Source organism: Crassostrea angulata, chromosome 2, assembly GCF_025612915.1.
Source record: "Crassostrea angulata isolate pt1a10 chromosome 2, ASM2561291v2, whole genome shotgun sequence".
Taxonomy (NCBI): domain Eukaryota; kingdom Metazoa; phylum Mollusca; class Bivalvia; order Ostreida; family Ostreidae; genus Magallana; species Magallana angulata.
Window position 1 is genome coordinate 48,046,494 of NC_069112.1, and position 72,089 is coordinate 48,118,582.

The following is a 72,089-nucleotide window of genomic DNA, read 5'->3' on the forward strand; positions in this document are numbered from 1 at the left end:
TTGCATGTTATAAAATAAGACTGCTGCATTGTTCTTTTTTATCAATTTTACTACGTCAAAAGCAGTTCAAACTTACATTTTCTTCTGCAAACTAACTCGATTTCCTTTACTGGAATTTCCTCTCATTCATCTCGCTTGTTGGTTGCAAAGTTTCTAAAATAGTTGTGTTGGCGATTTTTTCTTGTTTGATTGTTAATCCGTTTTATCTTATCTCTGGACATTTATTTATAAAGGATTCGTACTGCTGTTTCCGTCGCTTTGAAACGAAGCGATCTTTCTCGTTTCCCTCTCCATTATTTGTTGTTGTTATACTTTCATGTTAAATACTGAAATCTGATTGGTTAAGACGCAGTTAATAATATTTACTATTACCCTCAGCGTTAGCAACGCACTTGGCAACGGGTAACATTAAAAAATATTACATGCGCGAGAATTATGCGCGTACGGTTCGCTGTAGAATTCACGTTATTCCTATATAAAAGCAGTAAAATTTTCTTAAAAATTTTAAAAAAGACATTCAGTATAACAAAATAAATAGTGCCTGTTTGGGAGGATAACAGTTGAAATTGACACCCCTCGAAAACCATTGTCAACCTCCGCTTCGCGTCGGTTGACAATGGTTTTCTCGGGGTGTCAATTTCAACTGTTACCCTCCCAAACAGGCACTATTTATATATTGTTTGTACCGACTACGGTATGTCGTAACAGACATGATTTTAACCACTTCCTTGTCATTTACAGTTTAAATAAGGCAATATATTGTGAAAATAACTAATTCATTAATTTTTTTTTTTAGGTTTTATTGTAAATTGTTGTTATTTAAATTTTACGACATGTTAATATATGGAGACCCATTTGGGGTAAATATGATGAATTTAGATTAGAATGATTAGACTTCTAAACATTGGTATTGCACTTCAGTGTTTGCATAAGTAGTTACTGCCAGTTCAATTCATTGATTTAATTTTGTGTATTATATAAATAGTGCCTGTTTGGGAGGGTAACAGTTGAAATTGACACCCCGAGAAAACCATTGTCAACCGACGCGAAGCGGAGGTTGACAATGGTTTTCGAGGGGTGTCAATTTCAACTGTTATCCTCCTAAACAGGCACTATTTATTTTATTATACTGAATGTCGTAATTTTAAAGAAAACTTTACTGCTTTTATGAAGGAATAACGTGATTTCTACAGTGATCTGTACGCGCATAATTTTCGCGCATACATGTGTATAACAATTTGTAATGTTACCCGTTGCTAAGTGCGTTGCTAACGCTGAGGGTAATAGAACGGATTATAAACTTCGTCTTCACCAATCAGATTTCAGTATACAACTAAAGTATACAACAGTATACATCAGTATACAACAAACCCAAATTATTGATGCAGCGTGCTTCACGGATCTAAGTGATTTTGTGCATGTGTGCATTCCCACCTGATGTGTTTGAACTCGGGGATATTTCACCATCAATAATTTTAATCCAGGGTTTATTCACCCCTGTTATGTAACATGTGGTAAAGAGCGAAGGAGGTGTGGCCCTATTTTCAATAATTTTGCTTTGCAAAGATAATAAGCTACAGTTTTCCCGAGGGGGGGGGGGGGATCCAGACCCTATGAACACCTCCCAGTTAGATCCGAGCATGACGATTATTATCTAAAATATGCTGTTTTAATCTAAATATAAATTATCAGTTTGGTTTCAACAATCAATATAATAGGCATTACCTATCGTTTTGTTGAATTTCTCTGTAGTGTCCCAATCCCCCTTTCCTCGCCTAAATTGACAATTACATGGAAATAATACAAATGTGTACTGTATATGTACATAACTCTCTAAAGATGTAAAAAAAAAATCTGTTTACTTAAAAACTATAACATTTTCATAACGCCAAGCCGCAAAAAAATTAATCAGGGTGAAATTATATGGGAGCGAGTAGTGCACTTTGTTGCCATACACACGCATAACACCAAACAAAAGGAACTGTGTGTGATATTGGGAATACATAGGTGATGGCGGTATATTCTCCCAAACACTCAGTGCAAAAACCAAAAATGGGCTGTAATTTGTTTCCTATCCTGCAAATATACTGATAAAAAACATTATCTTTACAAAACGTAGCCGATTTAATTAATGCATGTGTATATATTGTCAACATACCGATACATGTAGGGGGGAAGCATCAGACTGGAATCCAGAAAAAATCCAAAATGATCAAAGAATTACACGTTAATGCTTATACGAGGGTCAATCAAAAAATACGAAGACTTTTGTCATAGCTATGTTACTTAACGTCATATCATTACTAAAGGTAGACATAATTTAGCAACAGTTTCAAACAATCTGCAAGAAAAAAAATTAATAAATTCCTTTATTTATAAGAATGATTTAGAATCTAATCCTGAAAAAATAAGGTCACGGCGCACGGTCAAGATTTGTGTTATGTCAACAATAAACCATATAATGTTAAAAGTAATATCTCTTTAAATAGGGCTCAAAACCAAATAACATTGAAACCTCAAATTAAGTATAGTCATGGTATTCTATATACCAAATAATGACAGGATATATTGTTTTGTCAAACAGATATTAGTAACTAAAGACAGATAGTCCTCTTTAGAACTGACTAAAAACATCGACGTCGCCGGACGTCACGGCGCAACGAGAAGTACAAACAAAATAGATTTAACTCACAAAAAAGCCGAAACAAGCTATGAAAATGCTCAATGGTGCAAAAGATAAGGCAACAATTATTTGCAAGTTTGTGTTTAACTGTAATAAATTTTTTGGGGGTGGTGGTAATTGTATTTTGAATATAAAACAGTCCGAAAGAGAGTAGAACATATGTAAATATTTGGTCAAAAAATAAGTAACGTCAACCGACGTTCAGGGTTATCCCTACTGTACACTAAGAGATACACGGTTAGAAAATGAAAAATATGAAGAATTTACATATGATCTTGAATAAATGTGTGAAAATAAGATGTTAAGTGGTTCAGTGCCATTTTAAATTGGAAGGACAGAGGCACAAGAGACTAAGCGCGATATCAAGGTGGGGAATATCTATAAACTGTGCGTGTTTTATCTTGACGTCATCTTTTGAACGTTACCGTGCGCCGTGGTGACAAAACATGTTGTTTTTAAAAAGGGGTAATAAAAATACCGTATCATCAAATGGACTAAAACTTTGCATATCAATAACATAAGTGTTGGTGCACAGATTAATCTGTTAAGTATGACTTTCATGAAAAATATATGATAGAGAGCCACATTGTCTTCGTATTTTTTGATTGATCCTCGTATGTGTGTTTAAAACCATCGCACGTGCCCAAATGATTGAAGCTTTGTACAGTGTAATTGGAAACTTTTATTTCAAATCAAAATATATTAACTATTAAAACAAACCTACCGAGCGTATTGCACAAGTAATACATGTCCACTACCAGACCCCCCCCCCCCCTCCCCAACCAAAAAAAATAAATAATCGTCGTTTTATTTGCGAAAAATGTGGAGAAAATTTGGGTCCAGCCTTTTTCCAAAGAACCAACCCGATTAGTAATGAAAAATAAGTTGTTAAAAATTAATTTCGTCATCATTTTAATTCATTTTGGTTTTATTTGGGCGCATTTGGGTAAGTAGATGCACCAATGCGACTCTAATGAGATCATAAATACGAAATATTTCAAAAAATTAAATAACTTTCAAACCCATTTATAAAAAAGTAACGCAAGTCGTATTCGAAAACTGCTGTGTTAGATGAATGGTACGGTAGGATCTGCGCTAAAAGCATGTCTGTTCTCGCCTTTATCTTTTGAATCCTTATAATGTAGCCCAATCACAAGGGTCAGATTTTAAAATTAAGTATGTAAATACCTGTCGATCAGATATAAAACTACTTATAATTCATCTGTAGGGCATCGCTACACTTGAATTTTGAAACTGACTCGCCGAACCAAAGCATAAAAGCCTGGAAAACGAAGTGGAGACTGAACACCAGACAAACCAGAATGAAGTCTAGCCCCCCTCGAAATTTAAATGCTGAAAAAAGATAATTGGTACAACCCATTCGCAAACAATTTTCTAAAAATTAAATGTTTTTATCATTATCGCTAACTGATGTATAATAACACATAACAAATAACCCCTAACTTCCCTCACAGAAAAGAAAATGCATCGCTGCAAACCACAGTTTTGAGTACACAAGCTTTCTCAAACCAGGTGATGAGAGAGAGAGAGAGAGAGAGAGAGAGAGAGAGAGAGAGAGAGACAGACAGACAGACAGACAGACAGACAGACAGACAGAGACAGAGAGTCGATGGAAATCAGCAAATCACAGTACCCTACCAACAATGAAGGAAATTAAAGCTTGTTAGTAGGTCCGCCCTATCCTAGCTACCTCCTCCCTTTTCTAACTTAAAAGGCTTAATTATTACCTTGTATTTCAAAGTTGAATTTGGACCCACAAACTCTCTCTCTCTCTCTCTCTCTCTCTCTCTCTCTCTCTCTCTCTCTCTCTCTCTCATGTTGACCATGGCATTGGTTCACTACAATGCGTTTTCGTATTTAGATTGTGTCGTTGAAGTTGTAAATCTTCAAAGGTTTAAAAACATTTTGAACTTCATCATAACCTTTATTTTGTTAGGTTGATTATTTCTTTGAATTTCGTTTAATAGCTAAAATCACACTCAATTTTGATGATTTTGATTAAACATATCTTTCTTCCCAAACCAATTTTTACACAACTGGGTCGAATGCACTTCGGGTTGAAATGTATCGGGGTCGGGTTAGTTCATCAAAGTTATTTAAACCATTACATAACATTATATGAGTTATTAATACATTTATTTGTAGGTAAGAGCATGTACGATTTGGATAATTTTTTTTGGAAGTGTTTAATGTCGCTAGGATACATGTTTCAGACCCTTGATTTGATTGGATAATTTAGATATTGAATCTTGAATTTTGAATCTCGTATTTTAAATCTCAAATGAGCCTTCTGCGCTTTCGTAATCTATCGACAAGTTGTACTTGACAGTACATATTTTGTTGCAGAGGGACTCAGTTTGTTGAAGTATACTATTATAAGATATGTAAGTATTGGTTGTTAGTGATTGTTAAACATTATTATAGGATTAAGAAATATATCTAATGACCTTAAAGTATCTCAAATTTACTATTCTATTCAAGGTATTTACGTTTTAAATATCAGCCAGGTACATCGTGTTCAGACATGTTTCAAAACACCGCGGTAGTATATAACTTCAATTTCACCCTCCTTTCCTTATTTTCATATCATTTTTTATTTACTGGAGGGAATTAATCGCTGAAGCGAGGTTTGACCCGCTTTTTGATCAATTGGGCGATTTCAGTCATTTTGAAAAGTGAACATAAATCGCGTGCCTTACTATATGTACATTAAACAACTCTTAGTTAAATGTGTGCGTTTATTCGATATATTTCTTCCACAACATTCGATCTAAAGTATAATATATGTAGTTGTTACCAAACAAATGTCAAAAAATTCATTTGACCTCCTTTCCATGGACTCTGCTAATGGATGAGTTCATTTAAACCTCAACCGTTGCCTGAATGGTCGGTAAATCAGGACTTCGCTGCATTTGTCTCATTCTTAGTTTTTGCGCACCGATTTATAATGGACGAGTCAAAATTGGGATCATCTGCTTACCCCAGAGCACACCGTATGTACACATCACAGGCACCCACGTTGCATCGGGGTGGGGAGCTGCCTCTCCCTTTTTTGCAGCAGACGCGTTTCTTAACGCTACATATATAAAATGGAAATATCATGGATCCCCCACCACTTTGTAGGAGCATATATATGTAATAAAAGAAATTGAAAATAAGCCTAGGGATTCTATTTGAATTAGACAGAAGTTACAATTAGGATTTTCTTTCATGATTTAGAGAATTGCCTTTTTTAAATTGCTTGTCACGATGTTTTAGATGAAGCTGCCTTCACTTACTTTCAAAAACTTGCTACTTGCTTGAATGTCCTTTCCTATAGTTGTAAATTTAAAAAAATACAAGCTGAGTTTGCATCTTTTGAGTATTGCAAATGGTATTTAAAAATTTGAATGTTTTTTTTTATCGTCCGTTTTCAAGCTTATTTGTAATTATTTGATGTGTGTACGTTCCTTAAATAATTTGTATTAATGAAATAATTCAATTTCAAGTGATTTACTTATACATACACTAAATCGAAGAGAAGACTGAAATATCTTCTTCAATCTGCACGTTTCGTTTATGAATTTCCGATCAGCAGCGAAAATTGAAATTCATTTATGATAATATAGCCTAACTGATACTGTTGCATGCTTCCATTAAATAGTTTTGTGTATTCAGGCAAGCTTTTAGTAAGTGCTAAGTTGAAATGTATATTTGTTATTTTACACTTTCTCTTATAAGAAATCATTAATATATATGAACAGAATATATAGCAAGAGTCCAATGAAAATTTACTCGTATTTGTATTATCATTTCTGAGTTTATTCATGCAGATGTAATATTGTGGAAACATAAACTAAAGATCCTGTTAGTGTGAATGTACTGCGCAAGCGCAAGATTGTAAAATCCAAAAAATCCAGGTGATCTCCGGGATTTTTTTTTTTTAGAAAAAATAAAAACAAATTGGTAATCTTCAAGTACAAATGATGTTTAAAATATATAAAACAAAAGACAGCATTCTTCCGATTTCTCGGTATTACAGACCAAAAATTCGAGTCTATTATTTTAATATAGTATATGTAGTATAGATACGATTTTAATATCATGACCCCAAAAGTAGAGGTTCTTAGGGTGTTGCCAATATGGTCACATAGTGTTAATGAATAGAACGTTAAAAAAAGTATTTTCTTCTTCTGCACTTAATAGACACTGATTACATATTTAGAAATACTATAAACTAAGCCTTCTTACACACAAAGCGTGCGTTTGGTTGTGTTAGTATGTGTGTCAGTATATTTTCTTTAAAAGTCGTATCTTTTGTTCTTCTTTTGAATTATAATGAAAAAATTAAAGAGATGGAGACTTATTTAAAAAAAGAATTAATGAAGCTGTCTTTAAAAGTTAAAGTGAAAAAAGAAGTCTTTGCTCCATGGGACAACAATTCGGTTGTTGGGGGTTGTCATTTTTAAAATGCCGAGCAATGACTACGAAAAAATGCCATATGATTTGAAAAACAAGGGAAGGGAGGTAGGGGTAGGTAAAACATGTATATTAGCAATCTATATGTTAATCATGAATACATATACAGAATGAAGCTTAATTGAATGCGTATATGAGATTCATATGTATGTGTATGTGCTATGGTGTCAGGTTACCCACACACATATTAGAAAATAATCAATATTACTATCTTCATGCCGGAGCTTTAAAGTTTAAAGGCACTTGAATGTTTTATGTTTATGTGTATTTACTTCAGAGAAAAGTTCACGGATTGTGTACATTTTATTGACTCAATTACTGTTATAAAACCTCTTCTAGTTATAATACACAATGATAGTTTAACAATTTATATAAATACATGTTCTATAAAAATTGAAACTATAAAAGAAAATTAAAACTACATTTAGGCATTTTTTTAGGTAACAAGTTCCTTCTTGAAAATTCAAGTACCTATTGTGCACAGTTAAAAGGCTTATTAACAACTAAAGAGGAATTGAAGGAAGATTAAGTTATTATCGAACGGTAAGAGCTCTCAAATATAAAAAGACACCTGTTGAACAATCGCAATCAAAATAAGATGTGAATATGGTTTAGTGTTATTTACTAAGACATAAAAGAATGAAATGTTAACAGATTTTACTTTCGATTTAAATTCATTTCAGTGATAATTTCCAAACGTTTGTAAAATGTTATATGAGATTTGCATCATTTATTACAAGTTATTACAAGTTAATGAAATTGTCAAATTTTGTAAAAAGTTCGTTCGATTTACAGTCAACAGATTTGAATATCGGTTTTAAATATACATGTAATGAGACTTTTTAGTTATCCAGGTCCAATCAATGGTGTACTGAGATTTACACCGGGTTGTATCTTGCGGCCTCAGGGTGTAAGGAATATAACCCGGGGTAAATCTCCGTACACCCTTGATTTGACCTGGATAACGAATTTATTTCCAGTGTAATACAAATTCTAAAATTTGATATGTATACCGGTGCCTTGCAATTTGAAATCCAATTAATATTAATTAAAATGGTGTTGAAGATCATATAGTCATACCAATAGAATGTTAAGAAATAGAAATTTTGACAAAATTTTTATCCCCCCCCCCCCTAATAGAACGTTACATTATTTTTCGCAAAGATCTATATACTTGTAAACACAAATTACATTAAGACGTCACATTTTATTAACATCCGACTTCAGCAGGTAGTACGGAGATTTAAACCCGGCTTGTTATCAAATCAGATCTTGCGATTAAATCGACATAGGAAAAAAAATTATACCCAAGAAACAAAGTTTGGGGAGGGGTAAATAGGAATTATCCTGTCCGACCGTCCGTCCGTCTATATATGCAATCGTGTCCGGTCTTATCTTTCTTATGCAGAGACATTAGAATATCTTACTTAACACAAAGGTTGCTAATCATTATAGAGTGTGTCATAAATTTGTTCTAAGGTCATTTTTATAAGTTCAAATTTACTGAAAGGAAACGTGTAAATTATTACTCAATAGGTTTGCTACTTACTGTTTACAGAAATTTGTGGGGTAGGTAAAGTCCGTAGAAGGCGAGGCGGATCCGAGCTTATTATGGACTTTACCGATCCCACAAAGTTCTGTACACAGTCAGTAAAAACCTCATAAGTGTTTTGTTTTGTCGAGGACCTAAATTTTGATGTGTAAACAACAAAAGGTAATATATAACAATTAAATTCATAGGCTTATTCTCTAATTTTGTTACCTTCCTCGTCTGTCGTCTATGTAAACCTGGATGACATATTGTAAGATCATGGATAAACATTGAAAGTTTTTTCTTAACACAAAGTTAACTAATGACATAATTTGCTTCAGGATTATGACCAAAAGTGTTTTGAGCAAGTTCAGGTTCATTTGAAAGAAAACAGTTGATAATTTTGTCAGGTCTTTAACTTTCTAATGGGGAATCACAAAAAGATTGATTATGACCTGAGAGTGTGTCATAGCTAAACTCTTATTTAGTTTTACAAGTTTAAGGATTTTTTAAACAATGCATAATTCCTGTCTAGGCGGCATACGCTTTAATGTAAAATGTGTCAATGAATTGACACAGTGGTTGCTTGAAACAGGTAAATATGTCCTGAACGTGAGCTTTGGTTATTTTTGCAGTTCAATGTAACAATAAGAAAATAGTGCATCAATTAATTACTTTCTTATAGAGAAATACGTGTACTTTTCTTTTTTTCCTTATTTTTTAGCGCGGGGTATCATTTTGAGCTTGATCTTGTAGCTCTTGTTTACATTTATACAAGTTTTTAAAAATAAAATGTATGTCCATATAAGATATACCTATTAAAATACCCTTTTCCTCCAAGTGCAAGAAAATTGCAAAAGAAAAGTGCAAACCGAAAAATTGGCCTACGCATGTGTAAAAAAAAACCTAGAAGTGTGTAATAAAACTTAATCCACGCCCTTCTCCGGCTTTCTTACACACCCATTCCATTAAGCATTTGCTATTATGACGTAGACGTTGGTATGCGTCATTCAAGTCTGATCTCCGAGTATGGCGTCGAATAATTACATCGACGTAAAAATGGCATGCAAACAGCTGAGGCAAAATCTTCTGGGAAGTTTATAAAAGACGAATATACAAATCCCCACTTTATAAAAGTTATGTCGTTTGACCGCAATTTTAGGGGACACCTCGTAGATTTCCTACAGTAGCCTTTGTAGCTTATATATTTAGAAATTTACATTTTGAAGGTACCCCACAACACCCAAACTTATGTTTTGAATGACACTACGTCACAAGTTGGCGATTGAAACGTATAGTTAAATTGTTCGTATCAATCGATTCGATTAAATATTGCCAAAGATCATTGATTAAAGAAGCGGGCTTCTGAGTCGCAGATAATTAGTTCGAGTCCGCCTAATGCTATTGTTTACATTAAGTGAATTAACTTATTGAAATCATTTTTTAAAAATCTAGAATGATTATTACCAATTTTTGTATTCTATCTGACTTACATTCTTCTTAACTATGATATATATATATATAGATAGATAGATAGATAGATAGATAGATAGATAGATAGATAGATAGATAGATAGATAGATATAATCAAACAATTTGCAGCTGATTTGAGAAACTAAATAAAGGTGAAGTGAGGCATCTTTTAACCAATATTATATAATATATTTTAATGAATTAGATATGCACTTTTACTTTCCTTTGTAGATATGCATATGTCTTTTAATTTCTTTTCATTACTTTATTAAATTTTATTTTTTAAACTTGACAACTGCAATATATGCTACATAAAAATAGGTTTATGTCAACGTTATATATATTATGATTAGAATTTTCTTCAAAATGCCACAAATAGCCAAATTGTTGATAATTTTTTGTTAATGTAAAATGTAAACGTCAATATACAATAAGGAGAATGATAAAGTCAGTTGATGCATTTTGATTCCCACATCGCATCGCAGAAAGCATATTGGTTCACAAAAAAATAATAATGTCAAAACATGACTTATGGAATACTTTCTCCAGTTCTGGATTTGGATCTGATTTCAAATAGTATGTAGAGAAATATTAAAAAAAATAATTAATGTAAATATCTATAAAAGTTAAATAAAAGGAAAGCCTTTGCTCCATGGGACAAAAATTCGGTTGTTGGGGATTGTTTTTTAAAATGTTGAGCAATGACTACGAAAAATGTCAAATGAATTGGAAAACAAGGAAATTGTAACGTGTCGAGGGGTCCGTTACCTAGTCATTCCTAGGGTCTGGGGTTGAATAATAAAATATTAAACAATAATTTTCCTCTCTAAATGATTGGTGATTACAATTGGCTTACAAATATTTACAAATTGGCCTTCCCTTACTTAGTGTAAAATCACAGAATGAATATGGTCGGCCGGGATTGAGACTTTAATAATACCACGGGATAAACACTATTTACATGTATGCCTTATTCAGGTTGTAGTGATTTCCCGCGGCACGCTCTAGCTGGATAACCTACTGAATAGGTAAACCCTTAGCAGAGGCAGTCACTCTGTTAATTCCATATGCAGGACAGGCCGTGTACAACCTCTAACTAAAGGCATACCCCTTCCCTAATACTACCAGAGTATCAGCAACGACTAAGCTAGGCTAACCTCCAAGAGGACAGCCTCTATAATAACCAACTTCATTGTAGTGATCAAACACGATTGGTCCTAATAATATCAATGTGGTAAGCCTCTCTCTCTCTCTCTCTCAAGGCCACCCACCTACCAAAACCGTACCTTAGTCTTGCAAATCAAACGCTGCGACTGCGAGGCGACAATACAAACTCAGTCGGCATGTGCCGTACGCATGCTTTAACATTACGTAACATAAAATCGTTACAAAATCTACCAACTTAAACATTTCGCTCGGGCTTCTGGGGATAGAGCGGAAGGGAGATAGGGAGGTAGGTGTAGGTAAAACATGTGTTTTAGCAATCTTTATGTTACTCATTAAAATATTTACAGATTGAAGCTTAATTGAATGCGTATATGAGATTCATATGTATGTGTATGTGCTATAATGTCAGGGTACCCACACAAATATAAGAAAATAATCAATATTTCTACCTTCATGGAGGAACTTTAAAGTTTAAAGGCACTTGAATGTTTTATGTTTATGTGTATTTACCTAAGAAAATAGAGTCTAAATTTCATTGACTCAATTACTTTTAGAAAACCTCTTCTAGTTATAATACACAATGATAGTTTAACAATTTATATATATACATGTTCTTTAAAAATTGAAACTATATAAAAAATTAAAACTACATTTTGGCATTTTGTTTAGGTAACAAGTTCCTTCTTGAAATTAAAAGCACTTATTGTGCGCAGTTAACACGCTTATTTACAACTAAAGAGGCATTGAAGGAAGATTAAGTTATTATCGAACGGTAAGAGCTTTCAAATATAGAAAAACACTTGTTGCTCAATAGCAATCAAAATGAGATGTGAATACGGTTTAGTGTTATTTACTAAGACATAAAAGTCTTTAATGTTAACAGATTTCACTTTCGATTTAAATTCGTTTCAGCGATAATTTCCAAACTGTTGTAATTATAATCATATTGAAGAAGATTTACATCATTTATAACAAGTTAACAAAATAAATGAGATTGTCAAATAATATAAAATGTACTTTCGATTTACGGTCAACAGATTCAAAGTTAGACAATTTAGGTTTCAAAAGTTGGATCTAATCCAAGAAGTGCCTTGTATTGACATAACTAAATCAAACCTGTTATTGCTTATGCAGCAGAGTGACTATATAATTTGATAATCGGCTTTAGATATGTAATTAATGAGTCTGTTAGTTATCGAGGTCCAATCAGTAGTGTACAGAGGTATACCCCGAGTTGTATCCTGACTTAAGATGTTTAGAATATAACCCAGGGTAAATCACCGTAACCCTTTATTTAACCTCCATAACGAATTTATTTCCAGTGTTGTACAAATTTAAAAATTAGATTGTTATGTATACCAGTGCTTTGCAACTTGAAAACAAATTAATATTTATTAAAATGGTCTTAAGACTCATTTATTTATACCAATAGAATGTTAAGAAATAGAAATTTTGACAAAATATTTTTTTGTTCCCCTAAAAGAACGTAACATTATTTTGCGCAAAAATCTATACACTTGTAAACAGGAATTGCATTGAAACGTCATATTTATTTACACCCGGCGTTAACAAGGTAGTACGGAGATGTACACCTGGCTTGTTAATCAATCAAATATCACGTTTAAATCGGCTTGGGAAATAATCAATTTTTATTCCCCTGACAAAGTTTCAGAAAAAGACATCATCACATTTATTTCATTTCCACCTTGCACACAACACTACGTTATCGTTATTCGATGAACTATACGTTACAAATATTTAAAGGACGGGCGAAAACACATGAAAATGTAAATATCAATGTTTGAAAGATTTTAACATACTTTTCTTTCGAGAGAAAGACATCATCACATTTATTTCATTTCCACCTTGCACCCAACACTACGTTATCGTTATTCGATGAACTATACGTTACAAATATTCAAAGGACGGACGAAAACACAAGAAAATGTAAATATCAATGTTTGAAAGATTTTTACATACTTTTCTCCCAAGATAACTTGCAGATATGTATAGCAATCCTATAAATTGTTTTAATTTTTTAATAATTTTTATTGACCATTAAGCTAGACGAAGTATATTCTTTTTGTTCTTTAGATTTGTTCATTCAACATGGTTTCCTTCTTCCACGTGTCAGCGATACTGGTTGTGCTGATATTCCAGTTTCATGTAATTTGATATTCCTGCAGTTATTTGTTTACTTTTTTTGTTTCATTTTCTAACATAAAAGTAATTAATTCAATAACAAATGTTTATTTTTAAAAAGAAACAATCCAATCATGTATGTTCTATAATTTTTTTTAAATAGTTGTTGAGAAGTACATATGAGGAATGTAAGGATGCATTTAATAATGCAGAGGACGTTAAAGTTTGTCCAAGGTCAAAAGAAGAGTGGGACATCGCTGCCCGTAGAAAAAATTGTAGTAAACAAGCAGTGTTAGCAGAAGGAAAAAATTGCACAATTAAAAAAAAACAACTCGAGTACCATTGTCTAATCAACGCGTTCAGAAATAAGTTATTGGAAGTTTGTGAACCAGCAAAAACAATTTTTGGTAATGCTGGAACTTGTTTTTTTTATTCTTTATGGATAATGGAGATGTGTTGTCTAAACAAATTATCCATACGATCTGGCTAAAAATCTTGAACAAGAATCATAGCCAAAAAACAAATTATTAATGAAGAAAAACCACAAATATCTTATGCTTTTTTTGTTGGAATAATTATTATATTTAGATATAAGGCTCTTTTTGTAAAATGGCGACGACCATTTTCCCCTTTGAGTTTGTGCTTTAGATTTATTTTTTCAATAATTTAGCTTTGGATTTTTAGGACATTGTGCAGAGTACAATGAACTTGGAATGGTTATTCAAAATCATTATTCAGCCGAATGCAATCAAGTATTTCCAAAATGTGATGAATCCTACAGATCCTCGGATGCATATAAATGTACGTTAGTACAATCAATAAATTAATCATTAGTCATTTCAGAACTATTCAGTAATAAAGTTGAAAACACTTGCGTTTATTATCTATTGTCGGTATATTTTTTATATCATAAAAAAGGAAACACGTTTTTGAAAAAGTAATCAGACAGAAAGAACTTAACCCATTTTTTTTTTTAAATTGCTATGATAACGTGAGTAGGAGATATGTCTTAATTCTTTCTAGATCCTGACTGTTATAAGCTTGTTAACCAAACACACGCTTCAAAAGATGATCCAGAAATCGGATATGATACAACGTAAATAAAAGATAGTTTTGTTTTTTAATTTCCTTTTTTTTAAATTAGACAATTTAGAATTTCGAAATATTTTTAATGAAAATTATAACAATTTATTCCTATCAATTTCTATTTAGAAATATCATCATACCAACACTGACTGCTGTCATTGCACTTTGCTGTTTAGTCATAGTACTGTGTTGTATAAGTAAGTTCACTTTAAGAGAATCAACATTCAATGTGTAACATGTATAAATCACAAGTGTCTTAAAACTGATATTCATTTAGGAGGAAGAAAGTTAAAACAGAAAAAAGAAAATGACGAAGAAAACTGTGAATGTTTATTGGATACTGTACCAGAAAACAAAGGTATATATATATATATATATATATATATATATATATATATATATATATATATATATATATATATATATATATATATATATATATATATATATATATATATATATTCACAGGAAATCAAATGAAAGCAACCCTCTTTATGGAAATTAAAGTTATTGAAATAAACTACTGATTGTATGCGGCGGATGTGGCCTAGAGCTGTTAATAACTCATTGAATTTTATCGTTTTTGGCTTATCCTTTCAGCTATTGATGTAATTAAAATTTAGGGATTTACTATTTCTTCTTAATCATTTCATTATATATTTATAGTATAATCATTTGAAATTGTTGAAACATATTCTCAATCTTAGTAATGGTTAGCTGACATTTTTTATTTAGTTATTATTGGACACGGGTTTCCGTTCCAGTTATTAGGTGAATGAATGATACGATTAAGAATTTCATAAAAGTTTTTCTTTAAATAAGCCATTGCTTTATACATGTAATTACATGTATATAATATAAAAATCATGATGTGGATGTTTTCCTTTCGCATTCAAAATATGCATTCGATTACTGTACTCTGTATAACTGCTTTTGTGCTGATATACAGTGACCACGGGCTAGCATATACAATATGCTAAAAACAAAGCAAAACAGAGAAAAAAGGACTAGATTTTTTATATTCTGTATTTATATATGAGCTCATATATCTTTTATTTATGCCACTTATTTTTCAAAATACCAGCATGGCACACAATGCTAATATTTTGGAAGAATGCTTAAAACTTTTAAGGGTCACGATTATGTTTTTGATGTCTGTATATTACTATTATAAATGTAATTCTAATGACGAAACAACATTTGAGTGTCAGTCTAGGAGTCATGAGCTTGATTTCATGAAGCCCTTTGTCAAAGTTGTAAAATTCATAGTTTTAGGGTCAGACCTTTAGGCCAATGTGGTCATCTATACTTGTGTTTACATTATCAGCTGTCTTTGCTTGTGATAATATTACGAACAACTTTTGAACCCTAACACCCGAAAACTTCATAAAACATGAGTGACACGAAATTGGCGTGTCTTATAGCATAACCGAAAAACGGTATTTGCTGCGCCGCGTAGTAATACATAGCACGTGCTACATAAAAATAGTGGTTTTAAAATGATGTTGTTTTAAAGTGTACATAGATATAAAGAATAAGGAATCATTCTTTGAGTATTATGAGGTGATATTTTTCGGTCGGAGCGTGGTCAAATCTATCATAAAGCCCTTCAGTCTTTATTTGATTTGACCACGCCCCGACTGAAATTATCATCTCATAATAGCAAGCGCAGCGCCGGCGAGCGAAGCAAGCTCTAAGTGTACGCGGGAAAAAGAACAAGCTAAACCTACAGTTCATCAAACAATATTTTTTGTCTACGTCCCATAATGCTCTCTAATGTTTTCACCCGTGGTGCTATGCCAAAAATGGCCGACTTTTAACTCGTAATTTACGGTGTCTTAAAGTTAGAACTTAAGACAAATTTTGAGTACCGCATATGCTTTTGAGAGACTCAAAAGATTTGTTACATGCTTCCATACCTTCGTATTGAGTCAAGAAACGTGAACAACAACGAACGAACGATAAATTTCCCGCGATAAATTTAGAGGTGGATCAAACATCTGTAATGAGTGTACTAGCTATTTCAATATAGAGTGCGATATCTGCCTCATTAACATATGATTTGTTTTTATTTTTTTTTATATAGAGATTATATAAATATATACTAGCAAGAGCCATACATTATTGTCATATCGATCCATTTTTAAGTAGGCAGGTAAGTATATGAATAGGAAGGAAATAAACAATAGGACATTTTGACCTAAATAAAGAGGAATAAAATGAAAAAATAAACAGTTAAAAAATCTACGTAGATATAGCTTATAGTCAAATCATTAAATTTGGTAGTGGGAAATGACACAACCTACAAACAGGGACCTCTCTCTCTCTCTCTCTCTCTCTCTCTCTCTCTCTCTCTCTCTCTCTCTCTCTCTCTCTCTCTCTCTCTCTAGGGGTAGGGGGTTGGCATACTCATTGTACAGCAATACTCTCTCAAACATTCTTCGACATTCGTTGATACCTAAATAACACTAGGTTGAAAATGATGCAAGGACATTGAAGGTATGTGTAATTCTAGCTGCGCTCGTCAGAACGGTAGCACCGTAAAACATATTACTCAAAGAATGATTCCTTATTCCCTAAATGAATGAAAACTTAATAAACTACAAAATGCCTGCACCAGAGTAACTGTTTACATCTTTGGTATATCAACACGTGCAAGATGATGCCGGTAAGCATTAAATGAAGTTAAGCTGGGAATTTGCACCAAAATATGCGCTTGCAATGAACATTCTATTTTAGTTTTAAAATTAGATAGAATTTTCCAGAACGGGGGAACCAAGAACGCGGGTTTACTAAAAAAAAGTCATGGCGGAAAGTGTAGGGTGATTTAAGGTCAAACGACAAGTTCCTCGAGCATCTTTTTTGTATCTCTTCATAATGAAGAGTTCAAAGTATACATTATCATTTTTTTTTCTAAAATGATTAAAAGGACTATGTGCGGTATGGTCAAATATCTGCCCCCGATTTCAACCAATTTTTAAATAGTATCGTATAAAAATGAAATCTTCACAAATTATTGTATAGAGGATGCCTATAACTTTAATCTTGATTTTAGTCATCATTGCTCACTCGCTGTTTATCTATGACGTCACTTATATGTCCTAATTCCCGCAAATTTGCAAACAAATGAATATATTCTCATTTTTGCTCTATATTTTGCATTCGGAAGTATAGAGCGCAGGTCTGCTTAAGTGCTATTTTAACATATGTTTTACTTCAGATAGTTATACATATTATACTAAAAAATGGTACTTGAGCAAGCCTGCGCTCGATGTTTCCCAGTCGAAAAACCATCGGAAAATTTTGCTACAAAACATCAATTTATGAAAATAATGAAATATTCATGACGTCATTTCTATATTATGACGTCACTGTGGTGATAACCTTTTACACCTTTATTTCCAATATGATTTTAACTATCTTTCAACTTATTTTAAAGCTCTTTCTGAAACTTTGATTTGGGGGGGGGGGGGCAAAAATTGCATAAAACTGCACTAAGTCCTTTACTTGTATATGTATATATGCCTAGATGGACGAGTGGTTAGAGCAGTGGCCGCTCTCTGCCAGGAGCGTAGGTTCTAGAGGTTGTGAGCCCGGCCCAATATAGTGAATTTAGTTTTGCAGTAGTATTTATTTATTTTTATATCGTCAATTCAAGTGTATTTTCAAGAAGATTATAGGAAATTGCATTCTCTAATATTTTGCTGAAATGCCTAGTAAGGTATCCTAATTCTTTTTGCAAGAAAGCTTGTCAGTCGTAAACCATTGTTTAGTAGTAAACCATTAACAAATTCCTTGAAAATGTTATATAAAATTGAGGAACGTGTCGTCTAACATTCACCGTTGATAGATAATTTATATCTGACAACTTTGGTTTAATTAAATAATGCAATTAGATACAAACACATGGACGTTTTTTTAAAAAAAATTATCACCTCAAAAAAAAATTATCACCTTATAATACTCAAAGAATGATTCGTTAAATTATCACCTCATAATACTCAAAGAATGATTCGTTATTCCTTAAATAAAACGGAAAAGCTGAATAGTCTCTGTGTGTGTGTTGGGGGGGGGGGGTGGGTCCCTAATTATTTTTTTCAAAGCATTCTTTAATCTGAATTTCTAATTTGGAACAATGATTAAAATCATTGTGAAATTTGACCTAAACAGCAAATTTTAGAGAAAGAGGAAGTTTAGAATTTATATTACTACAAAATGAAACTTAATTAAATGCATATTATGAAAATACTCGAAAGCTTTGCATATGGCTTTTGTACTCAGATGACCTGTTAGCCTCTTGGTTTATTATCATCAGTTGATATGTTTCATTTTATGTAAACGTCATCTGTAATTAAAAGGTATGTCATTTAACTAGTTGAAATCTCGGGGTTTTTTTTTAAAGTAAATGTAAGTGACGTGTTTTACATTTTATCTTTCAGGAGCAGAATCAAAGCCACGCATTCAATATTTCTGTTACAAAATCGACAAATTTGAACATTTCTATTATTTTTGCAAACAAGTAAAAGAATTTTTACGAAGGAACAAGGAGAGTGAAAATAATGATCTGATAGACGATAAGTTTAAAGGTGACTTTGTCAAATGTGGTGTGATAGGAGAATTTACTGATGATGACCTTCTTTTACTCCCCAAAGGTATTGTGGCTTATTATTATTAAGATATGAAAATTAAATCGATTTATGGTACATAACTGAAAAAACATTATTTTTTTTAAAGGGAAAATATATGAGAAGAATGAAAATGAAAACCATTGGGAAGCAGTTCCTGTACTTTGCTTTCAAAACAATCTTCCACTGCAATCAGCATTAGAGGTATGTTTTTTCCAAAACAGAAAACAACGAAATTAATAAAATAAAGATATACTTGTTAAAGAAAGTACATTCGTTTGCTTGTTCTGTTATTTTTCAAAATATTACAACTGTTAACAATAAATCTAGCTTCACTTTGCACAAAAATATTAGAAAACTAATCAAATAAACCTTATCACAACATTGACATTTACAAGTGTAAGTGTTATGTCTTAAAATATTCATTCCTGTATTTTCCAGTATGTGTTCAAGTGCAAAAATGTTTCAGCACTAATATTTTTCTTGCGTAATCCGCTGTTATTCCTGCATAACATCATTATTGGTCAAGAGGTCAAAGTAGCGCATGAATTATGAAAGTCACTACTTTTTCTATGTCGTAAAACTAACCGACTTGTGCTTAAACACACCTATAAGATATCGTAATGAAAACATTAATTAAGGAAAACATAAACCTAACTGTATTTCATTATACGAAGTTTTATTCATTTATTTTCTTAAAAAATATAACATTAATTGCCGGGGATAAATGATTCATGTAATATGGGTCTGTAAACAGAATAATGTTTATGGATCAACATCGTAACGAGGCGTTCTTGACAATTACAATCGCAATTTGTCAAAGGAGTTAATTCAGTTAAAATTTATTTCTGACTAAGCCTGATCAAAATTCGCAAACGCAATATCACAGACCTTTTGTGTTAAATCCATTCAATTCACAGATCACGGTTAAATTAAAATCCTTGTGCTTCTCTGTCCGTTTTGTTCCGTAAAAAGAACTTAGAAGCTAAAATTGCTATCTTCTATAATGTCGGAGGAAAATCATGCTATTGAATCTGATTCTGCGATAGAGTTTCCCGTGAAAATGCCTAAGTATACTCTAACTCAACTTTCAATTGCTTTGTTTTCAAATTTCAAACCGCTCTACGACTTCAACAGAAGTGGTAGTATTCCACCAAGCTGGAAAAAACCGTACCATAATCTACCGTAAAATTTATTGATCGTTTTTCTCAAGTTACAAAAATGCATTTTTTTGTTTCCAGGTCTGCCAAAGAGAAGGTGCATGTAACTTGATCCTTATCAAATCCAATAAAGATGAAACAGACGAAGTAGATGATTTTATCATAAATGTTGGTCGGAACAAAACAAATATTTTGGTGGCTATAATATCATGTTTGGAACAACCACTATGTAAAATGCTTAAAAAATGGTTAAATCTGTATTCAGAGGATTCAGATATACGCTCTGATATAAATGCTCTCTGTAAGATGAGACTAAACAACGACGACGAAACAGACATATTCGAGATTCCAGAAGATTTAAAGAAATACCTGTCTGGGTAACCTTTTTCACAATTGTTTTTAAAAATTGAATAAGAAGACATACATAAACGGAACCGGATTTAAACAAATGAGGAAAGAGCTGTAAAACCATTAGAGTTTTTTTCTTTTCCTTTTTTTAAAGTTTATTTTAGAATTTAATCATTATTTATCATAAAACAATTCAGAACTGTCTTATTAGTTTCGAAGTAAGCAGAAAAATTATATTAAAACCATGCTCTTTATTATTTAGCACTGAACATTGCCGATTGTCGTTTTTCATATAGTTTAAAACCTTCAACAAAATCAAAATGAAAGACACAAGTACATTTTTTTAAAACACTTCCGGTAACGACCAGAAATGATAGCCAAAATAAAAAATGCTAATAGAGTTAGTAACATGTCTCAGATCATTCACTCACAAAATAAGGGGGGAAATGTAAGTTAGGTATTTAAGATATCTCAACATAAGAATTGTGTCCGATTATTTAGCATTGCTTAAGTTTTCTCTATCTCTAGGAAACTTGAAAGAACAGGAACCAAAATCATGAACGATATCCGATCCCAGCCATATTCGATAAACTATCAAATTTTTAGCTCACCTGAACCAAGGTGAAGTCCCAACGAACTTTCGAAATTAAAGCAATCCACAAAATGTGGCCCCACAGTATCCGAATTTTGTAATTTTTGCTATATTTCCAAAATGAAAAAGAAGCGTGAACCAATCAATATCAGTTATGTCTAGCAGGATATAATCATGATTAAGTTAGAAAAAAATGGTGCCCATATGGTGGACACCGAGTTTTAGAGACTTTTTAAAAGATTTGTTTTCTAATGTAGAAAGAGTGAGAGACAAACAATTATTAGTCGTTGAAGTCAGAATGCAATTTCAGATTAGCCATCAGCCAGATTTTCTTTCATCAAATAAAATCCTTTTAGAGAGGTATTGTATGTAAATATTGTTATGTAAATATGCATCTGACAAATTAAATTAAAAAATAATTAGGAATTAAAAAGAAAACGGTTCCACCTTTTTACATAAATTAGAACGTTTATTTTCTCCGTGTTGTCCTATTAAGACGCAACTGCTATATAAACATTCTTTTTGTTTTAAACCTCGATCTTGCCCCTCAACTTTGTTTTTTTTATTATATTTGGAACAATTTCTTCAAGCTAGGGGAAGAAATACGTTTAGGTATGATGGGACACAACCCAGTAAGTTCGTGAAATGCGACAAAAAGCTTATATACAAAATGTTATAGAGAGAGGGAATCTCTCGGCACTACAGTTTATTTAGGCTATAAAAATGTTTGAAAACGATTGTTCATTTATGACTAGAATCGTAAACAAAAGAGCAGTTTGACAACGGAATCAAAGGCTAATATGAAAACAGCGCACAATTATCAGAAACTTTGGAACAGTACACAACATTAGGAACTATTACTGTATAATGTCTGTCTCCCGCTTCTTTTGACGCCATTATAGTAAAGCAACCTAACTTATATATCACCGAAAGCACTTTAAAAGCTTATGATTCAGCTTTGTAACTTTTGTGTCTTTTCAACATTACTAGAAACAATTTACACGTTCTTAAACAATTCAAACTGTTTATTTCTCTGTTAATATGCATGAAAACTATTAATTTAAAAGGGCCTATTGCTTTGATTGAATCAATGAATGATCAAGTGAACATTCTTTTACAGAAATTCTGACATAACGAGTTATGCATGGATGACAGATCATACACTCCAGTTATGTGTCAAACAAACAACCGATGAAAAGAAACTGAAGGATGAGTTAAAGGGTTTGGACCCAAAGTTCTATGCAAAGTGCCTTGTTTTCATAGACAAAAGAAAATCAGTGAAAAGGAATACAGGAGATGTGGTTAAAAAAGATGACGTTGAATTGAACAAACCCTAACCGAAAAGTTTTTAATCTACAAAACGTAAAAAATCCAATTAAACTTCAAACAATATATATTCAGAAAAGGCAGACAGAATACAGAAAGCAAGCAAAATCTAAGCCTGACCTTAATCTATTCCGGCAGCAGTGATATTAACTCTGATGAATTAAAACGACTTACACTTCGATAATAATAATCAGTTTTCATGAAATGTCAAGCTATTTTGAAATCAAAATATAAAACAGATAACATGCGTTCTTTGCCTTGAACATTACCAAAGAGTTGTTCTACTGATTCGAGCAGAATCTTTGTTTTAAATTCGTTATAGGACGAAATATGCATATTTGTCGTGTACCCAGTTAGTATTATGAAGATGACTGTTTGTAAACGTTTATGTTTTCAACCACAAATATGTTTACATTAATATCGCTCTCTAGCAGCAAAATTATTCCCCTTACCTTTGTCAGAAAAAAATATTTTTTTTTAAACTTCAATTTTTACGATGTAATTTGGTGCCGAGCAAAGCGAGGGAGAAATCAAATTGTATATTTTTAAAACATGTATAGTGCAGCCATTCCAACGCCTTCCAGAAAGAAAACGCACGGATCATTATTTGGCACGTGTAGTTTCTTTGTCAGCTCGATTGGAATAGCTTTTTTTATATTTTGTATATTTTTTTCATTTATACACATCTAGTCTGAAAATGGCAATAATGTAGTTAAAATATTTTGTTATCAGTTCGCAATGTGTGCGGTTGTTGGCACGGTTTATGAGTATTAAAAGCTTGATTTTGTTTAATTGGATGTAAAATTTATATAATGTTCAATAATTTCAGAGTTTACATGTGTTTTCTGTAAAATTCATTTTTTATTTGATATAAAACTATAATTTTATTATTAACATTCAAATGCATTTTACATGCGATAAGTAAAAAACATTCAAGATATTCTTAATCCAAAATCCGCATGGTAATGTACTCTTACCTTTTTTTAATTTAATCTTTGGCATAAACGTGTTTAGATGCAAAAAAAGATAAGGAATAAATTTCAATAGATCTATATAAAATTGAGAAATGTCTTGTGTGTTCTTAATGTAGTCTATAAATGGCTATGACTTAAAAAACCTCTTAAGACAATTGAACAACAAATGATCTTTGAATTAAAAAAAAAAAAATCTTTTATTGTTTTGTTACAATGATTCGATGCCTACATCAATTTTTCATTATTAGTCTGCTAAGTGGTTCTTGTGTGTTTAGACGCCACACTTGGGAGGGAAGTTATGTTAAAAGTCATACATTTGTGGAAATTATTGTACAATGGAACAAAAAGTGGGTCGTAATGAATGACTTTATACATTTTGGTAAAAATGAAAATGTCTCTTCCAAAAATAGTATGAATCAAAGCTAATCCATTTAAAATATTCTTCTTATATATGTATATCCCGCTGTATGACATTTGTGTTTTTTTGTGAATGTGAGTATGTGATCGGTTATTAAAGTATGTATAAGCTCATTGAAATGAAAATTAGAAAAATATATTTAAAAAGATGTACATGTATGTGCTAAGTGCAGGCTTCGTAGCTATCCTTTCCAAGAATATGGCATTAACTCGATAGAAAAGTGAAAGCAAGTAAGCAAGTTCATTGAGGAGTGAAAGAATAATTTTATGGCAATTCCCACAGGAGATATGAGAGAGAAGAACATTAGTTTGTCAGGAAGGGGTATCTCATATCAATGAGCATTACTTGTTCTAAAGACATCGTGTTACTTGTAAATATGTAAGTAAAGTTGTAAATATGTATATATTTTAGATGCCAGTGACAAGGAGGACCCTCGTCACAATTATAATGACTAAGTCGTTTAGAACTGAAAAAATACCCCAAAAAATTGAAACCGGTAATTGTATTTATCATGTCTGTACATATCATATTGTGTAGAAATCCACAACAAAACCAACTGATGTTAGTTGCTTTAGTTATTTCCTCAACTCTGTGAAACAGTATTCACATAGCTGTCTTTTAAAATAAACGGACCAAAATACTAATAAAACTGTCTTTTTGTTTTTTCGTGCCATGTAAAAATGAACAGATGGGGAACAGTATAACTAATCATATCAGAAAATGTTCAAATTTATTGTTACAATGAATGAATGTACGCACTCACACTGCTTTACTTTCACCGGAGAAGTATAGCTCGCAAACAACTGATCGAGGTGTAGACAAGAGGCAAAATAGACGAAACTAACTTCTATTTCCTAATCATAAAAGCAGAAGGAAATGCAAAACTTAATGATAACAGCCGTTCAACAACAACCATTCGTACTATAACTCCGCTTAACGAAAAAAAAAACATTACGCGTTGCAGTTTTTTAACCACTTTAATGCTATGAATTAATGCATTCAGTTGACTCTTATAGTTCCCGTTACTTTTTTTTCTTTGTCGCTAAAGTAGTTAATTCTTCCATTATAATCAATGTTAATGTTGATGCATATGCCATCTACGTACTAGTAAAACAAAATACAGCAACATAGCCGCGTGAACATTATCATTTAAATCTCTCTTGAAATGGGTCAAACTGTAATTTATGTTAATGCTGACTATCATACCTCCAATATCAATATTCAGTGATTTCTTAAATATGCAAATAACAATTAAGTAAAATCCTTAATAATTCATTATTTACATGACACCAAAGGGCTCCGGTAAGAATCAAACATGAAACTAAAAACAAACAAACAAACAAGGACATCGAAAGAGGAAAGAGAGAAAATTGCCTTTAAAAGTCCCTGTGAATTCTAAATACAGTGTTGTATTGTTTAAAAGATATCATTTATGAATGCAATATTTAATGTATGTGAAGGCAACAGCCAATTTTTCCACCAGTGTTTTTTCGTATTGCTAAGTTTTTCTTTATTGTGCTAGGGCTTGCCCATTTTATTCATTTTTTTCTTTGAAAGGTCATGGTCCCAAATCACAACGAACTTCCCCGTAACTGGGTCTACAAAAATCACCAATTACACGCCAATTGTTACATTTAAAAAATCGAAGCTATTGATTAAATCTCGATGTGCCAGTTACTTCACTTGCTTGAAATTTTTGAACATCATTGTAGATATTTTGTAATCATTTGTATAAAAAGGGGCTGCTGAAATATAATAAAGGATATTATCCTTTTAAGGGGTGGGGTTGGGTGGCGACCGGCAAGTCCAGCGGTATACCCACGGATAATGACTGAGAAACACAATATAGGCGCCCAACGCGGGGCCCTGGACTTGCCGATCGCATTGTCTAGCTCGTGACATGCATCTTCTTTCGCTGGCTGCAGACGGTAGAATGCTCCGAGCGCAAATTCCCGCGTGGTTACGTCATGAGCTATAGATGGGTCATACGTATAACAAGTCCATAAACAACACACTCCCCTTCGTTTTCCTCGTGAGCAGTAAGTCTACGTCTGGTACCAACGGGACCACCGTATAACAAGGGACATAAGAACGCCCATCCTAGCAACAACCGGGATAACCTAGTCCCACCTGCAGGTGGGACCATCATTTGGCAAGGAGGCACGGTAACGCCCATCCCGGCATCAGCCGGGATACTAAGACACTAGAGCAGGGCCCGTCCAAATGGCAAAAGCCTCCACACACAAAAAGGATCATCAAGGCGAAGTCCAAATCGTTGTTTCAGGTGCTGGTCCAGAGGGCAAAGATGGCGTCTCCAGTGCATACATACACTCTAATTTGAACACCAGAACGGGGAAACATCAAGTTTGGTGCTGCTTCTATATACTCCCTCCAACCGATTCCCAAGCGTGGGAGTTCCCAGTCGCAAGAACGTGGATATCATCCACTGCTGTCTCAAGACTGCTTTCTGGTATTTTTGGCTTGGCTGTGTTGGTAGTCAGGCTGTCATTACACACCTATTTACACAACAAGATGTACAGTCATATCAAGCATATCTTTCACAACATACACCATAGCATAGCATTGAAATCTCATAGCATACATGTAGCATTTAAAGATCATACCATAGCATTGGAATCTGGCACCATAGCATATACAGTTTTTTGGCGTGCCACAATATTGGCGAAGATGGTGTAAAATCTGATACATTTTTAATTTTCGTCAGTTATTTTTTGTTTGAGTTTCTTATACAATTATTATTAAATTATAATATAATTTCTGCGTATTTAATTATTTGCGATTTCAAAGAGATCGCAAAAAAGCGAAAATTAGATCATCGCAAAAATTACCGGATATACGGTAATTTCATACAATCTCATTCGTCATATCATACCATAGCATATCATACAACAATTTTTTTCTCGGCTTTAAATGTTTTTAATTGAAAAAGTAAATGTTCACAATGCAGATGTGTGGTAAACTTTAGCTTCTTATTTTACTTCGAAATGTGTGGACCTCTTCTGTGTATGGAGGCTTTTTTGTTCAAATCTCATACCATCGCATAGCATAGCATACCATATCATTAAGCTTTTCATTTCTATTTCCCATAGCAAAGCATACAAATCTCATAGCATAGCAAAAAAAATTCAGGGCATATCATTGAAATCGCATATTATAGCATAGCATAATATTGTAAAAGATATGCATGAAATGACCGTAATGGGTTGTTTTTTTTTTATTGTTTTTATTTAATTGTAACATGACTGTCAATGTATAAAGGAACCTTGTGAATCAACATTTACTTTTTCCCCTTTTTATAAAGTAATTGGCATGTAAATACCGGTATTCGAGTAATCAGCACATTATATACATATTTATTTCAGTCATAAATTACTTATAAATCTTGGAATCTTATGGGAATTTATGAAAGTATTTTATGCCATATAACATTTCATTGAATCAGCATATAATATGGATATTATATAGTATGTCATTATGATTTTATATGATTTAATTACCTACTTACATTTAATTCCTGATTTTGAATTTAATTATAGTGTATGCTTTGGATGATAGTGATTGATGTCTTACCAGAGCAAAGTGTTATAGATCTCAGAAACAGAATGAACCCACACATGATATTGAGGTATAAATAACAATGTATTTACTTTTCATGAATATAAAAGTAATGTCTTAAGATTTATATGACAATATTACTGTTATTTATAACATATTTTTTATTATGATATATTTATATAATCTTTAGGCTGTGATATAGAATGTAGAACAAAAGAAGCTTCACAACAATTATATACTCAACAACATGGATGAAGAAGATTTTCCACCTTTGCCTGTAAAAAAAAAAAACATGATGATAAACGAAGTTTCCATTGCATTAGACTATAGATCTGTGAAATTAGAGTCATTGTCTATCTCTCATTGAGATACAGGCCAACATCATTCACAACTCGTCTCCACTCTCAAGACCCGAGGTGGCATACAATTCGACAAGATCGCAGAACAGCTTCTGTTGCAGGAGACATTTTCCGTAAGAGAAAAGATAAATTAAAATAGTATACAATGTAGAAAAAGCTGAATTCAAAAAGTCGAAAATAAAAATCAACACATCTTAGCAATTGCTATCTTTAAGATAAAATTAATGTATAAGAATTGTGAAAGATATATACTAAGAAAATTTTACAGACCCTAAACCACTTGTTGACCGACTGAAGACAATTCGCAAGATAGTAACTTCAGCAATGAGGCATGGTTGAGCAAGTAAAGGTACTACTGCTTTTGCTTTTTGCAGGAATAAAATGTGTCAAACCTTTAAAATGCAGTAAAAAAATAATATGTACATTTTTATACTATTTCATGATTTTTTATCAATTAAATTTAAAGCAATGGATGGGATGTCAGCATCTACTCTTGTGGTCTACTTATCAGTCTATGGTCACCGTGCATAGCAGCCACTACAGACAGACATTTAAAGTGTTCTGTCCCTCATTAAATCCTCCACACGGGTTACTAGAAATAAAGTTAAGTGTCATGTGAATCCCCCTGAGATTGTGTGTACCTTTCAATAGATGAAAATGGCTACCATTTGAAGGACATCCTTTAGTATTACTACCAGATGATGACCCAGATGTCAGTCACTGGACTAGAATGGTGCCACTTCTTTGTGTGGACACCCGAGAAGTCCCATTTAGAACTTCTGCACATATTAAATGCATATATTTGGCAGGACATGAAAGAAAAGATTGATCTCTTCTGCTTATGATTTTTTTCATTTCATTATTTTCATTTTTTAAAATAATAAAAAAAGAAATGCTAAATTTCAAAATATAGAACACTTGCAAATTTCTTTAACAAAACCTAATCTGAGAAATCTATATTGTTTAAAAACATATGACTCAATTGATCTGAGAGTTATGCCCAAACTTTTATAAAATGCCCACTTAAGAGAGTTAGCTTGTTAGCCATTGTCCATATCTGATTTATAGACCCAACCATACTCAGGGGAATGACACTATCAAAAATGTGAAATTCCTTAACACGTCGATAATGGCGCTCAAAACGTATCCTAAGCTTTGTGATAGTTTAAGTCTCCTTAATCTCTTGGACAGTAATCTGACCTTGGCTCATTAGAAAATGGGGTGTATTAACACCAATTCCAGTCCCCTCTAAAACTTTGTTTAGTAAAAATGCTTTATTTGCCATGATAGAGTCCCCCTGCTCAAGTAAATCTATCAGACCACTTAGCTCGGCTATCTCTACATCTGACATGCAGTCGGTATAGAGACTTGAAACAAAGATAAGAGCACTATGAGGTGCTTTACAAACCAGTCCCTTCCATGTATGTGTACTTTTGTATGATTTTTGTTTTGATTTTTGTACAACCGATTATAACTCGTGTTTTGGGGTTTAGAGTCCAAAAGCTATCCAGCATTTTTCTATCAACTTGTTCTCGAGATGGCCAAATATTAATACTGCCGAAAGCAATATACAAAATATGTGCCCAGGTAATGCTTTTTCTGCTTGAAACATGACAGTTAAATCGAACAGCAAGATCTTTGCGCCATCATACCACATTTTAGGCGGCACAAAATCATGAAGATTTCATCAATAAGAAGCTAATTTTCTTTTTCTACCAGTCAGACTTGGAAAGTGAAAGCTGACATTTTAGAATAATTACTTGTCATGGAGGTAGCTGTTGTAAAAGTGTAGAACATAATCATCGAATAATCTTTTGATAATCTCTCAACCCGTAATCTTTCCATGGCAAGTTCCTGCTGAAGTCTTTTAATGATTTCATCCTCTTCTTTGATTATGTTTTCCAGCATCTGGATTCTCTCTTTGTCTGATGTTACAGCCACATTAGCTTCTGCCAAGGGACAACTAACAATTCAAATCTTAGAAATACAACATCTAATTGTCTAATGACATGTGGTACTTACATGTACATTAAAACATTCTTCTTGTCTTGGACTGATGTTCCAGCATTTAAGCCCTTGGCAGAATGAGTCCTCCAGCGACCATCACATTTGATGATAAGTAAATCATCAACAAATATTGTATTGCAGTTGCAAACTGAATTTCTAATTCACAGCTTGACAACTGAATAGTATTTTAACAATGATTTTAAACTAATGATCCAGCATCATTCTGACCAGCGGACCACCTGAAACACTTTACTTTAATATTCATTATTGCATATCACAGATCAATATTCGCATATATTAAATCATAACGCGTTCTTGACATGAAATGTTAAATATTTTCCATTATACCTCTGTATAATTTTTGGTATGTGTAATTACAAAATTTATACTTGTAATTGACCTAAATAGCTAATAAAGAGGTATATAATATCTCACACAGGAAGATGAATATTAAAAACATGTATTCTACTTTACCCAATAACATTACCTATTCTCATGGAGTAACCCATTAGCTCTTCGCCATTGTCTGTAGTATCATCATCAGTCTTCCGACGCTTCTGGGGGAATGGGATTTGTTCTCATTAAGGTTGACTCCTCGCTCCAGTTAAATCATACAATGGAACACTGCTTGGTCTGAGAGATTTCCTCATTGGAGTGCACTTTAAATCTCCTTTTTGAAATCTAAGTTGAATGTATAATGAAATACTGTCGGGGTTCAAAAATTGGGACGAAACTGTCCTCTCTTAGTCCTGCCCAGTCTGATTGCCATTTCCTTTTCTCTTTTCAGTGTAGGAAAGGAATGGTCTGTTTAATCACCCTGTATCGTACCCGCTGTACCATACTTGAATAGTTGTATAAGTTTTCTAAACATAAAAATGTCTAAACATTAGGGATAATAAATGGGTCTACTCCAAAGAAATATCCATACGATATACATGTTTGCTGTAAAATAATTTTTATAAAAACAACGTTGTTACAATCTAACTAAATTTTGATGTTAGATCCGCTCGCTTACGTTTGTGTAGCGAGTAAGCGAGTGGATCTAACACCTAATTTTAATTAGATTGAAATTGTTAATGTTATATCGCGTGACAAGGGTACAATGTAACGCTACATGTACTTCTTTTGCTACAATAATTAATCCAAATGCATGCAAGTCTTGGTTAAATCTAATTTAAACAGATTTTACTTGTCTCTTTATGAGCATATCAGGATAGATACGAGGCTAGTTAAGCATTCAATCATGATAAGCTGATGTAAATATGTGTGACCTAGATTGTAAACAAAGTTAATGTACCACTTCACCTTACCTTAAACATTGGTTCTGGATCCCTTCTGATTGCATAAATCCATGATTTTTGGATTTTATCATCGGAGAGGCTCTTGTGGAACGATAATTCCGAGTAGTAAAACGACTGTTGCCGTTACACTGAGGCACGCAACAATGTCGATCATGCTTCCTTTGCGTATCCGCCATTAATTGTTGTGCTTCGATCGATAGCCAACCTTAGCCTCGTTTTGAAATTTTTAGCGGGATTTATGTATATTCTTTTAGAATGGGGTATCAGAGATGTAGACGTGCAAACAGATAAATATTTTATTTGGTCACTCCATTAGATAAAGTACCCGTCCCGATTTTAACTTCGGCTTGCGCATGTAGTTTGGTAGTATTAAGGTGAAAGATTGTCAAAATAAAATTCACAACTTTTCAAAAATGGCACATTGCGTTTGGGGAAACATAATTTCGATTACACCATCAACCTCTTCTATTGATTAATGAGCTCGTACACCAACTAAATCGTCAATGGCGCTGTGCATTCAGTTACGTAACTCATTCCACATTTGAAACCGAGCAAGAATATTTTGATCAATAAAACTATTTGTTTATTTTCCAAATAGAATTTTGTTTATACACAAAGGACTTAAAAAGATTTAATGTGCGTTTTTATAATACATATTTACTGAAATGCGTGAAAACTTTCTGGACTATTTTCTTACGCGTAGACTCAATTCATGTGTTCTACGCGTGCCTTCCGGTTTGAGACTTAGACTGACAGTAAACCAAGATAAATTTAATAAGTAATTTAAACAGTTACGTGACCCCGTCTATGAATAACAAAAGACGTTCCAAGTAAAGCAAGAAAATGTTTGTTTATTAATACATTTTATTTCAAATGGAAAATCAAATATTTGTCATACGGACTGTTTATAAATCCCAGTAACAGTAAATAACAGAGAACAGTAAATCGTGTATCATTGTTTTTACTCTCATAGTGCAGTTTAATATGGCTACTGGCGGACTGAGGGCGGTAGCGGGCAGCCGGAACCCTCTTTTATGATCAATATAAAAAAAAAAAAAAAAGCTACATAAAATCAATTTCTGTTGTTATTCTCTGATTTTATAAATGTCAGGTGCAGCTAGAATGAATGAAAACGTGATCTTAAGCCCCCCCCCACCCCCCAAAAACCTGGAAGCTTTCTGGGGCTATACCTCAACCAGGGGTTTGTCCTCGACCCAGTGTAGGCAAAAAGGCCGCCTTAAGATTCCCGGCCTTTGGGGATTCATTTAATAAAAACCCTTGATAAGTCAATGGTGACACTGCATTCTTAATTTAGAAGCCTGATAATAGTCCCAATGTCTCATTCTTTACAAATCATTTCCATTGAATATAATTAAACACAACATTTGTCACAGATAGTAACATGAAAAATAACAGCAGCAATGGCAACTCTAAATGACGTGCTTTGGAATCCAAAAAATGCATTTGCGTTTTGGCATTTGACGCAACTGTGTTGTTGAAGTTCTTTAGACTGCAAACTTCCTATATTTTGCTAACTTTTCTGTTTGATATGCATATGTTAGAATAGTTTTTTGAAGGTCATCTTTCAGCTTACTTTTATTAAGGTTTCACCTGTACGGTAAAATCTTGGGAATACAAGTTGCTGTCCTTTAAATAAGGACTACAATACGTGGACCATTTGCATGTGTTTCCAACGAAAACGTGAACGCCTTAAGATTATCAGAGATTCCACCGACTCTATCCCTCTGCTTTTAACCACGAAATTTGTACGTTGTATTACGTATACATGTATGTACAGCCCTGACTTTTTATCTCAGAATTTAAAGGGTTCATACTTCTAAAATAATTATGATCCATCCATGAATGAAGTTTGCATATACAGTATCAGGCATTCGGTGAATTCTACTATTTGCGCACACATTACGATTCGCACTACTTTGTTAACTATGCAGTGACAGCTTTGTGTAAATAAAATCAAAGTACTGAAGAACTGACGGGAGTTGATTTTGTCGATGTTTATTTATTTTAAAATCAATGATATGTTATTTAGCATGCCAAGTACATGTATACGTAGTTTCTAATTTGAATTACGCATATTTTTATAATATGAATTTTAAAACTTTTTCGACTAGATTGTCGAGAAACCTCCATATGAATCATGTTAAATAATATTTAAAGATAAAATTAATTCAATCAAACTATGTATCAGTGGTAGAAATACTTCTCGAAAATTGTATGGATCCAAGCAATCGTTCAACCAAACGCTCGGCTGACACCGTAAATCTCCGACAAGGGTTTACGGAGACAGCCGAGCGTCGAGTTGAACGAGACTATTTTGAACTCTGGCGTAGGAATACATACGACTACAAAACATATTTAAATTGTTCGTACCATTTAAAATCTGACTATTTTTAAGGTATTTGTAAACAAGTTTCCTCGAAAAACAATGCTTTAGCATACATTACATCGAATGCATTAATTATTTTCAAGAACTAAGTCTTCTCAGGAGCAATGATTTGTGCTGAGGTCCAAACACTGTTTCACTTTCGTTTTGTCCGAGTGACTGCATAGGAGAGTTGATTAAAAATCAGCTCCCAAAAAATCATATTTTGATGCATTTTTCTTGAGATTTAACCTTTTATACACTGACATAATTATTCAATTATACTTAAACGCTTAAAAAAAATGTAATCGGGAAGTTCTCTAGTCTCGCCTACTATAAAAGAAAAGTTAAGTTACATGTGTATTCAGAAAACAACAACACATTGCAAATTATGCTATTTGATGCATGTTGTAGTTTCGGCATAACATTAACTTATTTCATAATACTGATAGTTCATATCACATGCCAATCATTTCTTTAAAAGGGGTACTTTGTTTCTGTACTGTTTGCCGACAACTTTCAGTTACTTTGAACTTTAAAATCGTGTGCATATGGCACGGAATCCCGATCCCGATTCAGATAAACGTGTGCTAGCCTGGTTCCCTTAGCTACCCATTACGCACAGGAACCAGGCTAGCTCATGCGCAGGCTGAATTTTCCCCATAGCATCCGGTTTAACCTCGCTTATATATTTTCTGCGTGGACCTCAGGGACCACGCAACAAGTCAAGAATTCCGAACATAGCCACAATTGTGACTGCCATGGATGTGGTCTCCAAAAACGTGAGGTGTTAGTTGCTCTCAGTTCGATTTCAAATTTGCTGATTTTTCTTGTTCATCGTTTTAATTTTATTGAAACACTTTTTCTCAAATTTGATATGCTTTTGGTACCTTACTGAAGATCACATAACTTATTGATAAAATATGTCTTTGCATGGTTAGCATATATTGACTTCTTTAGACTTTCCTTCACCTCCTTCCTCGCCCTTGTAATTTTGTGATCGTCTATTACAATGGATTCGACGCTTATGTGTTTGTCTTCAAGATCGTCTAGCATGCTAACAGCAATGTCACATTCCATTTCTGTTTCAAAATGAATTTATTCGTTAATATTTTTAAACATGTACTGTGTATGATATTACAAACAAAATTAAATTAAAAAAGGATTTTGAAATCAAACACCTTGCTTAAATAAATCAAACCATAATGTCTGTTGTGTGTCTTAATTTTACTAAAGGTTATCTCAGACCAACAAATTACACGTGTTACAGTAGGATTGTTATTCTTTCTTTAGAACTACGTACCAAGAACTAAGCACTAAGAAACGAAAATACAACATAATTTAGTTAATTTTACATATTTGTGATATTATTGGAATGCATTGATAATTTAATTTTTTTCACTTTTTTCACTAGATTTTTTAGCATTATTTTCAATTTTATTCAAACTTCTCTTTATACCAGGAATATTTAAAAACGCAAGAAATGTGTTCCCAGAAGTTCTATCTTAACCAGTATATAACATTAATAGAGGTCAGTATAAAGGGCTCTTAAAAGGAAAACATGTTCGAGTATTACATGTATACTTTGTACTTTTGTTATAAATGGCAATTCAAATTTTGCGGATAGCCAAATTTAATCATCTATCTTAAGTGCTCTTAAAAAACATAACGATACAATATCATTTATTGGTTCAGCAAACATTTTTATTGTAATTATGATTGGAAAGTCTGAAAAAATGTATTGGTCATTACAGAAATGGCGTTAATTTTGTCAAAATTGCAATAATTAATTCAAAATCAAATTGGCGGATATCCAAATTTAATTAATCTCTCTTAAGGGCTCTTAAAAATGTGAGTATTGTACTTTATAAGTTTGTCAAAATGGAAATTCAATTTGGCAGATGGCAAAATTTAATTAATTTATCTTAAGATATACGTTTACTCAAAATGAAAAAAATACTCCACTGATGATAATAAAAACCATCTATTGTGTGTCAAAGACCTATCATGGTAGTGCTATTTTCACTTTCAAAAAAGTACGTCAATGACCTACGGTTTGAAATAATGGCCATTGAATATTTTTTGAAAAATTAAGAAAAATCCCTAAAAATTCAAACTGGAATTTTTAATTCAACACTCAAAATGTAAACAAAAGCTTTGTTAACATTGCGAAGAATTTCAAGCTCTTTAACTCGCTTATAACTCAACAAATTACATTAAATTTTGGTTGCTTATTAAAAATGCCTTACTAAAGCATTGTAAACATTAAAATCGAAAAAAGAATGTTTGACCAAATCGTGACCATGCCCCTTTAAAGTGTCGGATCTACTATATAGATACTAAGCCAGTAAACTGAATATATAAAGCACTCAAATGGCTAACGACATGAACAATAGATATTGTCTAATATTCGGGACAACCAGTCCCTTCTTCAGGACTGTCCTGAATTCAAAACTCTACCGGTTTTATTGTAATCTTCAGGAGTTTTGAACAATCACCATAAATATATAAGTACATACATTTCAATGATCATTGTGACGTCATATAACATCAAGTATATGTTGTGCTTTTCAGAGTTCACTATGACGTTATAGTATAAGCATTTGTAATAGTGCGGGAAAAACAAAATATATAAAAAATATTCAAACATTCATAATTATAATGCATTCAGCTTTAGTTTATATAATGAAATGAACTGTTTTTCTTTTGTTTCACGTTCTTTTTCGGTTGTTGTTTTACAAAATTAATAGATAGGACACACTGTAAAGTTCGGAAAAATATTTTTGGCACAGTTCCTGAGGTGTCCGCTTACAGCCGTGCACTGGTATTTTGTTTCACGAATTTGTTATCGGCGGACAGTCATTCAATGTCTGAGGGAATCCCCGGTTATTGACCAATATAGTGTTCCCCACATCCAGCACATGCTATAACCTAGATTAAATTGGAACTTTCACATGTAATAAAGGAATGCATGTTAAAATTTCTGCCGTTTTTTAATTTGAATTGTTGGCCTTCTTGTAGAAAAAATCAAGAGTTTTTTTTTTCAAATTATAAAAAGCAACCTCCCACTTTTAGAACGTGATAAAAAAATAAATGAAGTCTTAAACAAATTTTAGATCATAAAAAGTAAGCGACAAAGTCTGTCTCTGAAAATTTTTTAACCCCATGTTAAATTTTATATCGAAGAAACACCAGCTGTCCGTAAATGCCAGAAGATAAATAAAATAATAATAATATTTATATAGCGCTTTATCTTTAGTAAAAACTCTAAAGTGCCTTACCTATTCTCATATATTACTGCTTTATACATGTTTTCCATAAGTTAATTTTTATCATCAAAAGATACTATTGCATAAGGAAGTTATAAATTTATGTTTTAGAGTTACATTAATGATATATATCCGGCAAAAACATAAACACGCCTAATTAAGACAAGTTATTTGATATAAAATGTAGCTTTTAAATAACTTAGCACTTACATAGATGTTATCGACTGATTTATATTACTGCATTATACATGTTTCCACAAGATATTTTTTATCACTAAAATCTAGAGACTATTGTATAAGGAAGTTATTAATTTATGTTTTAATGATATCCGGTAAAAAACATAAACACGCGTCATTAAGATAAGTTGTTTGATATAAAATGTAACTTTTAAGTAAAACGGTTTTCTGTTGTATTATTTTCTAGCTAATATGTTGACATTCGCAATAGTATTAATTTCCTTTAACTTATTTCAATTTATAGAAAATCGTTTGTGCCATGGGTATGTTTTTAAACATTTGATTTATCTGTAAAAAATAATTATTTAAATTTTGATTAATTGATTATCAAAACACATTTTAGAATAAAAGGATATTCCTGTTGTGATGGATATTTTCGAGATCAAACTACTGGGGAATGCAAAAGTAAGTGATTTTAGCACAATTGTTTCTTTTTTCAATTATATTTTTAAACAAGTGAAAAGCTGTCAATGTGACAGCAAACCGGGTTTTCTTTTATGTAAACTGTATCCATAATCCATGTCAACCCTTATCCAGTGAAATGGAGTACCCTACATGTATATGCAACATTTTGCCAAAAAATGACTAAGTTCAAAAGCTAGTATTTTTTTTATAAATTATCGGAAATCAAAATCCTAGCAATGTGCACACCTCTGATATATGTACAATTGATCTGCAAAAGAACAACTTCCTATCTTGAAAACTGTAGGAGGAGTTATCCGTACAATGAGGGTACCCTATATGCAACATTTTGCCAAAAAATGACTAAGTTCAAAAGCTGGTATTTTTTCGATAAATTATCGGAAATCAAAATCCTAGCAATATGCACACCTCTGATATATGTACAATTGACCTGCAAAAGAACAACTTCCTATCTTGAGAACTGTAGGAGGAGTTATCCGTACAATGAGGGTACCCTTTTGGCAGCCGCCCGCCCGCCCGCCATCCGCCCGCCCGCCCGCCCGCCCGCCATTTTCACCATTTTAATAACCGGATTTTTCCGTTGGAAAACCCGGTTAAAAATTGTTATTCTTTAGCACAAGCGCAATAAGTTACACATGACTATTAATCTTGTTATGCAACAACACTACTTGCTCTGCTCTGGTACTATTGATTGAATACCGAATTGTCCACTGATTTTTCTCAGTTTTCCCGATCATGATATGTTCCCAAAATTACGATATTTTCCCCGATAATGACATTTTTACCTAAATGACATTGGGCGCACGGCGGGTGTGACTCTATTTGGAAGTCTATGTTGCTCTGCTTTGAATTTGTATCTCGTTTTATGAATTTTTGAGATGATTGATGGTTTCTTATTGTCATTTCTTTCATTTAAAAATAAAATAAATATGTTAACGATACTGCATCCAATGTTTGTTTTATTTTTATATAATTATATCTTTATCATAATATATTTAAGTGTGTCCACCTGGGTATGCTCTCAAGAACTGTTCTACAAAATGCAAATTCCCTTATTATGGAGAAAGTTGTCAATCTCTTTGTCAATGTCCAAATGTTTCCTGTCATTTTGCTACTGGATGTCCTCAGCATACTTATACCTTTACAGGATATCAACCACGAGGTATTCTATTTTAATTTGGGATAACCTATTTATCGAATTACATTTTAGGACACTGAATAATGAAAAAAAAATGGCTTATGAGTTTTTGTTTATTTTCCTTGTCGGAAAGTGCAGTTATATTGTAATGAAAAAACTTAAGCAACAATGTGTTCAAAATATAAAAAAAATTCAAGTTTTATCACCACAGATGAAACTTTGAATTATTCAATTGTTTATATTTTGTTGTGTATTTTTTATTGTGAAAGTTTGAAAAATAAATATAGACAACTACAATCAATTTGACGTTTTTTGAATGTTACACTATGAAGCGATTACTTATTCAATCAATTACGACAGTATATTTCTCGGAATGAAGGTCTACCTTTAAGTGAACCGACTGTTTATTGAACGATCTGCAAAGTTGGCTGAATGGGATAATTTTGTGCCTTTTTGCCATATTTCAGTAATCATATTTCAGTTTATTAAACTGCAGTTTCATTTTGTGTTTTTCACTGCGCAACCAATTGACAGTGCTCATTGTTTTTATTTTTCAACATTGTCTCGGTCAAATTTACGTTTGGTTTTTTGAAAATGAATGCATGACCTTCTCAATCCACAGGTTCAACTAAAGAAAATACAGCTCGACATCGAAATTAACTCAGATAGTACCAAAATTCATGCTCTTTTTCTGACATTAACGCTAATAATGTCACTCAAATGTCACTCAAATGACATATTTAACAACAGGGATCAATTTGTTCACAAATGATTTGTTTAATCATCTAGTCAAACTTCTAGGAATCATTTAAAGACTGTTTTGACTACATTATTTATATACTTTATCTTTCTTAGGGATATGTCAACCTGACAAAACCAAGTTCATTGTGCAACGCGAACCGTCGTCTGGCGATGAACTGACGTATTTCCACAGCGACGGTTTATTTGCTTAATTTTAAGTTTAAAACAGTGATAAAATGTGTGTAAATTTATGAACTTGCATAAAATATCATTTATATCGACATTTATATCAAAAGGTTTTACTTTTTTGATCATATAAACTTAAAATTAACGACATACTTGCGCCAATTTCCGGTAATTTCCCAAATCTTGATGTAAACAACAAGCCCGAATGACAAAAACTGACGGATATTATTAGTGTACGACGAATATTGCGAACAAAAACCGATGTCAGGTGTCATAAAAAGGGATTGAAAAAAGGACGAGACCATATACCAGGTCTCTGTGACCTAAACCCGTCATTTGCAAGCAGTATCATGGTAGGTCTTTTATGACATGTGCTATTGTATTATGTTAACGTTACAGATTATGATGCTCGTGTATTATCCACGTGAAAACACTATCGCCTAGTATATGAAGAATAGCAAAACAATAATCCTAATTTGTTCAAACATAAAACTTATTTAGTTTTAATTCATTCAGTGTTTGTAAATAAAATGATCACAATTTCAGTTCAAATTTTCTCAAATGAAACTAACCACGATAAATCGTAAGGTTAACCAGACGCGTATATACCCAACTGTTAGCATAGAGGGCCCTGAGTTAACTCTAGCATATGACAAGCTTATTTAACATTAACTCACAAAATGAATTTTAGTGTAACACTTTCAAACACATTAGCTTAAACAGTATATTTGTAAGGAAATACATGTAGGTTATAAGATTGTATTGATGATTTTTAAGCACATGGTGTTCATAACATGAAGAATTAATCTTTTATTCACTATCAATAACTGATTATATTGATTTTCTGTACTGTGAAACCATTTGAACAGCTGAGTGATCTTCACTTTTATTGAACTGTAAAAAACAAAGTACATTTGAAAGAAAAATCAGTATATCTTGGTTTATCGGTTGATAGAATTGCTCACATCATATTTTGATTTCATGTGATGTGTTCATTATTGTTACAAATTCTTATTTTTTCCATTATTAATTTATCTTCTAATCATGAAAACATAAGCTTTGTAAATACACTCAGTCATATAAGATTTAAAATTATCAAGTTAAGTAACATTAATTTAAATTTTCAAAATTAGAATAAAATGTTGACAAGTTTCTCCTGGTATCAAATTTTTATATAGAATAATCCATTTATATAAGGTTCTGTCTGTCTATGTTGCATATACGTTCATAATATGCCTCTCTGAATTTTATTTTTCTACATGTAGCTTCTTAAAATCATCCTTTCATATGAGCCCTTCTTATATGTTATAAGTACTAGTACCGGTAATATCATTTTGTTTTTTAATACAGATTTTTCAAACCTCCAAGAGATGAGAACATCACTGGTATGTGTTAATGGGGTCATTCCTAAAATAAGACACAATGCGGAAAAATATAAGAGTAATGTAAAGAACTGAAACTATGAGTGATGAAGAGGAGAAGTGCTGAAAATCAGATGATTGTTTTTCTTATGTTCATCCTGATAAAGCCTTTCCCGATTAATGTCTGAAACTCCAAAAGCCATAAATTATTTGGACATATAATGCATACAATTAAGTCTTATTATTGTAAAAGAATATATATTATGCTACATGCATAATTGAAATACAATTGATAGATATCAAAAGTTCTTTATACTGACCAAGTGCAATAATGAAGTTTTAATGGCTATACACTGTTTACTGTTCACTTGGAGTAACTGATTTTTAAAATATATGCCCATGTTTATAATTTTGTTTAATTTATAATTGCATAGTATATCAAATCATCATTTCTGTCTATCAGTGTCTGTCTGTCCATTTATTTATCTGTCTGAAATTCTGTTTTATTTTATAACCCTGATGATGTTACTGATGTAGATCAAGTTCAGATCATCATTATGAGACATATACAACAAGCCTTAGAGAAAATTAAAGTCTTTCTTAAATGACAGAGTTTTTGAATGAGTTATGAATGTATTGTTGAGTAATAATTTTATTTCAAATACTTTTTGAAATGATTTTTGTGAATAAGAATATTTGTTGTTAAATATATATATATATATATATACCGGTATAGATACCTTATCTATATTTTTATCATTTTTACATGAAAAGAAATAAACATATCCTAGTTAGGCCACACCAATATAATTTATTGCTCGTCGGATAATAAGTGGAATAGGGTAAGAGCGGGCGAGTGATTAAATAATAAGATTATTATTTTTTGTAGCCGAAATGTTTAGGCGGTACATAATATGATTTGTAACATTTTATTTAAACACGAGCGTGCAGGATTCGATGAAAAAGAAGTTTAATTTGTGTGGCCTTTAACATTTTCTATTTTTTATTTCAAATTGAGGCTAAACTATTGTGATATATTACCCTGCATAGTAATTCTGATTATGTCTAAATCATACATTATAAATAGCACCAAGACCAATATGGGGACCAAGTAAGGGTTCAAAGTTCAGCATATATAGGAATTATAGTATTGCATATATGTATATACATACATGTAAGGACAAATCCCAAATCATCTCAGAATCTGCAGTGCTGTCTAGTCCAACCAGATGATATGAGTTAAAGAATTATCATGATTTAGTATCAAATTTCATTTTATACCTGTAATCATTTGAAAGATTATCCCATTTTCAAACACCCATTTTAATGCAATACCTTGCAAATCATACAAAACTTTTAAAGATTGATAGAGGAAATTCAAATTAATTACAGTCATTTAATGATTTTTATGGAACCTCTGCTATTTTTTTGGTTTAATTGTATTTTAAAATCTTTCAACAAAGGCTTAATAAAAATTGTACAAAAGTTTTTTTTCTGTATACAGAGACCAGAGTTTCTTGATTATATCAGATGCACAACTATGACATTCAGTTTGCTAATTACCATTAAAATAAACTCTTTAATATACATTGGAAGTGGAAAAATTGAATTTTCAGATTAAAGAATCCTCTTCTCTTTATATGTTTGGTTTATAGAAATACAATAATTTATGGCAGTCTTGACTTTCATGAAGCGCGCATAATGAATTTTTGTTAAAGTCAGATCTGAGTAAATTCGGATTTTCAGCTTTTTTTTATTCAATTCCACAGTTTTTCTCTACAAGAACTTCTGCAGGTTCACAGTATAATGGTTGAAAGAAATTTCCATTTAAATCTGAATTATACGTCTTTTCTAACAGATGAGTAGGGTTTGTACTATATATTTTAATAGAGGTCAGAGGAAATTCAGACGTTATTATCTTTTTTTAAATGACCAACATACCAATTATTTATTATTAATCTGTTGCGTTTTATCATTTCTTATAAAATAACATTTAAAAAATAAGAGTGATAATATAGAAAATAGTATTTTTTGTTATTTTTCTAGCTCTGGTCACGTCAAAAAATGTCACTTTTTTCGTGGTCAGAGAAAATTCAACCTAAAATAAAGTGATAAAATCCAATAAAATATAAATGACTGTACGAAAGATTTGTTCACGCCGACGGAGTTCGATCAAATCGAATTATTCAAAACAATATTTCCGTATTAGTTATACGTGCATTTATTTAATTTCACGAATTATTCAATTAAATATTAAATCATAGACATTTTACGTTATTTTCATATCGTTTATTTATGCAAAACCCCACAATGCGTTATTTGAAATGTATTGATTAAGGAGTGTATTGGAAGGGGAATGCAGTTTTAAGGTGAGCTTACATATGTCATTATTCCTATAAATACTATTTAGTCGTTCGGTCACTGTATTTTAAACATCTAGAGACTGTAAATTGATTATTTTTATTTATTTTTACATGCACATGTGTATTTCGAACTGCAGTAGTAACTTGAGTTCATAATAATGCTATAAATAGAACATTTGTCTATGCATGTACTTGTTCTCATTGCTTTGTCATCATGTACTTAATTTTTAAGACAATCATACAACATTTTAATTACAAACAGTGAATAACAAGTTTAGCATGACACATTCTGATTCATATAGCTGTCAATGTAAAACGTTGTACCTCTGAGCTGAATCCGTCATCAAAATCCATATCTTCCTCGAGAGAGTTCTCGATTTATATCTGATAAAGTAAAATATATAACAATTAGTGAAACCTAAATAACAAAAAAAAAATAATAATAATGACACTCTTAATTGAAATATAAAAAGAATTTCAAGAAAAGTATATTTTTGAATAAGCCAATCATCAGCTGTTTCGAAACAAAACATGCATGGTCTGCAGCACAGAAAATCAAACCTTTCATAATACATTCCCATGGAAAACGTTATGTGAACCACGCCAAACAAAACAATTTTTAGTTCATTATGACCATGTAAATACACGAAACTTTTATTTCTTGGACCCAAACAAGCGGTAATGACTTCTCCCTCCACTTTTTATACTTGTACAAGTTTTACTTTCAATTTCTTTATTCAGATAGGTAAACTTAGCTACTAGTAACTGGCTACTAGTAACTGGCTACGAGAACTAAGAAAAGCTAGTTACTAGTAACTGGCTACGAGATTAAATAAAAGTTGGCTACTAGTAATTGGCTACTTGTAACTGACTAAGAGAAGTAAGAAAAGCTAGCTACTAGTAACTGGCTACGAGATGAAAGAAACTTGGCTTCTAGTTACTTCTTACTGTCAATGTAAGAACACATACCAAGGATTTCTATTTGTGTTCTTAAGATGTACATTGCACTATATCACTGCCAATTGTCAATAATATAGATTGTACAATGAATATATAGATTGAAGATATATGTCAGACATGCTAATATCAACATTCTGTCAAGTCATCCACATTACACTACGATATAATTACTCAGATATCTCTCTTTATGTAGTCAGCTACTTGTGCATTTCGTTACAAATATCTTTATTTTTTGTCTGTTTTGTAAATATATCCCAAGTAACTGTATATATAGACTGAAGATATATGCCAGACATGCTAATATCAACATTCTGTCAAGTCATTCACATAAAATTACGACACAATTACTCAGATAGCTCTCTTTATGTAGTCACCTACTTGTGCATTTCGTTACAAATATCTTTATTTTTTGTTTGTTTTGTAAATATATCTCAAGTAGCTGTATATATAGACTGAAGATATATGCCAGACATGCTAATATCAACATTCTGTCAAGTCATCCACATAATATTACGACACAATTACTCAGATATCTCTCTTTATGTAGTCAGTTACTTGTGCATTTCGTTACAAATATCTTTAATTTTTGTTTGTTTTGTCTATATATCTCAAGTAGCTGTATATATAGACTGAAGATATATGCCAGACATGCTAATATCAACATTCTGTCAAGTCATCCACATAATATTACGACACAATTACTCAGATATCTCTCTTTATGTAGTCAGCTACTTGTGCATTTCGTTATAAATATCTTTATTTTTTGTTTGTTTTTCTATATATCTCAAGTAGCTGTACATATAGATTAAAGATATATGCCAGACATGCTGATATCAACATTCTGTCAAGTCATCCACAAAATATTACGATACAATTACTCAGATATCTCTCTTTATATAGTCAGCTACTTGTGCATTTCGTTACAAATATCTTTATTTTTTGTCTGCTTTGTGAATTTATCTCAAGTAGCTGTACATATAGACTGAAGATATATGCCAGACATGCTAATATCAACATTCTGTCAAGTCATCCACATAATATTACGACACAATTACTCAGATATCTCTCTTGATGTAGTCGGCTATTTGTGCATTTCGTTACAAATATCTTTATTTTTTTGCGGGGTTGTCAATATATCTCAAGTAGCTGTATATTTCAATAGAAGATATATGCCAGACATGCTGATATCAACATTCTGTCAAGTCATCCACTTAATATTACGACACAGTTACTCAGATATCTCTCTTTTTGTAGTCAGCTACTTGTGCATTTTGTTACAAATATCTTTATTTTTTGGCGGTTTTGTCAATATATCTCAAGTATATGTATATTTAAATGGACGATATATGCCAGACGTGCTAGTATCAACAATTCTTCAAGTCATCCACATAATATTACGACATAATATCTCAGATATCTCTCTTGATGTAGTCTGCTATTTGTGCATTTTGTTACAAATATCCTTATTTTTTGGCGGTTTTGTCAATATATCTCAAGTAGCTGTATATTCAAATTGAAGATATATGCCATACTTGCTAAATTAACATTTCTTCAAGTCATCCACATCATATTACGACACAGGTACTCAGATATCTGTTTTTATGTAGTCAGCTACTTGTGCATTTTGTTACAAATATCTTTATTTCTCCCCATACGTTTTTCGTGTGCACGTAAAAAGAGGAAGTGAATGAAAGAAAATAACCAGTGAAATTTAAATTATAAGTAAATTTTGCCCCCCCCCCCTTCCCCATCCCCTTACAGATAAGATTTTTACAATCTTTATGATTTTAATTTTTTTTGTTTGTTCTTCAATATTTAAATTAAAAAGTAGATATCTTTAATCTTTAATCTTTATGTACAGAAACTTGAGTAACATGGAAAGTATTAAAAATGAAGATATTTGTAAAGAAATGCAGTAGTAGCTGACGAGATTATGAGTGATATCTGAGTAGTTGTGCCGTAATATCATGTGGATGACCTAATAGAATGTTGAAATAAGCAAGACTGGTTAATATGAGCAGTCTATACATAAAGCTACTTGAAAAATGTTGACAAAATCCTAAAAAAAAAAAGAAATATTTTTAACAAAATGTTTTAGAAGCTGATGAGATTTAAAGGGATATCTAAGTAATTGTGTCATAATATCATGTTGGTGACCTTATAGAATGTTTAAATCAACCACACTAGTAGATATCTTCATTTTTTTACACAGCTACTTGAGGTTTATCAACTAAACTGTTGAAAATGGAAGTTTTTATAACAAAATGCACTTGTAGCTGATGAGATTGAGAAAGATATATAAGTAATTATGTCGTAGTATCATGTGAATGTCCTAATATAATATTAAAATGAACATGACTTGTATATATCAGCATTCTATATACAGCTACTTGAGATATATTGACAAAACCGCCAAAAAATAAAGATATTTGTAACAAAATGCACAAGTAGCTGACCACATAAAGGGAAATATCTGAGTAATTGTGTCGTAATATTATGTGGATGACTTGATGCAATGTTGATATAACAATGTCTGGCATATATCTTCAGTTTAAATATACATCTACTTGAGATATATTGACAAAACCGTCAAAATATAAAGATATTTGTAACAAAATGCACAAGTAGCTGACCACATAAACAGCGATATCTGAGTAATTATGTCGTAATATTATGTGGATGACTTAAAGAAATGTTGATAATAGCATATCTGGCACATATCTTCAATCTTAATATACAGCTACTTGCAATATATTGACAAAACCGTAAAAAAAATAACGATATTTGTAACAAAATGCACAAGTAGCTGACTACATATAGAGAGATATCTGAGTAATTGTGTCGTAATATTATGTAGATGACTTGAAGGAATGTTGATAATAGCATGTCTGGCATATATCTTCAGTTTAAATATACAGCTACTTGCAATATATTGACAAAACCGTCAAAATATAAGGATATTTGTCACAAAATGCGCAAGTAGCTGACCACATAAAGAGCGATATCTGAGTAATTATGTCATAATATTATGTGGATGACTTGAAGAAATGTTGATAATAGCATATCTGGTACATATCTTCAATCTAAATATACAGCTACTTGCAATATATTGACAAAACCGTCAAAATATAAGAATATTTGTCACAAAATGCGCAAGTAGCTGACCACATTAAGAGCGATATCTGAGTAATTGTGTCGTAATATTATTGGGATGACTTGAAGCAATGTTGATAATACAATGTCTGGCATATATCTTCAGTTTAAATATACAGCTACTTCCAATATATTGACAAAAGCGTCAAAATAAAAGGATATTTGTAACAAAATGCGCAAGTAGCTGATCACATAAAGAGCGATATCTGAGTAATTGTGTCGTAATATTATGTGGATGACTCGAAGGAATGTTTAAAATAGCATATCTTGCATATTTCTTCAGTTTAAATATACAGCTACTTACAATATATTGACAAAACCGTCAAAATATAAGGATATTTGTAACAAAATGCACAAGTAGCTGACCACATAAACAGCGATATCTGAGTAATTATGTCGTAATATTATGTGGATGACTTGAAGGAATGTTGATAATAGCATATCTGGCACATATCTTCAATCTGAATATACAGCTACTTGCAATATATTGAGAAAACCGTAAAAAAAATAACGATATTTGTAACAAAATGCACAAGTAGCTGACTACATGTAGAGAGATATCTGAGTAATTGTGTCGTAATATTATGTAGATGACTTGAAGGAATGTTGATAATAGCATGTCTGGCATATATCTTGAGTTTAAATATACAGCTACTTGCAATATATTGACAAAACCGTCAAAATATAAGGATATTTGTCACAAAATGCGCAAGTAGCTGACCACATAAAGAGCGATATCTGAGTAATTATGTCATAATATTATGTGGATGACTTGAAGAAATGTTGATAATAGCATATCTGGTACATATCTTCAATCTAAATATACAGCTACTTGCAATATATTGACAAAACCGTCAAAATATAAGAATATTTGTCACAAAATGCGCAAGTAGCTGACCACATTAAGAGCGATATCTGAGTAATTGTGTCGTAATATTATTGGGATGACTTGAAGCAATGTTGATAATACAATGTCTGGCATATATCTTCAGTTTAAATATACAGCTACTTCCAATATATTGACAAAAGCGTCAAAATATAAGGATATTTGTAACAAAATGCGCAAGTAGCTGATCACATAAAGAGCGATATCTGAGTAATTGTGTCGTAATATTATGTGGATGACTCGAAGGAATGTTTAAAATAGCATATCTTGCATATTTCTTCAGTTTAAATATACAGCTACTTACAATATATTGACAAAACCGTCAAAATATAAGGATATTTGTAACAAAATGCACAAGTAGCTGACCACATAAACAGCGATATCTGAGTAATTATGTCGTAATATTATGTGGATGACTTGAAGGAATGTTATAATAGCATATCTGGCACATATCTTCAATCTTAATATACAGCTACTTGCAATATATTGAGAAAACCGTAAAAAAAATAAATAACGATATTTGTAACAAAATGCACAAGTAGCTGACTACATGTAGAGAGATATCTGAGTAATTGTGTCGTAATATTATGTAGATGACTTGAAGGAATGTTGATAATAGCATGTCTGGCATATATCTTGAGTTTAAATATACAACTACTTGCAATATATTGACAAAACCGTCAAAATATAAGGATATTTGTCACAAAATGCACAAGTAGCTGACTACATAAAGAGCGATATCTGAGTAATTGTGTCGTAATATTATGTAGATGACTTGAAGGAATGTTGATAATAGCATGTCTGGCATATATCTTCAGTTTAAATATATAGCTACTTGAGATATTTTGACAAAACCGCCAAAATATGAGGATTTGTCACAAAATGCGCAAGTAGCTGACCACATAAAGAGCAATATCTGAGTAATTATGTCGTAAAATAAAGTGGATGACTTGAAGCAATATTAATATTACAATGTCTGGCATATATCTTCAGTTTAAATATACAGCTACTTGCAATATATTGACAAAACCGTCAAAATATAAGGATATTTGTAACAAAATGCGCAAGTAGCTGACCACATTAAGAGCGATATCTGAGTATTTGTGTCGTAATATTATGTGGATGACTTAAAGGAATGTTATAATAGCATATCTGGCATATATCTTCAGTTTAAATATACAGCTACTTAAGATATATTGACAAAACCGTCAAAATATAACGATATTTGTAACAAAATGCACAAGTAGCTGACTACATGTAGAGAGATATCTGAGTAATTGTGTCGTAATATTATGTAGATGACTTGAAGGAATGTTGATAATAGCATGTCTGGCATATATCGTCAGTTTAAATATACAGCTACTTGCAATATATTGACAAAAGCGTCAAAATATAAGGATATTTGTCACAAAATGCAGAAGTAGCTGACTACATAAAGAGAGATATCTGAGTAATTGTGTCGTAATATTATGTAGATGACTTGAAGGAATGTTGATAATAGCATGTCTGGCATATATCTTCAGTTTAAATATACAGCTACTTGCAATATATTGACAAAACCGTCAAAATATAAGGATATTTGTCACAAAATGCGCAAGTAGCTGATCACATAAAGAGCGATATCTGAGTAATTATGTCGTAATATTATGTGGATGACTTGAAGAAATGTTGATAATAGCATATCTGGCACATATCTTCAGTCTAAATATACCGTTACTTGCAATATATTGACAAAACCGTCAAAATATAAGGATATTTGTCACAAAATGCGCAAGTAGCTGACCACATTAAGAGCGATATCTGAGTAATTGTGTCGTAATATTATTGGGATGACTTGAAGCAATGTTGATAATACAATGTCGGGCATATATCTTCAGTTTAAATATACAGCTACTTAAGATATATTGACAAAAGCGTCAAAATATAAGGATATTTGTAACAAAATGCACAAGTAGCTGACCACATAAAGAGCGATATCTGAGTAATTGTGTCGTAATATTATGTGGATGACTTGAAGGAATGTTATAATAGCATATCTGGCACATATCTTCAATCTAAATATACAGCTACTTGCAATATATTGAGAAAACCGTAAAAAAATAACGATATTTGTAACAAAATGCACAAGTAGCTGACTACATATAGAGAGATATCTGAGTAATTGTGTCGTAATATTATGTAGATGACTTGAAGGAATGTTGATAATAGCATGTCTGGCATATATCTTCAGTTTAAATATACAGCTACTTGAGAAATATTGACAAAACCGCCAAAATTTACGGATATTTGTCACAAAATGCGCAAGTAGCTGAACACATAAAGAGCGATATCTGAGTAATTGTGTCGTAATATTATGTGGATGACTTGAAGGAATGTTGATAATAGCATGTCTGGCATATTTCTTTAATTTAAATATACAGCTACTTGAGATATATTGACAACCCCGCCACAAAATAAAGATATTTGTAACAAAATGCACAAATAGCTGACTACATAAAGAGAGATATCTGAGTAATTGTGTCGTAATATTATGTGGATGGCTTGAAGGAGTGTTGATAATAGCATATCTGGCATATTTCTTCAATTTAAATATACAGCTACTTAAGATATATTGACAAAACCGCCAAAATTTACGGATATTTGTAACAAAATGCACAAGTAGCTGACTACATAAATAGAGATGTCTGAGTAATTGTGTCGTAATTTTATGTGAATGACTTGATAGAATGTTGATACTAGCATATGTGGCATATATCTCCAATTTAAATATACAGCTACTTGAGATATATTGACAAAACCGCTAAAAAACAGACAAAAAATAAAGATATTTGTAACGAAATTCAGAAGTAGCTGACTACATACAGAGGGATATCTGAGTAATTGTGTCGTAATATTATGTGGATGACTTGACATAATGTTGATATTAGCAAGTCTGGCATATATCTTCAATTTATATATACAGCTACTTGAGATATATTGACAATTGACAGTGATATAGTGCAATGTACATCTTAAGAACACAAATAAAAATCCTAGGTATGTGTTCTCACATGGACAGTAAGAAGTAATTAGAAGCCAAGTTTCTTTCATCTCGTAGCCAGTTACTAGCAGCTAGCTTCTCTTACTTCTCGAAGCCAGTTACTAGTAGCCAGTTACGAGTAGCCAACTTTGATTTTATCTCGTAGCTAGTTACTAGTAGCTAGGTTTTCTTACTTCTCGTAGCCAGTTACTAGTAGCCAGTTACTAGTAGCTAACTTTACCTATCTTCTTTATTCCGGGCATGCCCGCTTCATGCATTGAGTATTTCGTGCGGAAGAAAGAGGCCATGCGTTTTAGCAGCATGTACTGTCGCGCTATACTACTGCCTTAGCATCATTTTCAATGGAGTAAATGTGTTCTGAAAGTAAAAAGGTTTACTTTCTGCTTATATGCAAATTCGGAAAGGCTTTATGTATTCTCAGGATGGGAAAATACCGACTTCAGTATATCTCGTGGCGTGACACTAATTATATGACTGACGACTCGAACGAAAACGTGGTGCAAGTAAAGGAATTTTATATCTAAAATACAGCTTCTTATGCCAGAATTTTGCTTGTCAGCATAAAATGCCTGTAATTTAATTGGATGTCTCAGGGGACTTGATATTGTTCGTTTCGGAATTACTCGGTTATTTTTGGCCGTTTACATGTATACGTGACACGTCCCGATGTTTACACCTGTACGGACAGACCTGTAATTCATTCGTGCGTATCGAACCCGTTGGTTAACTTTATCGATAGCTAAACTAAAACGGCTAACTCGGATAACAATAAACTTGTTTAAATCGCCTCATGTCAGCTTTTTTTTTTGCTTTGGGAATAGTTTTCGCCCAAAACAAATTGTGATGGTGACGACGATGCTTTTAATGTTGAAGACAATGTGTCTGTTTGCTATTATTAACACAGTGCTTGAACTTTTTAAAGAAAACCAAGGTGGAGGATTTGAAGTAAAATTTCAAGATGATTTATCAGCAAGTTCCCCATCGTCACAGTCGTTAAGTTCTGAGGATTCAAGCGATTTTTAAATGGTTTGAATTAAACTAATTTCTACATCATTCCATGCTTTCCATGCTTATTGTAGGTCATATATAAACAAAATGGACAATAACATTGTTATGTGATCTAAATTGCTTGCCTGTTTTTTTTCAGTTACATGTATTTACATTTTCAGTATTTTTGCATAACTCGCTGTCCCAGCTTGCAAATAATTTGGCACTAACAATTGACATCACCCCCAACAATGCTTTTTTATGTCAATTAATTGTGGAGATATTTAAACAAATTGTATGGACTTAAATAAAACCTGATCCATACGTGCATTTAAAAAGTTTTTATTTCAAATCAAATTTTGACCCTTAGAAAAGTTGCCAGTGACAAACAAGTCAATGCAAAAATTAATGGTACTTTCAAATCTTTGAATTGTTAAGAATAGGGAAGTATGAAAGACAAATCATTTTCATTTACTTTGAATATTTCTGAAAAGAGACCAATTCTGTACCGTTTTGGGACGGTTCCGTGTTTTATGTTTAGTTTAACGTTTATTGACGTTCAGCCTGATGACTAACGATTTAGTCCAGTTTACTTTTCAATTGCAACCCGATTTGTTGCCCCATAGTGTATGCTTATTGTTATTGTGTATGCACTGGTTAAAATCAGAATTGTTTCTGTGAATTTTTCTAATGTTTAACTATGTTTGTGATTTTGGTGAAGCGGAAATTCGAACGTGCGACAAATGTTTTCTAATCTGTAATTTGAAAATGGTTTGTGAATGTTTCTCATTTTAGCTCACCTGAACTGAAAGCTGAAGTGAGCTATTCTGATCACATTTTGTCTGTCGTCCGTCTGTCTGTCCGTAAACTTTTCACATTTTCAACATCTTCTCCAGTACCGCTAGACCAATTTCAACCAAACTTAGCACAATGCACCCTTAGGCAAAGGGGATTCAAAGATGTGAACATTAAGGACCAGGCCCTTTTACAAAGGGAGATACTTAGGAATTATTAAAAACGGTTGAGAAATCTTTAAGAATCTTCTTCTCAAGAACCATTTGAAAGTTGAAACTTTTGTGGAAGCATTATCAGGTAGTGTAGATTCAAAGTTGTGAAAATTATGACCCCCAGGGGTAGGGTGGGGGCGCAATTGGGGGTCGAATTTTACATAGGAATATATAATGTAAGTATATAAAGTAAGTAAGAAAATGTTCTTCTCAAGAACCATTTGGCCAGGGAAGCTGAAACTTATGTTGAAGCATCCTCAGGTAATGTTGATTCAAAGTTGTTCAAATCATGATCCCCAGGGGTAGGATGGGGTCCCAACGGAGGGGGGATACATTTTTACGTAGGAATATATAAAATCTTCTAAAATACCATTTGCCTAGAACAGCTGTAACCTAGGTGAAAGCAACTTCAGACAGTGTGGATTCAAATTCGTTAAAATCAAAATTGTGAGGATTAGGGTGGGGCTACATTAGGGATCTAGTTGTACAAAGGAAACATTTTAATTATTCACAAAAACTGAAATGTTACCATGTATGGTTTTACTTATATGCAAACATTTTGACATATTGCAGATTCTTTAAAATGGACGATTCTTGGGCTTCACAAGGGGTTCAGAGTGTAATGTAGGTTTATATCCCGTTTATAAGCAATTGTTTAGGATCTTTTTGAGAACTGCAATACTCAACGTGTGGTATGACTATAAAATCATCTGGGACTGGATCATAAACACAAGAATATCCGGGGGGAGGGAAATGAACTTTTATTTATACAGGATCTACATGTAATATGCCACAATGTTCACATATTTTTATTATGACTCCATAAGGCTGATTTTATCATGCCTATTGTTGCTCAGGTGAGCGATGTGGCCCATGGTCCTCTTGTTTTTGTTATGAACATATTGTAATCGTTGTTTTTTATCAGGATTTTACCATTGAAAGTCTCGTCAATTGAGTATACCGTTTATTGTGAGTTTATATGACCTGGAGAGGCAAGGGTAGTATTTAAAAAAATTCCATGATTAGGACAAAACCAGTTCTGTGCAATGTTGCACATAAATTCGAAACCTAGATTTTTTTTCTGGAATACGTTGTCGATCCAATACAAGTACATCGCAGTTTATTGACTTGCAGTTCAATAGATCGGTTTTAATAGTTAAGAAAAAACCTTATACACATATAAACAGACGAAAATATCTAATTAGTAATAAAGCAACAAACTTTCCATAATTAGTTAATTAAAATGTGAATAACGCATTAAAATACAATTGTTATTTTAACAAGTATATTATCTCATTAGCACACTATTTCCCGTATAATATGATGTACCGATGGAGTTTATCTTAATTAACTAAGCTGTTCTGTAATACACAGAACAGGACATTATAATTTAATCATAAATAATTTCCTGTATTTGTGGTTTTTCAAAAATTTCAACATCTATTATAATGTAAATACAGTTACTTGTACTGTAGCAATGATAACATAAAATATGCATCAGAGATGAATACAAAAACACTTTGTTATTATTTTAAAAAAAACCACCAAGTTCAAAACGATGCTAAGAGATAGCTATTTGTTAGGGAATAATTAAACCCAGTGTGAGTAATTAATTTATGCAATAAACAAAGTCCAAAGGCCGATTGTGTAAATCAACGAAAGATTTCATACTTAAGACTGCTTGAGTGTTGCATAAGGTAACAGACACTTATTTATACAGAAGCTCCGCTGATATATTTATATGTCTTGGTTTCCATTGTCATGGGAGGCACAATATCAACACGAACTTTCCATATTGTCATGTGTAATTTCGATATAAACATTAATGTTTTTATGAATTTATATCAGCTATAAGTAAGGAAAGTCTGTGCTTCCTTGATCTTGTGGCTCTCGCTGCGTTCAACATCCAGACCTAACTGCATCACAATTTAAGGATTAAAAGTTTGATCGACTTAATGTTCATTAATTCCACTCTCATTTGTTGTTTTATCGACACATTTAAGATATAAATAATATATGAATAATATAATCAAAACAATGACAAGTAGTCCTAAAAAGCTTCCAATGATTTTAACTACATGCTTAAACAAATCATTTTTGGTCACGTCAATCTCTGTTGGTAAATATCTCATTTTGGTCACATCATTATCGTTGTTTGATGCTGTATTTGTCAAAGAATAAGTTGTCTGTCGAGCTGTATCTTCTTTAGTTGAACCTGTGGATTAAAAGGTCATACAGTCTATTTTTTAAACATCCAAAATATATTTGAAGGAAACATTGTTGAAACACAAAAACAATGATCAATGTCAATTGGTTGCGCCGTAAAAACACGGAATGAAACTGTGCAATATTATAACGTGAAAAAAGATTTGAAGATTAATGGAATGTGACAAAATGACAATTTTTCCCAAATCAGTCAAATTTTTAGATATTTCAGTTTACAGTCGGTTCACTGAAACGTAGAGCTTCATTCTGAGAAATATACTGTCGTAATTGATTAATAAAATGCTTTATAGTGTAAAATGCAAAAACGTGAAATTGAAAATTGTTGTTTTTTTTTTAAAACGTTCCCAACAAGGAATATACAACAATATATATTATTGAATAAAGTGACGTATTATCTGCTTGTAATGAAACTTTGAACTGTTTAATTTTTAACATACTTTTGCGTATTTTTTCATTACAATATTGGCACCCTTCCCGATGAGGATTATTAAGACATTGTTTTTGAATATATAGTGTTCAAAATTGTAATTGAATAAATAAGCACTCCCGTTTAAAATAGAATACCTTGTGTTTGGTAGCCAGTGGAGGTATAAACATGTTTAGGACATCCAGTCGCAAAATGACAGTAAACATCAGGACATTGACAAGTTGATTGACATTCTTCTCCATAGGTAGGGGCGCTGCATTTTGTCAAACAGTTTTTGAGATAGTACCCAAGTGGACACTCTAAAACATATTATGATAAAGATATATATTAAATTAAAACAACCTACTGTTAACATATTTATATCTAAAGTAGTTTGGCGCATTACAAGTTCAATGGATACGTGTATTATGATACACTTTTGCACCCGTAATTACACGGTCGGTGAATTTCAGGGTTTGCCGGGAAATACCGGTGCTGGGAATTACAAGTGGTAAATACCTGTATATCCCGTCCCGGTAAATAGAAATGATTTTCTTTCAACTATATACATATATACAAACATGAAACAGAAAGTTTAATGGAGGGCAAACAGCGTCATTGATTTTTAAGAAATAAAAATCAGAGATTTTCAAGTGTTTCTACATTTCTTGAGGATATAATTTCTTGAAATTTTAAAACATTTGGTCTGGTAGAGTATTTACTATGCATGAACCTTTTCTCAATATTTAACAGTGATTTACATTCCAATATTGATATTCACCTGCAAATCTATGTTTATTAAAAAGTTTACATAACCTTTCGTATTGAGGGAGTTTTGACCAGCTGCCGGTCCCTATGGGGAGGTGAAGATAAGTGTACAATATTAAAAAAAAAAATCTCTAAAATGTTTTGGTAATTTTTGGTAAGTTTTCAAAGAAAACTATAGCAGCTAGAGTAGAAGTTTCAGTCCAGATTTTTTTTAACACGAGGTTTTTATTTTACAGACTTATAAGCATTCAAAGGACAAAATAAACTTAATTCTTGTTAAAATAATAGTAGGTGTTACCAGCAACAATCAAACAATCACATTGACAGCTGACTGTGCTCCTGTTTAGGGGAGATATTTACTTTGAGTGGGGCTAATTGGCTCCCTCTTTGGTGTGTTGCATGCTGAGGTAGTTACACAGCGACACTTTATTCTTAAGAGCATGTCTCCGAGAAAACCATGCAAAAGGTGGTGGGGGCAAGGTTCTCTGATCAACTTCATATTTTGTGGGTAACAGTGTGCATCTAAATGAATTAATTTGCCATAACATTTTTTTGATGTGGTCAGTCTAAACTTGGTTCTGCAGCACTGTTACTAAGTAGCATTTTGACCCTTTTAAGAATAACATTTTGTATAATTCACCAAACTATTGTTAAGAATTCCGAATTTAGTTTAAATATGAATTCAAAAAGTCATTTAGAGTTAACACTAACAAGGTACATTTGTGTAATTCATTTTGTGAGAATTCCCATATATTCATTCTGTTAAGTGCAGATACGTCACGAATCTGGCATGTTTCCAACTTTTTGTAAAATTGTGAAAATATCCTTTTTTTAAATGCTTAAAAGTCAAAACATGGCACTTTAAATTCACTCAATCTGTTTCTAGTTATTAAAGGACATTTATCTTTACAATATATCAAAAATCTGTCTTTGGACTCTCAATAATATTGCAGATATATTGTCTTAAAGTTGGACATTTTTAAAGCGCTAAGCATAGCTCAGCGCTTTTTTGGCGTTAGACTTCTACTTCCGGTGTATCGAATAACTGCCCCCTATGAGTAGAAATATACATCATTTAAACTGGTTGGGGAACCAGTTTCATGGGTTTACGCACATAACTGCAAGGGCTATTGTGAATCTAATGTGCAGGGCTTACGTACATCACTGCAGGGGCTGCTACGCAGTGATTATAGTCAGCCTTCGGGCTGATTTATTAAGTTATAGTGAAACTTCAAATGTGCTTGCGTAAATTATTATTCTGGGAAGGAATTACTAGACAGTCCTTGTTAGTGAAATTCGAAGAAGTTATGAAACTGGTCAGTTTTAGGTCAAACTGCATTGTATACGTGTACACTGCTACACACATGCCTCTTCACATGCAGTTATAAAAATATATGTACATCTGCATATTATTATTTAAAATATTTATATCTTGTATTTTTATACATGTAGAGTGTGTAGTCCCTTGTCACCTAAAATGTATATATATTCCAGTGGCTGAGTTTCTTAGCTTTTACAAAAGCTAATCTTGTGAGTGTATAAACAGAAGCTGGAATGTAGAAAAATCAAAACGACTTGTAAATAGCCACATATAGTTCTTGGTGTTCGCCGCTTTCCTCACAGCACATATATAAGGAACTAAACACTTTAAGTTTGCATAGTAGATCTCATCTGTGTGGACGTATATTTTACGTCGCTTACATTTGATACTTAGACGCAACTTACCAGATAAATGCAGTACAAATGCGGAAGAAGATTCACAACATCAATTATAATGGTCAATGCAATACCTTTATAAAGAAAATGCACGCGTATAACGACAATACAAGTGCAGACATTTGTCAAACAGACGTATTTAACACGTCGCACACAAGGTACAGATGTGAAATAAAGTGTAACAAAATCAAAGGCTTTTATATAACATGATTCAGGCAGGTGTCTATTTAGAAGTCGTGTTCAGCTTTGATTTAAATTAACTTTAAGTGTATATGATAAATCATATTATACATGTATATTTAAAAGAAACGTAATTTCGACCAAATTTTCTTAACCAAATTAAATTAAATAAGGATGAATTTTGGATGAATACAACTTAAACGCCATTTCGACCCTTCTGGCATTAGTTACTTTCAATTAATATTAATTAACATTATGTCGATAAGTCTCATTTCTAACCAAGCTTGCACAAAGTAAATTTCCTTTAGAACCAAGCTAGGTTAGCGCTTTTCAGTACTTTCAGTACTTTGATTCTACTTTTAAAACTCTCCAGAATCTGTAGTTTGGCATTAGCTTTACATTGTAACATGTATATTATGGGGAAAAACCCAGACATATTCGCGAGCCAAACAATATTTTACTGAACTGAAGGATTGGTTTAAAACGTTCCAGATTTTCAAAGTACTGAAAAACCGGGCTCTTTTGGTGTGTAATTTTACATATTGTTTACCACAGATTGACAATCTCTCTCTCTCTCTCTCTCTCTCTCTCTCTCTCTCTCTCTCTCTCTCTCTCTCTCTCTCTCTGCATGTATTATGTATTGATCTTTTCATTTTTTATATTTGAACTAGTGATTTTTTAATTCAGGAAGTAGGACCAAATTTCAAAGCCCACCCCCCCCCCCCCAACCCCCCCCCCCCCAAAAAAAAAAAACCCTAAACAAGCAAACAAACAAAAACAAAAAACAAAACGATCACCTCCATGAAAAAAAAATGATTAAACATATTCTGAAGCGGTGTGGTATCAATTGCCAATGAATGTCCATCACATTAAATGATAATAGAATAAGGTAGATTTGGTAATTATTTTTGTGCGACAGTATAAAGGATTGTTTATTTTGATTAAATTTCGTTCAAATGTGCTGCTTAATTATATCGGGACAGAAAATAGCAGTTTATAGACTAGATACAAGTCTCCGTCAAACTTCAATTTGTGATATAGTGAATAACACTAACAAGATGGGGCAATTTTTGTGCAAGTAAAATCATTCAATATCATAACATATATTAACAACACTCACAGCATTTCTCAATACTTACACATGTAGCCTGAACTTGAACTTGTATAGCTTTGTCAACATTCTGACTAGTTTACCTTCTCTACAGAAGAGCGCAACAGGGGAGACAATTCTAAGAGTAGTAATGAAATGCAAATGTAATGAATAAGAATTCTATGAGAAAGAATGATATCCACTAATTTTTTTAATTAAAAGCAAAATAGGGTGGGGTTTTTCATGTTTAATTACAACTATTGACTTAGGTGGATTAAAATCGCTTGTAAAATAAGATTTCAAAAACCAACAAATTTTTATTTTATTTGAAAATGGGATGTTTTTGTTAATTTATTACTTTTTAGTCCTTGAGAGTCCAAAGATGGATTTTATATATTTGTAACAATACATCAAACAGTTTCTTATTAACACAAAATTAAAAAAAAATAATGTGCCATTTTCTGAGAAATTCTTTCTGAAAAATTGACAAAAATGTATAATTATCATTTCTTGGCATCCTGCCAACATTTACACCCTTGGGACTTCATGGTGTAAATAGATATATGAAAACAAATATGCTACGATTAAAGGTTTAAACTTCCTCTTTAAGAATATAGTCTTATATTTTTCAAACATTGTTTATACATTTTGTAATTAATTACTGAATTTGACAATTTTTCTCTTAACTTTTCTGGATTTTAGAGGCTAATTAACCAGAACGCAATACTGGCCGTTACTATAAATAGGAAGATCCAGTGCAAAAACAAACATCATATATCTGACTCTAGATGGGTATCCTTTAAATCTATGATAAAATTCTGTTCATTCTTGAGACTTGCTGCCGCAGCTTTTTTCCATATTTGCATGGTTTTCTCGTAGACGTGCTCTTAACAATTTTCTTCGTCCATTTTTTTAAACATATTTTTGAGAAACAAGAAACTGGAACTTTTGGTTTCATGTTTTGATAACTGTATAGATGTACCTATATTAGACTTAAGTTTTAAAACAAATAACACAAGTGTATGTGTTGAATGTTCATTTAAGCTTTGAATGCTTACATGTATTTATAGAGGTCGACGGTCCTGTTACACACTAAAATGTTCAGATAAATTGAATACCGCGCGTTAACACGGTATGATACTTTTAATGCACAGCCTTGGTGTTATATAGGACCGATAACATTCAAACATAAGCATCCATTGCTTATATTTATATTCATACTGAAGTGTTTGTATACTGTCGCTTTTAAACCATTATATACGTTTTATGGATATGAAACATACATGGAACAGCCATCTTTAAATGTTATTTAGTAAGTTTCTGCGACTACAAGTATAGTGGCAGAAACTGTGGAGAAAAATCTTATTTATTAGAGAATTAAAGATTATTTTTCATAAGCAATATCAAATTCGTTAGGTAAATTTGAACGTCTTATTTAATTTTATTTTTGACGTTTTTACTTGTGCTCATGCACCTTGACAAGACTAAGTGTGTTCACAGGAAATATAAGGCTGCGCATTTCATATGCAAACAATAAGGTGAACTAGACACGATCTCGTGGCGAGTGTTCCGTCTGATTTTAGAATTTGATATGTAAATGGTCGATCTTGATTTTGTTATTTAACAACTAAACCTGATTTAAAATAGAAGAACAGGGTCTACATTTTAAGGACCAGATACTATTTTGTTTCAGTTGTAAGAGCTTTGGTTGAAAATATTTAGACCCCTCTTGGTCTCTAATGTGAGAGACCAGCCCCTTCTTCTTCGTATCAAATAAAAGGTCGTTCATTTCTTAAGACATTTTGTGTCTAGAAAGTGTTTAGAAATTCGTTAACGTTTTTGAGATATCTGAGAAAAAAATGTTTTAGGGGCAGGTCCCTAATCTCCTTATGGGGCCGCTGAACAAGATTTTGAAGGTTGCATGTTGTTAAATACATCATTTTGAGCATCTTTTTTTCTATACTGCATTTTAAAATATTTTTCCTTTCCTTTCGGAGATATGGGTGATCAAAATTTGGACTTTTGACCCTTAAAACCCCTTATTTCGTAACATCTGATCAAATCAAAACATTGCTTAAATACACAACTGTAAGATAAACATATTTGCATCTATAACCTTTCACAAAATACCCTTAGTATAGGGCTACAGATGAAAGACTTAAGAACCCTTTGGTTCAGTAATTTGAGGGGCCAGCCCCCTCCCCTTTTTTTTTTATATCAAATGAAAATTCTTGTAAAAAAAAAGTTTGTTTACATTACGTCTTAACACAATAGTTTTCAGAAAGGAGATAAACAAAGAAAACCATGAAATATTACGAAGTGTTTTAGTCTCAATTTTCGGGAATAGGCGAGCTTTAAAGCATTTTGAGCATGACAAATATGAATGCCAAATAGCACATCTACAACCTCTTGTCTACAATCCCTAAAAGTTTGAACTCAATATCTTTTACTTTTTAGGAGGAGATCTCTGGACAAGCCGACCCTCTGAAAATCGATAAAACGTCATTATCTCAAGACCGAAAATGACGTCATCAAAATAAAAAAATGTACATTAAGTTCGGATTATAATCTATTAGATCTGGAAGTGTTATGAAAATCGGCTGGGCCTTTTCCGGGAAATCGCCTGCACACATTTTGTAAGAAAAAAACAATACGGAACTAGACACGATCTCGTTGTCTTCCGTCCGATATTCAAAAGAGGAAATGAAATTGCCTTTGATCTTCATTAACGAAACATATCAGGAAATGTGGAGGGGGGATCTAAAGTACGATGGATGAAGGATTATACACCCCTTTGGATCTTGAAGGGCAGTCCCTTTTTCTTGATGTCAAAAGAAAGCACATGTCATGTCAAACACATTTTGTTCAACAAGTGTTTGGAAATTATATACTGTTCTCGAGATATCTGGAAAAAATTATTTTAGGGGCCGACCCTTTAACTCCTTTTAAGGACCGGTTAACAAAAAAAAAACGATGGTGGCATATTGTTAAGCACATTATCTTAAACCATGTTTTGTTCAATTTTACTTTTCAAAATTAATCTCAATTGATAGATATTAAGAATTGAAATTTCTGACTTCTAACTCCTTTAAATCCCTAATTACGTAACAAGGGAGTAAACAATTGTCATTTATATGTTTATAATGTTTCGATGAACATAATTGTTTCTATGTAGTACAAAATATTTCACAATTTAAAGTTCCTTAGCTATCTTGAAAAGAATGCTTAAGGGGGCAACGAAACGAAATTTTGATGGCTGAATATTTTTTAGATGCGCATTCTAAGCATCTTTTATTTTAAGTTGCTTATCAAAATATTCGTCCTTTTTGTGATATTAGTGATCGATATTTTCGTTTCTGGCCTCTTATTTACGTAACGCATGATTTTTTTTTATATTGTAAAGTTAAAAACTTATAGGATAAACATTTTTGCTTCTTAAACATATTACACATTTTTTCTCAGAAATATGCTATGGATGAAAGATTTCAGAGACCTTTAAGCCCCTAATTTGAGGGGCCAGCCCCTTTTTCTTGATGTTAAATGAAAGGTCTTTTAAAATTAAACATATTTTTTTCAACTTAACAACTGTTTAGATATTAGTTACCGTTCTTTAGCTATCTGGAAAAGAACGTTTTAGGGGCCGACCCCTTATCTCCTTATTAGGGTCAGAAAATGATTTTTTGATAGTTGAACATTGTTTAGATAAGCGTTCTAAGCATCTTTTAATTTTATATTGCTTTCCAAAATATTTGTCTTTTTTGTGATATATGTGACCGATATCTTCGACTTCTGGTTCTTCAAAATCCCTAATTACGTAACGCAAGAAATTTCTTTTACAATGTATAGTGAAATAACTGTAATATGAACACTTTTGAACATTTTACAAAATATTTCTTAGTAAAATGCTTTGTAGGAAAGACTTTAGAGACCTTTTGCCATCTAATTTGAGGGGCCAGCCCCTCTTTCTTGACGTCAAATGAAAGCTCTCCTAAAAATAAATTTTAATTGCTCTACATGTCTTTTCAAGAAAGAAAACCAAGAAAAATCACTACATTTTTATATCTCAATCTTTCCAGTCGAGCTTCGGCGCCTTTTGTGCAAAACATAAAGGATTCACTTTGTGCAAAACAACAATCATTCGTCTACAATTCCTGAAAATTTGAATTTGATATCTTTTATCGTTTAGGAGGAGTTCGATGGACAAGCTGACCCTCTAAAAATCACTAATACGTCAATATCTCTGAAACAGAAATGACGTCATCAAAATAAAAAAATGTGTATCAAGTTCAGATCAATATCTATTTGATCTGAAAGTTTCCTGAAAATCGGCCAAGCCATTTAAGAAATCGCGTGTTTGATATAATTCTTAATAACAAATTATTGCTCACTAAAGAGTTATCATAGAAAGACTTTAGAGCCCTATTGGTCCCTAATTTTAGGGGCCAGCCCCTTTTGGCTGATATCAAATGAAAGAGCATCTTAACAACTTTTGCGTTGCATATCTAAACAATATATTTACACATTCTAAATTATTTCAAAAAATAGGCAAACATTTTTTGAAAAAATGCGAATTGACCTATAGTTCAGGAGGAATAGCGTCCAATGCATTACTGGCTAGTCAAGACTTGTTAAGATAAAATGTTAGGGCTAAAAAGATGTACTATTGTATACATCCCAACATATTTGGTTAAGACTAATTATAAAGTACTTGTATGTAGTTTTACTTTATTTCTCGGGAAATACTAATAACATTTTCCCCCACCGTCCTGGGAAATGAGTATTTCCAGTTTTTTGCCAACACTGGTTAATTTCAATTACCTTTTCAAATAATAATTGACAACAAATCAAAACGTGCTTAATAAATGTAAATCACTTACTTTGACATTGTCCAGTTGTTTGATTCAGCAAATATCCATCACAACAAACCCATCCATTAATTCTGAAATGTTTAATTGAAAATTGAAACATTTGTTTCTTTCCTCTTTACTAATAATTCAAATGTTTAAATACATACCCAAAACATGAACGAGTTTGTATAAATCGAAATAAGTTGAACGAAACAAATACTATTGCAAACGTTAACATCATTGCCTGGAAAACAAACTACAGGAACCCGTTTTAATTAAAAGCTACATTTATCCCAAAAAAATTTTCATAATGATATCATTTCCTGCTTTTGCTCGATATGATTTACATAATTTTTAAACAAACACTATTAATGTCCTTATGCAACAATCTATTTCAAAGATAAAAATCACTTAAATGCTATTTTGTGGGGAAACATTATTATGAAGTAATATGCATCTTTTTTTCAAATGTCTATCGCATGGAAAGAGGATTCAGCCAGGAAACTTATCTATCGAACATTGCAAAAATTATAATGACTTAATACTACAAAATATTTTTACCCCATCCACGTTGCGTGTGAAGCTAAAACGTCCTCCAGTTTTATTTTTATAGAGTGATATAGTTTCAAAGTAAAATGAATGTTTTTGTTTTAAATCCTAATCTCTGTTCATGTTTTAAAGCATAAACTTTCAATATTCTTCCTTGATTAAATTTAAATCTATTTAATCTTCAATTATCAGTCGAAAAATATTTGAACCAAAAAAGTCTGATTTAGCAAATTTATTGATTATAGAAATTTTATAGGAGTATTGAAAAAAAAACTAATTAAAATAATGCGAGGTGTTTCAAGAGACTTCCAAAAGGAAAAATGATAACTCTCCATATGAAATATGTGTTTTTCGTTCCTGTGAAAATCTCTGAGTAAAACGAGATGATGTGTCAATGAAAGATTCCAATTGTATTTGTTTTAGCAGATACGTGTATTTTTTGTCAAAATGTGATGGAAACAGTATCTTGCGAAATAATTAATAACATCTGGTGGATCACGATTATACATGTAGACCCTTTTATAAAGCCGCCAGGGGGTTGAGCGATGTTATATCAACATTTTCAAAATAAGTGGAAGATTTCCATTACATTTTCTTCATATTATCCTTTAATCAAAGTTTTTGAATTAAATACATAATGATATTAACTCATTTGTAGTATTACCCCCCCCCTCGTATCAATAAGTTTTGAATTATGTTATTTATAAGGGAATTATTGATTTAAAAAAATACAAAAAATTGCATCACAGTTGAATTTGATTTACATGTATTTAATAAATCTTCTCCATACTTTTTCATGAATTATGAATTTGCTTCATTTTCCAGATTATAATTTGACCTTAAATTCGTCGCATATCAAATGTGTCATGAATAGGAAACATTTTTTGAACGCTGCGACATTTAAGTCCGGACTTTAATCTATATACCCTTTCTGTATATAAACAAAATTTTGAAATACTAATGAAAAAAATTACATTTAAATACTATAGTAATTAACATTTACTTCATGTCGGTATCAACTATTGCCTAGACGTTGATTGAATGATATCCCTTTCGGTCTATGTAAAGGTGTTCGTCTGTAGTAGGTGAAGCAATATGGATGAGGGTATCGACGATGACTCTTAGCACATTGGGAAATCCAGCGATGGAGTGGAAAACCACCTTCGTCCTGGTTACGTCAATGCCACTGGTTTTGCAATGATGCACTCAATGCATTTGTTACATTTTCAATAGATCTGAATTTATTTTTAACACCACACTGATGAACTTTTAAAGAAATATATAGTGAACATATATGCACCCTTTTGCAGTTAACATGTCGATTTTTGCGATTGAATATCAACCTATGTACAACTCTTAAACTTTAACTAAATATCTTTCTCGTATTTCATGCCATATATTGATTATCTTTGTCTAGTCAAGTGTAGTTTTTAAATTAGAAATACACTTTTACTCTGAGCGTACAAATACTGTATTCATAGTAAAGGAAAATTTCATAACCTGCAAACGGAAGACTTAGACATTCCTGTGTCCTGAATCAATATCTGCTGGGTGTCAGAACCAAGAATCGTAGCGTTGCAAAGACTTGCAGAGATACGAGAATACTGACAGATCGCTGAGTGAGCATATCTAAACTGTCTTTAACCAAATAAACGATAGTAATGATGGACCGTCTGTCAAATCGATGAACGGTGACACATTTAAAGTCATTGTAGGCATCAAGGGAGTTTTGTCTGTTCCTAAAATGCGTTGCGTCCTCAAATCTCGTCGCACTTGTATATCAACAACTCTAATGAACGCCGGTGTAATGTAGAATAATGACCCCCGTAGAATAATGACCGGGGGTCATTTTCGACGTAGAATTATGACCCCGGTCATTTTGCTATGCAGAAAAATGACCTCCAGTTATTATTCTACGTAGAAAAATTACCCTTTTACCTGAAGAATAAGTGTAATTTTCATAAGAATTAGCATACATGAAGAAAAACAACCTATGTAGAATAATGACCCCCTTGTAAATTAAAGATTGTCATTATATTTTTTTTTATTTGTGAAATAGTCTTCAAAATTGTACTGTAATTTTAGAAATTGACAGAAATTAAAATTCATGTTCAAATAAACTAACAGTGAAAGAATGGGTTTATCTTAGAAAATGAAAACTCTTCCGTTATAATTACTCACCACAATATCATTGTGAAAAAATTACAAAGTTCTAGTAAGTTAAATGGACACATTTAGATATGATAGAAGCCATTAGACGCTTGTAATAAATATTTTGAAAGTTATTATACTAATCTCTTGTGTTTCTAAGTCTTTTGATCAAATAAAGGGGGATAAAAGCCATTATAATGGGCTTATCAACGTTTTCAGAAATAATCTCTTTTTAGCTTACCTGAGCTGACTTGTGTGAACGTGTGTGGAAGCATCCTCAGGTAAAGTTAATTCAAAGTTGTAGAAATCATGACCCCCGGGGGTAGGGTGGGGCCACAATGGGGGGTCGAATTTTTACATAAGAATATATAGAGTAAATCTTTAAAAATCTTCTTCCCAGAAACTAATCAGCCAGGAAAGCTGAAACTGGTGTGGAAGCATCCTCATGTCAAGTTAATTTAAAGTTGTGAAAATCATGACCCCGGGGGTAGGGTGGGGCCACAATGGGGGGGGGGGGTCGAAGTTTTACATAAGAATATATAGAGTAAATCTTTAAAAATCTTCTTCTCAGGAACTAATCAGCCAGGAAAACTGAAACTTGTGTGGAAATATCCTCAGGTAGTGTAGATTCAAAGGTGTGAAAATCATGATCCCTAGGGGTAGGGTGGGGCCACAAGGGGGTTGTTAAAGTTTTACATAGGAATATATAGATTAAACCTTTAAGAATCTTCTTCTCAGAAACTAATCAGCCAGATGATTCTTTATAATTGTTAAGAATTTGGCTCCAGGACAATTCTTCGGCCTCATAAGAAGGTTCAGAGTTTGAAGTAGCTTTATATCCCATATATAAACAATTGTTAAGAATCTTTTTGAGAACTGCAATACTCAACATGTGATATGACTTTAAAATCATCCTGCTAGAAAAGGGACTAATGATTATAAACATAAGAATATCCAGGGGGAAAAATTGATTTTATTTATACTGGATCTACATGTATTATTGTACATTGTTCTATTGTTCCTCAGGTGAGCGATGTGGCCCATGGGCCTCTTGTTGATTTATTGATCAGTGTTTATTGTCCTCCGTCGCATCGCGGAGCGGGGACATAGAAATGCCGGGCGTCCGTCCGTGTGTCCGTGTTTCCGTCCGTCACACTTTTTTGTAAGCGCTCTCATACCTACAAATTTTGACATATTTTCATTAAATTTATACCAAATGTTTATACTACTAATACCTTGGTCAAGTTCGAAAATCAGCATTGGTCGATACTTTTTGTTGGAGTTATGGGACTTTGACCACAATAATGACTCCGTTTTATCCAAAAATTGACCTTGTAAGCGATCTAATGCCTACAAATCTTGACGGATTTACATGAAATTTATATCATATGTTTCTACCACTAATACCTTGGTCAAGTTCCTAAATCAGCTCTGGTGGATACTAGTATACTGCTTGACCGGCGGGGGACCCAGGAATTCTATTCTTGATATCTATTTAAGATTTACTAAAGTTAAGTGTTCTTCACACATTTGCTCTAAAAGAATAAAGTCTTTTCATGATCACAAACACAACATTACAACACATGTTTAGAATATTGCTGTTCATGAATTAAGTAGAAGAATACAAAAATAACGTAAAATATTTTTTTAAAAATCACTTTTCCCCAGAAATGTAAATAAGAACTATTCATATTCCTACGTCATCTGCCTCCTTAGTCTTTTCCCATAAAAATATATATATATGTATCATTCTTCGATTGACACTACGGAAATGAAAAACTATATACAGCTATTTCTTTACAAGTTCGGTGCTTATAACTACAAAATCAGCTGAACAGAGTGATACGTCAAGCAATATCAAAGTCAGATATGTTGGATACTGGGTATTCTTGTTTCCAGAGGGGATCATTTTTCTACGGGGGTCATTTCTCTTTATGTTAAACATTAAGAAATATAACTCCTTTGTCTTTTTTCTTAAAAAAAAATCCAATTATTCTTCAACAAGGGGTTCATTATTCTGCGTCGAAAAATGATACCTGGTCATTATTCTACGGGGGTCTTTATTCTTATTTACACCGGCAATTTGATAAACTAACGGAATTTTACCTCACCTCCAAGTTGATGTACAGTTAAGACGTAACTCACGATGCAATGTGAATTACGACGCTTTCTGAAACGTCAAAATTTTAAAAAGGTATTTAAAGAAAAAGAGATTCTCTAAAACAAGGCCGACTGTATTATATATTTAGTATCTAAAAGCTTGTCAAATATGGTAGAAACAATTTCTATTAAACCTGGTTTCTTCAGGTTTGATCAGGTCACTTTACAGTACTTTTAAAATTAATATTCAATAAATTTGCAAGAGGCCGTGGGTTAATAGTCTTCTGACAGATTAAACTTATTTTGAAAAGGTTAAACAAACTAGTCTTAAAGTCAAAGATCAATAGACGTATCCAGTAATTCGTGTTGCGGTTATCGCCCTTTGAAATCGATCGAAGCGCTGCGGATTAAAGACCTTTCCGGTTTTAACGAAGCGTCATTAGAAACCGCGGTAAATCTAAACTCTTCTCTAATATTTGGATTGTTTGACAGTTTTGATATCGTTTTTATATTGCTTACATTTATTCATATTTATACGTTATATATTTTGTACTGGTGGAACGTTTTATATCGTATATTTTACCATTTTACCATGGATATAGACGACCCAGATTCTATAAGTTTATATATATTTTTTACCCGGAAAATAGGATCTTTAAAGTGTTTTTTGGATAAAAGGGGATTACATAAGGACGGTACCAAGGCAAAGCTTGCAGCCTTGTGCCTTGCAGCTGTTACAATGAAAGTGCCTGTGCGACCATCAAACGAGGAAGCTATGATTATCAAGAAGAGAGAGTACACCGACATGCTAAGTATAGAAGGTACGGTGATCCCCGATCCACTTAAACTCTCCACAGGATGGCATGGTGAAGCGGATGGTATTAAATTGTGGCCACCGGTTTACATTTCAGATGTATCCAACTACTTTTTAGCTTATAAGGACACATTTTCTTCCTCCAAATATCTCAATGAGTATAACATTGGAAACGTATATGAATATTTTTCATCTGATTGGCTAAAGGAGGTTTTTTACCACCCTATATCACCTGCTTCTAAAATTTTGCTTACTGAGAGCCAGTTGTACTCCCTCCATGAGAGTGGCTGACCAGCAGCATACTGTCTGGACTTGCATTGAAAAAAACACAGGAAAGATCATGTGTTCTCACTGTTCCTGTACTGCTGGGTAAAATACATATTATATGTGTTAATAATGTATGAAATATTTTATAAGATGGTAAAAGTAAATCTATTCTTATTCTGTTTAGATCATTATGATTTAATTGGTCAGTTCTTTAATTATATCCCTCAAATATATGTGGACACGTGCATGGACTAGTAATTGAAGTTAATTTTATATAATGCTGTTTGAATTATCTGTAGTGGTTCTGGTCAACTATTGCAAACTTGTCTATTATTTGACAGATTGGATCAGACATGCAACGATGCTTCAGGTATGATTTCCCGTGTGGAACATGCTAATAGAATGGGATATTCAGCATGTACCTCCATGCCATGTTCATGGAATGTTCCGTCCGAAAAGACAAGTTATGGACCTAAGGAAGTTTCCAGCATGACTGTTAAAAAATCACAGTATGGAAAATTAGGTTTGTACTCATATCATCATATTATTAAAAGTTATCTTTCTGAATTTTATGACTCATGTCTGACTGATCACTAATTTTCTCTTGCAATAACCCGCAGTTTATGAAGCGTAAACAGTAAATTGTCCCAAGTTATGTTATATCGTATAACATAGGTAGAAATTCAATTCATTCCTTAATATAATTTACTTATTTCAACTTCATATGATAATTTTTTTTTTACTTCAAACCAACGTCCACTGGTTTCTTCTGTGAAAAACCCCTGCGAGATGATCATGAACAATTCATGATTTTCCCTTGAATGATTCATGAAATGTTCATGAACAGTTCATGAGGATCCCATGAACTTATTATTGGACATTTTAAAGTCATGAAGTTTTGTTCATGAAAAAATGTTGATGAATATTCATGAATATAATTTTTCATGAATAATTCATGAACAGTTATATTCATGAAGCTTCGTCATTGGATGAATGTCCAATAATAAGTTCATCGGATCTTCATGAACTGTTCATGAATAAGTTTAATGAATCTTCATGAACTGTTCATGAATATCATTATGAATTTTATTCATGAATAATTCATAAATAAAATTCATGAACTATTCATGAAAATTCTTACCTTCTACATTTTGTATATAAAAAGGTGAAATCTCCTAAAAAATCAAATATAAAATACTTTATTATAATAAATTGAAAAATAATGAGACAATATCATAAGTATCACATAATTCTTATGTACTGACTATCACTTTGAATAATCAGCAAGTTTAATAAAGTTGTTTTAAAAAACAAGAGGTAATGATATCAATACTTACTCATTAGCTTTAAAGGAATGTTACAATATTAAAATTGACATACCAATATGCAATGATTTGAAATATAAGCGACATTAGAATATGATTACTAGTTGATAACTATCAATATGCTCTTTATGAAATCTTCCTTTGTTGCATTTTCCTTGCCTCTGCTCATGTTGATTTCACTTGTATTCCATATATTGCAATGTGCATTAACTGCATGGTAGGTAAAATGCTCCATCCTTTAAATGATTATTTTCTACAAACCCAGAGTG

The 72,089-nt window shown here is 32.3% G+C and overlaps 2 protein-coding genes and 1 pseudogene across 3 annotated transcripts; 2 read left to right on the top strand and 1 right to left on the bottom strand.

The window, feature by feature from the left end:
• Nucleotides 1-5,016: 5,016 nt before the first annotated feature.
• LOC128170660 (uncharacterized) lies at nucleotides 5,017-24,637 on the top strand. 2 transcript variants are annotated; one of them, XM_052836426.1, is made up of 11 exons: nucleotides 5,017-5,088; nucleotides 13,428-13,499; nucleotides 13,639-13,882; nucleotides 14,160-14,276; nucleotides 14,499-14,571; nucleotides 14,688-14,758; nucleotides 14,839-14,919; nucleotides 19,001-19,213; nucleotides 19,296-19,390; nucleotides 20,428-20,723; nucleotides 22,407-24,637. In XM_052836426.1, the coding sequence occupies exons 2-11, from the start codon at nucleotides 13,443-13,445 to the stop codon at nucleotides 22,621-22,623; spliced, it is 1,464 nt and encodes a 487-aa protein (XP_052692386.1). In that variant the 5' UTR covers nucleotides 5,017-5,088; nucleotides 13,428-13,442; the 3' UTR covers nucleotides 22,624-24,637. The 2 variants fall into 2 exon arrangements, with proteins under 2 accessions (XP_052692386.1, XP_052692385.1); XM_052836425.1 differs by lacking the exon at nucleotides 5,017-5,088 and adding an exon at nucleotides 12,007-12,105.
• Nucleotides 24,638-26,227: 1,590 nt separating this feature from the next.
• LOC128174435 (uncharacterized) lies at nucleotides 26,228-28,784 on the top strand (annotated as a pseudogene).
• A 26,549-nt stretch (nucleotides 28,785-55,333) lies between these two features.
• LOC128174436 (uncharacterized) lies at nucleotides 55,334-64,852 on the bottom strand. The gene is made up of 4 exons (XM_052839996.1): nucleotides 64,782-64,852; nucleotides 64,645-64,706; nucleotides 56,172-56,333; nucleotides 55,334-55,581 (listed from the first exon to the last, which is right to left on the bottom strand). The coding sequence occupies exons 1-4, from the start codon at nucleotides 64,850-64,852 to the stop codon at nucleotides 55,334-55,336; spliced, it is 543 nt and encodes a 180-aa protein (XP_052695956.1).
• Nucleotides 64,853-72,089: the final 7,237 nt, after the last annotated feature.

Excerpts from the sequence above, each read along its gene's own strand:
- LOC128170660 (XM_052836426.1), top strand. The coding sequence starts at position 13,443 with ATGGTTTCCTTCTTCCACGTGTCAGCGATACTGGTTGTGCTGATATTC. Across the intron at positions 13,883-14,159 it reads ACCAGCAAAAACAATTTTTG|GACATTGTGCAGAGTACAAT; the intron begins GTAATGCTGGAA and ends TTGGATTTTTAG. Across the intron at positions 14,572-14,687 it reads GAAATCGGATATGATACAAC|AAATATCATCATACCAACAC; the intron begins GTAAATAAAAGA and ends ATTTCTATTTAG.
- LOC128174436 (XM_052839996.1), bottom strand. The coding sequence starts at position 64,852 with ATGTTAACGTTTGCAATAGTATTTGTTTCGTTCAACTTATTTCGATTT. Across the intron at positions 56,334-64,644 it reads AACAACTGGACAATGTCAAA|AGTGTCCACTTGGGTACTAT; the intron begins GTAAGTGATTTA and ends AATATGTTTTAG. Across the intron at positions 55,582-56,171 it reads CACTGGCTACCAAACACAAG|ATACAGCTCGACAGACAACT; the intron begins GTATTCTATTTT and ends CAACTAAAGAAG.